We start from the raw sequence: 65,451 nt of genomic DNA, 5'->3' as shown, positions 1-65,451 counted from the left end.
TTAATCCTCCTAACAACCCTATGAGGTAAACACTAATGTATCCCTTTTTTTTTTTTTTTTTGAGACAGAGTCTCGCTCTGTCACCCTGGCTAGAGTGCCGTGGCGTCAGCCTAGCTCACAGCAACCTCAAACTCCTGGGCTCAAGCGATCCTCCTGCCTCAGCCTCCCAAGTAGCTGGGACTACAGGCATGTGCCACCATGCCCAGCTAGTTTTTTTTCTCTATATATTTTTAGATGTCCATATAACTTCTTTCTATTTTTAGTAGAGACGGGGTCTCGCTCTTGCTCAGGCTGCTCTCGAACTCCTGACCTCGAGCGATCCACCCGCCTCGGCCTCCCAGAGTGCTAGGATTACAGGCGTGAGCTACCGCGCCCGGCCTATGTATCCCTTTTTGACGGAAAAGACCACCAAGGCACAGAGCAGTAACTTGCTAGTAAGTGACAGATCAGGATTCAAACCCATGCTGGCTGGTGCCTAAGTCCAAATGCTGCAGGTGGAGAAAAATGTATGACCCGGCAGTCCCTAAGCCTGCCCAAAGCAAGTACAAACAGCCACTCAGGGGCCTAGATATATTCAGGTTACTTGACTGAGGTTTCTTATCAACAGTAGATCCTCCCAGCACCAGCCTGAGCCTACCCTTCCTGTCTCCAGCCCATGAGCTCCCAGAGGGCAAGGGCAGGGATGCCCATCCCTTTAATCCCACTTCCACATAGCAGGCCGAGCAGAAGCTCATCAGACAAATGGGCTTTATTTCCTAACTCCTTCCTTGGAACCTCTGTCAGAAGGCAGGTCAGATGAACTGCAGGTAGAAGGCAGAGTAACCCCTTCTTATGCAACCCAGAACTTGACAGAGATCCCAGAGCTGTCACTCCTCATAGCAGCCCCTTCCCACATGCCAGAAGGAAGGAGAAGCAGGACAGGGAGGCCCCCTTGTGTGGACTCAAGCTTTGATGGGGACGTTGAGCAGTCCAGGGCTTCTCAGAGAAGGCACCACCATCCTAGACATTCAGGCCTAGAGAACAGTCTGGCTCAGCAGGTCTTCAGGACCGGGCGTCTCGAGCCCTTCTTCGGGGCCGGGGGCCACAGCTGGAGCTTGGCACGGAGCCCAGGCCAGGGGGTGCCCCTGGGGGTTGGTAGCCACACTCATTGGGGTCCAGGGGGTCCCGGCTGAGCAGTACCCACACTGCAGGCACATGGCGGCGCACTGTGAGGGGGTCTAGACCTGTGTCAGGTGAGGTTGGGACCCAGCTGTCCTCAGTCTGCAGGAAACGCAGCTTGGTGAGCTGGTGCAGGCCTGGGACCCGCCGCTTGACAATCTCAGCACAGCTGACAGCTTTTCCCGCAGCCCTGCCAGAACCTGAGAACACCACGTGCCGGGCACTGCCGCTCTCCAAGCGACCCAGCGCCAGCCCCAGCAGGTTGCGAATTTTGCTGCCATCTCGGACCCGCATCTCAAGGGTATCAGGCGGTAGCTGGGGCATTGGGGAAGGTGCTGGGAGCTCTACGGAGCCAGCTTTTCGGTAATGCTCCATCCTGCTCGCTGTCCTGTCTGCGTCTGGCTGCCCACTGCAGAGAAGTATCAGATGAGTGCTAGGCAATGTGCCCCAGGCCATCCACCACGCCCTCCACCTCCCTTCAGGATACAGCCCTGCTCCTCAACCCAGACTTCCCGGGAACAGGATCCTACCCCCTCATCATCAGCTGCTCACAAGAGGGGCCATGCCTGCCTCACCCCGGGAAGGGGCTGCACCTCACACACACAGTTCCTCTAGCCATCCCCACTCCCAGTCCTGGAGTCCCTGGCACAGGACCAAACTCCCTAAACACTGAGCTCTTTGGGTTAGGGCCAGGCCCTCTCATCCCAAGCTCCCGAGGACGTGGGACTAAACCCTCCCTATTCTGGGCTTCTTGGGACAGGACCCAGATCCGTCATCTCAGAGTAAGAACAAGACCGGGCGCACTCCTCACTTAGGGCCCCCCAAGGACAGGGACAAGGCCCTCTCACGTTGTGCTCCCAGAGGACAGGCCGAGTCCCTTCGCCCCAGGCTCCCCGGGAAACAGCCAAGAGCCCTTAACCAGTGGTGCTCAAACAGAACCGAGCCCCCCGCGCCGATCCCGGAGACTAGCAGGGTCGATCCACGTCAGCCCAGGACACTCAGAAAGTCGGGAGCAGAGGCTCAACGTGGAGGGCTGCTTGGGCGACCCCTGGCCAGCCTAGGTCGTCTCCATCGCCACGGAATGTTTCCAGGGCGCGGCCACGCAGCAGGCGTCCGTCTCCCACCACCGCCGGGAGCCCCCCCCCCGCCGGGTTCCGGCTCTCACCGCGGCGGCCCCACGCTCGATCCGGTACCAAGATGGCGCGCGAGCCGGGAGCGCGCCGAGGCCGCGGGGCCGCGCACGCCGCCCGGGGGCGGGGCCTGAGGAAAATCGCCCGGCGGTACCTTGGCCCGGGAAACTGAGGGCGGGCCCCGGAGTGAGCGGAGCCGGGACGCGGGGGCTGGGAACACACGCGTGTACTCTCCGCTGTCACGCCGGGGCAGGGATATCCCTAATGGGACGGAGGGACCCTGCGGGTGAGAGGAGTCCTGCGTCTGAAGGATGATGGACTTGGCCCTTAGAGGATGAGAGGCCTGGCTACCTGTTGAGCTAAGGTTTCGCCATGGTTGCCACAGGTTCAGTTTGGCGTGGCTGCTGCTGCGCGGGCGAGAGCCTCGGATACCGAGTGCTGAGCTTCGACCTCACCCCATGGGCACTGGCGAACCACAGCGGGCTTTCCAGAGGCCAGTCGAAGCAGATCTTGTGCACAGCTCACCCGGGCCGCAGCGGAGGGAGTGGTGGGGGAAACTGGACCGCGGGGGCTGTGTGCGTGTGCGTGTGTGTCCCCACGGAGCCTAGTGTGGTGCCGGGCGCTCAAATATTTGTTAAATCCTATGTTGAATTAATGAACAAGAGAAATGGCAGTAGGAATAGAGATTAAGTTGGGAGATACTAGTTCGGTGAAGAGTTGGCGACTGTTTGGATAGAGTAGGGAATTCCGAGTCTAGGATGACTCCCAGGCTTCAGACCAGTTTTGGACACGCTGAATTTGAGGTGCCGGTGAGACCACGCAGGTGGGGGTGACCAGCAAACAGTGGGAAAGTGGTTGGGAGCCAGAGCACTCCCTGAGACCACAAGGGGGCAGCAAACACTTGGTAGAGGAGAGCGGTGCCTATCTTTCTCCCAGCTTTCTCATCATGTTCGCCTGGCCCCTCCTTCCCAACGTCCCTTCCCCAGAACCTAAAACTTCCTGTATCCAAACCTCTTGGGCTCTTCTTCTCAGCTAGTGGCACCAGGTAGGCTCCTAAGAGAAATTTCAAGAATCCTCTCTACCTTTACATACCCTGCTGCTTTCGCTCTGAAAGTACCTACATATCACCCACCATGGCTGCCTCCTGCTTCAGTCCCTTTTTCTTCTGTCCCCAGAAGGAACCTATGCTCACCTAGTGGGACCGCCCTTTTCCTGTGCAGGGCAGGGATTAGGTGAGTCCTACCTGTGTCCTCCCAACTGGCATGGCATGTGACATTTGGAGCGTATTTGGTAAATGTGGGATAAATGGATGCATAAAGGAATGTCCCATTCACATCAATCAAATGAGAGCCTTAGTCTAGCCTTTCTAGCCTCCCCACAGATGCTAGAAAATGTGACGCTTAACTCCCCCGGGACTGTGAGAGTCCCAGGATGAGTATAGTTCCCAGTCCAACCACTACGCAGGTTGACAGCTCTGCCCTCCATTAACCCCATCCCAGACCAGAAAGCCAGCACACTCCTCCAGTGATCTCTATGGTTTATTGTCACTGGAATAAGAACACTGATGGGGAAAGGGGGTGCAAATTGCAGATCTCAGGTAACCTGACCTCTGACCTCAGAGCCCTACCTGAGTGCAGACAGGTGGGGCTTGAATCCAATAAATACAAAGCTGCCTCTGCCTTGTTACAAAGGCAGGTTGGCACATAGCCCTGGAGCCTGGCTACCCTGGTCCACTCCGGGATGGGAAGCAGCTGTCATTCCTCGGCTGGCTTCACTTGCTTGGCAGCCTCTAGCTGGCAAAGTAGCTCATCCCACTGCACGAACTGCTTAGAGAGAAGCAATGTCTGGTTGCGGGTCAAGGTGAGAACAAGAGTCTGAGTGAAGAAGTGGGGAGATTTTGCAACTACCAAAAGGGGTGGGGATGGGGGAGTAGGGGAATAGACAGGCTGGTTGGGAGCAGGTAAGAGAGAACTAGAGGTGGGACAAAAGGACAGGGCTTGAGGACAACACCCATTAGGGGCCTAGCTAAGCAGAAAGGATACAGTCTTGTTGTATTCCTCCAAGAGAGCCTTGGACTCCTCCGTGATCTCCACACACCGGTCCTGTAGGGCCAAAGTGCGGCATAGAAAGGAGCTGGGCAAAGCCCTCATCTTCCACTAACCCTTCCTGCCTCAGTCAGGGGCCACTCACTCCACACAGAGCCTAGAAAATGTGACACTTAAGTCCAGAGCCAAAGGAGCAAATGGCTAAGGGGATACTTTCAGGCTCCAGGATGGGTCCCCTAACAGCAGTCCAAAGACTGATGGAAAGGGGAGTGGGCCACAGGTTAAGTAAGCATTCCCCCCAGTATATGTCCCCTCCTCTGCTGGGCCTGGGAATAGTGAAAGAGCTCCTCTACCCACAGTCAAAGACATACCCTCCCCAGGAATTCTTGGGTACCTCCCAATCTCAGCCTTCTAGTGTCTCAGAATATCTCTACTCTGGGAGGCAGGAGGCCTGAATGTGGCCCTAGGCAAGTCCTTCCCCTCTCCAGGCCATACAGAAGATAAAGAATAGACCCCAAAGTTTCCTCTAAGCTGACATCAGAAGGGCTCGAGGCTGCTTCTCAGGTGGCATGAGTGGGGATGAGGTGCTGCACCACCTCCACCTTCCCTTCCAGTCCTCTCCCTTCCCGTACCTGCTGCTGGATGTGGATCTGGGCCAAGCGCTGCAGGCGGGCGGCATGCTCAGGAACGGCTGTAAAACACAACACACACTGCCCAATGACGCTTTTGCCCTCCCCTGGGACTGCTCAATAGTCTATTATGTCTTCGGCAGGATTAGAGTATTGAGTGGAGAAGCTAAACAAACGCGAGGCTTCATCGACCACTGCAGCTGGAGGTGGTGGTGGGGCTCCCTGCCCGCTCTAGTGTTACTCCAGGACCCATGGGGAGGGGAGGATACAGGTCCTGAGGAAAAAATTAAACCTTGGCATCCCTAGTGTTGCCCTCTACCCCCACTCCAGTGCCATAAGCAGGGCCAGGTAAAGAGAATTGTGGCTATCATGAGACCTGTCCCTGTGCTCTCAGCCCAGCAGGGCCAGGTCTGCCTGGCCTAGGGAACAGGGAGCCTGTAGGTGGGCTGAGGATGAATGCCAGGTCCCTAAGCTGGCCACCTGAAATCCAACACCCAGAGCCTTGGCTGCTACGCTGGGCCCACAACTTAAGGCTGTCAGATACTCAGTGAGTAGCTGATCAGGGGCAGGGAGGGGGAGCTGGAGAAAATACCTCCAGAGACAGACAAGATGGATATCTGGATTCAATTAAAGCCACTGTCTGCTTGTCAAAGTCCAGGCTCAGGGACTGCTCTCAGCAGTACAACAGAAAGAATTCACACATATTTATGCACCTGGCAGAGACTTAGTAAAATCTGGGCTCTGTAGCACCCTGAGGGAGAGATGCTGAGCGGAAGGGTAGAAGGCAGAAGGGATCCTCAGAGTTGGGGGCTGCTAGAGCTTCTGCTAGTGTCGTTAGGCCCAAATTGCCTGAGGTCCTGAAACTGGGCTCTTCATCCTGGTCATTTAAATCCCAGTGGAGGTGGCAGGTACCCCCAGGATGAAGATAAAGACAAGGAGCAAACCCAGCCTGAGCTCACAGAACTGAAACAAAGGGAAGTCTTGCCCATTCACCCACCTCCCCAAGCAGAGTAGTGGAGCTGCAACCCCGCAGAGGTACCTTTGATGTGAGCACTGTCCAGCATGGGTACCAAGGCATCCACCTGCTCCAGGAGCGCAAACTGAGAGAGGATAAACTGCTCCTCTAAAGCAAAAACAGACAAGACAGTAGCAGTGAAGCAAGCCCGGGCATTGCTATTCAGCCCTTGCAAGGGACTGAGGACCTGGCAGGGGAGATAGCTGGGTTCTGGAGCTTTGGGCAGCAACACTGCCCACTGCCCGCTTCTCTAGGTCCACATTTCCTATCCTGCCCCTACCTCTCCTGGATGCCTCTGGTCTGACCCATCTTGAGCCTAAGAGCTTTTCAAATTCTCCAAATCTCACCATTCTCCAACTTTTAACTTCTAGCCTCCTTTCAACAAAGTCAGTAAGTACCTCCTAGGCCACAAGAGACAAAGTACTTCAGACAAAGTATTTTCCATGCCCAAGGGCCCCCAGGGAAGGTCTGAAAGAGAAGACACGTGGCAGACTATACCAGGCATGTTCTGCTCAGTGACTCTCAGATGCACAGACAATTACAAGCAGGAGGAGAGCTGGGACAGTAATGGGAGAATCCAGTGAGGAGAGTAGGATCTAGGCTGGGCTCTATATGCAAAGGAGATTTCAATGCATGGAAATCCGTAGAGTGGGAAGGGCATTCAAGAAGGAAACTATTATGTGAAAATGCTTAGAAGCAGGAATACTTATCAATTAGTAAAGGAGAAAGAATTCAATTAGCTGAACTGGAGCAAGGAGAGCACAAGAAACAAAGCTGGAAGAGAGGCTGTGAATGGCAGGCTAAGGAATTAGGACTTTATCCTAGCAATGAGAGGAAACACTGAGGTTCCAAAGTAAGCAAAGTGGCAGGTTGGAAATGTGTTTTTGTGGAGGCTGGATCCATGCAGGAAGGAAAAGATTATGGTCAAGAAGGTGATTTAGGAGACTGTGCAAGTGTGCATGTGCAAGTGGATGCACACTCTTTGAGGCAGTGCCAGAGGGAGGGATAGAAAGGCTGGACTCAAGGGTCAGTGCAGGGGAAGATCTAAACTTGGTGCCTGAGCCCTGGCAATTGATCAAGAGCTCTTTGGGAGCTTGGACAGCCCTCACCCAGTCTTCATTGGGTGAGGACTATATTGTACTGATGAGTCTCCTGGGAGACTGATCTCCCAGCTGAGTTACAAACTCAGATCCCTGAAGCAGGGACTCTATCTCCTCTAGCTCTGGTTGTGCCCATGAGGGCAGGGACTTTGCAGCTTACCATTGTATACCTTTCAGCTAGGATAGAGCCTGGATCATAGTAGATGATCATTAAACATCTTTTGGATGAATAACAAAGCTCAGAAACCCTAGCTTATGGAATGGCTGACGGATTGGTTAGTAGACAAGCCAATAGTTACTGCCTAGAACTCTGAAATCCTCGAGCTTTCTTACATGAAAGAAAGATGTTGAAACTCATGCCAATGAGTTTCTCCCTTCTCCCTAATGGCAATGCTGTCTACCTGTACCCTTTCCTAGAAGCTCCTCTGTCTAGTGAGCAACAGTGAGGAAGATTTTGAAGGAAAATCCAAGGGACAGGCTATTGATAGAACATTAGAGTAGCTCCCACTGTAGCCTGCAGCTGGGCCAGAGGTACATTGTACCCAATGCCTACTAGAGGATCCATAGGATCCTCAGTCCAGAGCCAGGCCAGAATTCCAGAGAGTAGCTTCCAGAGGGATGTATCCATGAGAAGTTTGGATGGATGGGGAGGCCATCTCTGTGCCCAGTCTCCTCCATAACCCACATCTTCAGATGCATGTACACATGTAGTCCAGCATTACCTGCTAAGATGAACTGTAGCTTTGAGGCATCAGGTATGGCAATGCGGTCGATGTACTCAGGATCCAGGTATTTGATCAGGTCTTCAACTAGAAAAGTAGCAAGATGGAAAATGGAACTAATAGGGTTGGGGAGTAGAGCTGTCTTATGAAAGATGTTTGGTCAACCTTGGGGAGAGCCTTGAATGAGGAGCTGATACCCACAGTGCCCCATCAGTAGGCCTCTACCAGGTTCTCTATCCCAGGGGTCCCCAACCTATGGTGAGTTGTATAATTATTTCATTATATATTACAATGTAGTAATAATAGAAATAAAGTACACAATACATGTAATGTGCTTGAATCATCCCGAAACCATCCCCCACCCAGGTCCCTGGAAAAACTGTCTTCCATGAAAACTGTCCCTGGTGCCAAACAGGTTGGGGACCACTACCCCACTTCCCTGTCTCTCCACTCTCTTCACCTGCTGGCAGACCTCAGGCTTCAGAGCTGGAAACACAATTGCTGCCACTACCCTGGGTCCCTCAACATTCTCACTGACCTGTCTTCACCGAGAGTAGAAGGCCTCTTTTCCTCTCAGTGCCCCCAAGACATGCCAGAACTTTGTCTGATTTCTAGTTACTGAGCAGGTTAATAGCTCTGATATAACCAAAAAGGCCTGGCTGAACAAAGGCTGCAGCTCTCAGTTCCCAATTTCTTTCCTGCCTCTTAGCCTTGCCTGAAAAATCTCAGACCCTTTTTAAAAGCTTTTAGGCAGAGCTCTCATCCCATAACTTAGGACACTGTCATAACTCACTTTAGGATAAATCTGAGGTTTATCCATAAGGTAGAAAAGCACACCCCAATTCACCAATTGAATAGGGTGCAGGGGAAATGTCTTCACATTCTTTCTATCCACAAACGGCTATTCCAGTGACCTAAGGAATTGAAGGGCCAGGGCCAGGTTCCAGGAAGCACAGGCATGGGAAGTCGTGCAGGCAGGCACATCATGGAAGCACTTACTCTTTTTGTACAGAATCTTTACCCTCTCCCTCTTGCTGGCAATGTTCCCCAAAGCCACCTGCACCTTGACCAGGCCATCAGCCACCTGTAAGGGAAATGAGGTTAATTCCAAGATGTACCACCTGACTCAAGGCTTGGAGGAAATAAAGAACACTCACTCCCCCCCAGACTCCCATTCCTGAACCCCAATAATCTAGATTGGTCCCCTTCTCTTATATTAAAGGAGATGTAGCCCCACCTTCAGGGAATCCTTACTGTGAAGGGAGAGAGAGTCATGTACTCCTTGGGGAGTTTCAGGTCTGACTGGGGAAGCAGTGAACTATTTTAGAGTTTATGTAATACACAGTATATACTATGAGAGGTCTGTCTGGAAAGCATCCAGCCATATAATATGAAAAATACAGACATTTATTGAAGAAGATACAAGAAACACTTAATATTAATATAAGTGTTCTGCTTATTGCAGGCCTTCCAGAATGTGGATCATTTCAACAGATTCTCGACCATCTTTGAAGCATTTGTGCCACACTTTTATTTGGACTGCAGTCATTGCATCATTCCCGAAAGCCTTCTGAATCATCTGAATAGTTTCCATGGAGGAATGTTCAATCTTAACACAAAATCTGATGCAGATCTGTTGCTCTACTCACTCAATGATTTTGAATGTGATGGCCACACAGTACACATGCTCACTCAACAGTGTCTAGCACGCCACTGACTCCCAATGACTATTACAGTAAAGTTGTCATTGTTTACACATGCACATAACAGTCTACTCTCCTTGGCTGCCAGGTTACATCAATGTCATGCAAATCATTCTTGTTATATTAACAAAGGCTGATACCTTCCGGACAGACCTTGTATATTCTCTGGTTCCTAAGGCCCAGGTTTGGGCATGAGAAATGCAAGCATCCTCATCCAGGCCTTCATTACTTCATGACTGGATGATTGTACCAGGCCCCAGACTGGCTGGCCTACCTCTACCCCGTCCCCTTCACATGAACTCTAGGGTGGGAGACTGAAGAGTGTAAGATGACTAGTATCCCAGTGTTGATACAAGCGCTGTATTAGGGAGAATACAGAAGAGAATCAGGTTAGGGGAGAGAAACAGTACAGTTAAGAGCATATGGATTGAGTTTGAGATGCATGTTAGATATGCAAGTGGAAAAGTCTACTAGACAATGGGACAAATGAGTTTTGTTCTCAGAACAGAAATCTGGACCTGAGATATACATTGAGACATAATGATATGTAAATAGTAACTGAAACTGTGGAAGTGAGTGAGTCTACCTAGGGCTTAAGAGTAGAAGGTAAGAAACCCCAATATTAAGAGGTCAAATAGAAGAGAAGGCTAAGGAAGTGAATGCGCTCACCCAGGTTTTAGGATAAAGGGTGAGAAATAACAATATTCAAGGATTAAATATATGGGGAAACAAACTGAGAAGCATCAGTTAGAGAGGTAGAAGGAAAATCAGGAGGGTTAGGTTAGCATCATAGATGCTAAAGAATGTTTGAGAAGTTAGTTCTCAAATGGGAGCACAATCTGCTAGTGACAACTAATTACACAAGAAGTGTTACAAACAGACGTCATTACCTTGGATGCACTTAGCTCCAGGATATGCCTGACATTCCACCAGAACTTCTTCAGTAAAAGGTCTTCCCATAGTAGAAAGGGGATAGGGGGGCACCTAAGCCTCATGGTTGTCAAAATTCAGTCACTGGTGTAAAGGAGTGCCGGTCCACATCTGAACACTCAGTATCCAATCCCTTCCCCTCCTAATCCTGGCCCTCTGAGATTTCACCTCTCGCCCCTTGGAGCTTCCCTATCCACCTCTGCTCCGCCTCCTCTGGGGTCCCATGGACCTCTCCCTGCACAATTCATTTAGCAATTAATTACGCAGGGCTCCATGACGGCACTTCCATTGTAAACTTCAGCTCTTATTGAAACTCTCATTAGTCAGCTTCTCGAGTGTGTCAGATCTCCCCAACTAACCCGCGATGGGAAGGGGGAGTCTTAGTCACACTTGTTACTGAGCCCACTCAATCAGGCCTAACCACCCGCAAATCCCACTATAGGAATGGACCCCGAGGGTCCAATCGGCTCTGGGAGGTCCCTGCCCTTTGTTATTTCAAAGGCCGGACCGCGGACTACAGGACTGGAGCGGTTGCATCCACCCCAAGGGCCGGACCAGTGGACCGCTCTTGCTCTTCTCCAGAAAGGGACCACCGAACCAGACCTCTCACCTTCCGCGAGCCGCGCGTCTCGCCCGGCCCGTACACCCAGCGCTCCAGCTCCTCCATCCGAGCCTGTAGCCGCTGCACATCAGTCAGAGCGGCCATCTCTACTACCGCCCCACCTCTGCCGGGGAGCAGCCAGAGGGCGGGACGTCCGTCCAAACAGGAAGGCTGACCAATCCGAGTGCACGGGCGGCCTTCTATGCAGGAAGTGACGTCATGATCCAGCTCTTCAGTGCCGGATGTGGCCTCTGGGGTCTAGCGAAAGGTGTCAAAAAAAAAAAAACTGCCTGGTTACCTTGGCAACAGCTATCTGTTCTGGCTCTTCCCTGGCTTCTAGCGCCGGGTTGTCAAGACAACCTTTGCCTTCCGGTATCAAAGAGGTTTCTTTACCCTGTTGCCTGAGTTTGCACGTATAAATACACCTACTGTTCCAGGATAGGTCCATTCCCATAGATCAGCGGTCCCCAACCTTTTTGGTACCAGGGATCGGTTTCATGGGAGAAAATTTTTCCCGGCAGGGGGTGAGGGTTGGGGGAAGGCAAAGCTTAGACGGTGATGCAAGCATTAGGGAGCTGCTGTAAATACAGATGCAGCTTCCCTTACCTCCTGCTTTGTGCACCCCTCTTCCCTAAGTTTCATGGAAGACAATTTTTCCACGGGGGCGGGGGGAGAAGTGGAGACGGAGCCTTGCATCCGGGCCCTAACAGGCCGTGGACCACTGGGGACCACAGCCATAGATAGTAAGGGACTCTGAGTTGCCATAAACTTTTGGAGTCTTCTAAGGTTCAAGAAATTAAATGACGTGCCCAAAGCCACCCAGCACTATAGTGACAGAATTGTCACTATAATAAGACTTGAACTCAGCTAGTCTGATTAAAGAGATGGAGCTCTTCTATTCTCAGGGAGCTTCCCTATACTGCCTTCCCTTGTGAGAGCTCCTGGCCCAACGCAGCCAGTGTGCCACATCATTCCTCCCCACCTCCCAGACCCAAACAAGAAAAGGAGGCATTGGAGAGGGAGGGACCGCAGCTTTATTGTCCAGATGTGACCTGAAGGATATCTCCTTCACAATAGCCCAACCCAGCCTTTCACCTGGCTCCTGAAGAGAAGCAGGGCTGACTCAAAGGGGCAGGGTCCTAGACATGACATTGACAGAGGAAGCACCTGAGGAGATGATGGGGGTTACTGGGAAAAGAACCCTTTGGTAGATGCTGCTGGAATTGGCCAGGGAGGAGGTGCTCTCCCTTTACAATGAGGTAGATGTAACATCAAAAGAACATTTGGCTTCAAGTCCACATGGCATGGGGGGTGGAGGTCACCTCCCAGGGCTGGGTCCCAGAGTAGACACCCTGAAAGAATCAAGGTGAGGGGGTCTCTTCCCCCCTCAGCAATGGGGCTGGGACCTTAGTTCTGAGTAGGAGCTTTTAGGGAAAGGTGCTGGAAGGGGGCCCTGTAGAGGGTGTGGGTGGAGGGTTGGTTGGGCCCTGGGAAGCTGGCACAGGCTGGCGGCGGGCAAAGAGGACACCTGGTAAAGGGATGAGGAGATGATGGAGGTCAAATAGGAGGGGGTAGGGCATGGAAACAGAAAAGGGGAACAAAAGTAAGTGTCCTGATTGCTAGAACACCACACACATACTCCTGCCACAAACCAATGAGGACAAGCCCCTTGAGTCAGTGAGAGACTCCTATGACAATGTAGATACCCTTGAACAGGTAAACAAGAAATATTTACACTGATACATAAGCCCACGACAAGGCAGACATCCCATGGTACCCATGCCAGGGAGGTCATGCCTTTGACCCCATGCCATGTAGACCCCCTTTAACCCATGCCAGTGTAGCAATCCCACAAACCCCATGTTACCCATGCAAGTGTAGATCACCCTGAACTTCATGCTAGTACAGAAAGTCTAAAATCCCCATGCCAGTCTAAATACCCCTGACCCCATGCCAGTGTAGACAGCCTACAGTACCCATACCAGTGTAGACCACCCCGTTGATCTCTAGGGCCATGTTGATACTGCTGATGCCACTGCCTGCCAGATTGAGAGGCCCATCCAGCTGCTCTTCTGTCCAAGAGGGGGCAGAGGGGTCACGTTTTGGGGAATCAGACTTCAGACTTAGAAGTACCCCCCCTCCGTCCCTGTAGACAGCCCCCATTCCACTTCAGCCCACACCTGTAATCACACAGTTGTCTATAGAGGGATCTGTCAGCTCCACCCCAACACCTATCAGTTGATGGGTCTATCCTCCCTCAGTGTACAGGCCTGAAGCCCCCTCACAACAAGCCCCTCCTCACCCCTCAGGGGACCCTTGCCACGGGGCAGAAAACTGGGGGGCATGCCAGGTCGAGGTGGGTCCATAGGCCCCATCAGCACAGCCCTCTTCTCTGGGGGCTCCTCTGGTGCCAGCTTCTCCAGTGTAGGTCCCAAGGCCAGGCCCACAGGCAGTGCCACGTGAGGGGTTGGAACTCCACTCTCCTCTGGAAGAACAGGTCATTCAGCTCCCCTGGCCCAACCAATCCATCTCTGCATTTGGTTCTCCCCCAGCCCTGTGACCAAGAGAGGTCACCCAAGCTCATGCACAATCTCTCATCCTTCATTCAATCTCTCTTTCCATCCAGAGCCTCAGCCTGGTGGCGCTGAAGCTATGGAGCCCCAAGGACCAATGGTATATGCCTACGTTGGTCTAAGAGAATTTGGGGGATTTTTGTTGTTGTTGTTCTTGGTTGTTAAATAATCCAGGTCACAGGAGGCACAAAACCACATGCAAATAGGAGCCCTGGGTGGACAGGTGTGGAACGGAGCTGCTGTGATTAAAGAACCTTTTCCTGAGCTTCCACCTCACACTGCAGTAACAGGTACCCCAGAGCTCTCAAGGCTTTTCTTTAGAATATCCGCGGGCTAGAGTGCAGTGGCGACCTCATAGCTTACTGCAGTCTCAAACTCCTGAGCTCAAGCAATCCTCCCGCCTCGGCCTCCCAAAGTGCTAGGATTGCAGGTGTGAGCCACCACGCCAGGCCTCTCAAGGTTTTATTGACCCCAAACCTCAGGGCCTCTAAACCTTAGCAACTCCCAAACCTCAGAGCCCTGTCAGATCTCTTACTACTCCCATACCTTAATGCCTCCCAGACCGCAGAGTCCCCATATCTTAATGTTTCCTATATCTCAGCGTCCGCCTAGACCTCAGAGAATCCTAAACCTCTGCCACTCTCTCCCCTCGCACCTTTCTTGATAGGGCCTGGGCTTAGCTGGGCGCACGCATGCGCCGGCAGGCCGGAGGCGGAGCCCTGGGCAGGGCCGGGAGCCGGCCGGGGAGCGGGAGGGGCGGGGCCGGGACCCAAGGCTGGTCCCTGAGTTCCTCGAGGGGGCGGTCCCGTCAAGCCGAAGAGCGGGGCCGCAGTGTAAGCCTGGCGACGGCCCTCGCGCCGATTGCTGTCTATGGCGGCCTGGAGCTCCCCAGGGGAGCTGAGCGCCCGCGTCTCGCATTCGTACGGGTACAGGTACTTCATGTACCTAGGAGCGGACAGGCGGGTGAGGGGCGAGTGGGAGGCTGGGCCCAGCTAGTCACACCCAGATGCCCCCCCCCAGGACCAGCCACACCTCGCCCTGCCCCCACCCCCGCGCGCTCTCCCTTCCGCTCGCGCCCCTGGCCTCACTGGGTGCGCAGAGTGAAGGCGGCCGAAGTGATGGTGGTGGGCAGGCTGAGGCCGCGCGTGACTTCCCGCCACACTTTGCGATTGATGACTTCCACCAGGCCGCCCTTAGCGGTCACCAGGCGAAACAGCGCATACAGGTCCAGCACCTGCTTGGCCATGATGGGCACACGGTTCACTGGCGTCCCTGGTGGGGAATGGGCAGAAAGTCAGGACCCTGAGACTAAGGCACTGTCTGCGGGCATCCCCGGGGAACTGAAGGAATTGGATACCTGCACGAGGCCTGGGTACAGGGCGGGACCCCCGGGGAGGGAGGGAAAGAGGGAGAGATGGGGAAGTGGGATTATGGGCAGAGCCCCAGACCCGCCCCCCGCCCAGGGCCTCATTTTGGCAGAAAGAACAGGAGGCTAGACCAGGGGTCTGCAAACTTCTTCTGCAAAGGGCCAGATGGTTGATATTTTAGGCCAAACGATCTCTGTCACAACTACTCAACTCTGCCATTGTAGCCTGAAAGCAGCCATAGAGGATACTTAAAGTAATGGACATGGCTGTGTTCCACTACGACTTTATTCACAGACTGAAATTCGAATTTCACACGTCTGGAAATGTTATTCGTGTTAATTTTTCCCTCTGCTATCTGGGTTTGGCCCTCTAGCTTTAGTTTGCTGCCCCCTGGGCTAGACCGTAGGAAGGACTTACGGACAGTGCTGAAGAGCCAGACCCCCAAGCAGCAGCCCGCGGGTGGCTGCCCGAGCTCGGGGATGGCGGGCAGGAGAAGCAGCAGCTCCCGCCTCGGCCGGCCGACTCCGCAGCCCGCGCCGCCCCCGTCGGCCAGCCCTGACAAAGGGGCCTGTCTGCGCTGAGCGATGGGCCCCAGTTAATTCCTTACCGATCCCGTCCCCTTCCGCCGCCGCCTTTGGACCCGAACAATTAGCTGCGGCCTGATTAATGGGGGAAAATTATCGGCCCCGCGGGACCCCCTCCCCCCGCAGCTGGAGCGGAGGGAGGCAGGGACCGAAGGGAGGCCGAGCTGGTGGGGGGAATGGGCGAGCAGGCAGTGCTGGGATCGGTTCACACCGCTCTCCCCCACCCCCTCCGGCCACTGGAGGGGAGGCCTTGAGGAAGGGCCAGAGGAGGGGACACTGGTACCAGAACGATTGGGCCTTTCTGGGGAACAAGAGGACTTCGGGCCCACCCAGGGTCCCTGGAAAGGAAGGGACCCAAAAGGGGTACTGAGCCTGGGGTGAGGGCCAGGGGACTTCGGCCAGCAGCTGCACTAAGGAAGGGAGGGGGCAGTGCAGCCAGTTAATTAGCAGCTTATCGGGGAGTGAGTTAATTAGCTTTGTAGAGAGAGATAATGAGTCAGTGTTCAGTCCCATGAATCTGGGGAGAAGCTGAAGTGATGGACTGCTGCCCACTGTGATGCCCTCCTGGACCCTTCCTGCATTCTCTTCCAGCTCTCTGAGATTCCTGGAAAGGAATTTCTCCTCCTTCACAGCCCCAACTCACATAGACCCCAACCCACTCCTTCGGAAGTCCTTCCTTCAGTCTAACCCCAGTCCTTCCTGCTGTAGAGCACATGAGGTGTCCCCTGCCTGAAGTAAGGGGAAAATGAGGAGAGCCAAGGCTGGAGGAAGGCCCTCGATGGAGAACCAAGGCATTCCCAGCCCCTCTAGTCCTGGGACCCTTCCACCCCAGGCCAGCCTCCCACCAGTTCCTCCTTCCACCCTCCCAATTGATCCCACGCTCATTAACCTGCCAGTGGGCTGGCCACTAATTAATCCTGGGGTGGATGAGGGGGGTAGGGTCAGAGGTTAAAGACGCTATTGAAGGCCCAGAGGACAGGTGCTGCCAAGCTCAGGCCTCTGCAGGGAGAACTCAACGTAGTTTCCTCAAACCTGGTAAGTGGGGGCAATTCTGGGAGCAATTCTGGGATCCTTTCCCCCGCATCACCCCACTCACCCCTCTTTTGCATGAAGCTAAACAGGTCGTCCAGAAATTCCTTCCTCTTGGGGTCTGCATCGAGCTCATACAGCTGGGGAAGGATCAGGGTGATTCTCCAGTTCTGGTGAACCCCCCTCCCCCCGGACCCCAATTCAGGTTGTGTCCTGAACAAGGGTCCCTAGCTGAAGGGGTGCGTAGGGACTCAGTGTGGACTCCTTGACATTGGCCTTAGGCTTTCTCCCCCTGTGGGCAGGTAGGGATGCCTTTTTCTAATACGTACAGAGACCAGTACTGACTAGTGGTGCCCTGGCAGCTCAAACCACCCATCTAGGGGGTAAGGAAAGAGAGGAAGGAACTGGGTAGGCTCAACCTGTCCTCCAGGACTGGGTCTTCCCCCAGCCTAAGGGGACATTCAAAGTCCAAGGGAGAAAGCCATGTTGGGCTTCTGTTCCATACTGAGGAGAATAACAGTTATATCTGAGGCTCTCATTCATTCGTGCACGGGCTTCATTTTGTTCACATCCCTGTGTGCCAGGGCTGGGTGTGGATGAGGGGCAGAGATACTTCTAACCCATCTCTCAGGCAGGGTGGGTGCTCAGAAGCCCCTAGATTGACATCTGTGGCCCCTCAGCCCACCTTCTGGTCTGATCTTCCATAGGCAGTTATCTTGCCTATCACAGCAGCTGCCACAGAGACACTGCCACAGAGAATTATGCCACCCAGGACCTGTGGGGTCAGGACTTGAAGGACCCTTTCCCAGTCATTGGAGCCCCACCTCCTGTATCAGCTCCCAACTACCACCCAAGAGGAACAATCCCCAGAGTCACTAACCCAGAATAACAGTCCCTGAGTAACACCCACAGGAACACTCCATCCCCCAATAGGAACTCTCAGAATAAAACACACACACACACACACACACACACACACACACACACACACACACACACCAATGAATAACAAACCCCAGAGATCCACCTTTGCATAAAATATGAGCCCTAAGCCTTAGATGGATACCCACAAACAATACACACACTCTCCAAGTCATAACCCCCAGAATTACACCCAGGAGAAACAGTGTCTAGAGCCACATTCCCAGAGTAACAGCCCTGAGTAACACTCCCAGTTTACACTAATGCCATGGAGTACTAGCCACAGATTAACACTTCTGGAAAATACCCACGACAAACACCCTATGAGTTAACACCACCTGAATAGCACATCTGGAGTCACAACCAGGCCTTAAGTGACAGCCTTAAATAGTGTCCTTAGAATAACACCCAGAAGGGTTCCCCAGGGAGAAAAAAAATCAGATTAAGGCCCCATGAGTAAGGTCTTGTCATTCCCAGTTGCAGAGGAGCTCTTTAGTCATACTGCAGCTGTAGTGGCCATTATTGGCTGGGACCTGTCATCTATGGAACTCAGGCCAGGGAGAAGATTCAGTTTGGGGGGTTGCGGTGTGACAGGAAAGAAAGAAGGAGTGTACCAGCCAGTCAAGGGGGTGGCAACCTCTATTCTCCTTCCAAAGACAGAGGTAGACAGCCCAGGGCACACCCACTGGTCCCTAGAATATGACCTTGTGACTTGATGTGTGAGAGGGTAGTTGGGATGCTGCTGGCACTGGAATCCCAGCCCCTAGATACCCCTCCCTCAAAGGGCCCTACACTCCTACCACTTTTCCTTCCAGCCCCACCAATGGCTTCTAGTCTGTCTGTTGGTCTCCATGTTTCTGGGCATCTCCTGCACCTCCTAGTGTGTCCTTTTGCACTTCTTTCTGCGTATCCGGGTGTCTGTCTCTCCCTCCCTGTCACTAACTTCCAATTTTCCCACTGTCTCTCTCTAGGTCTCTGTGTGTCTGTGTCTCCATCTTATACAGGGCAGTGGGAGTGGGTGGCTACTAAGCACTTGGCTCTGCTTTTGCTCAGAGGGGAGGAAGGGGCGAGGGCCTGACATTGAGGGGGTCCTACCTGCTTGAACTGTTCCTCATAGGTCCACTCGTGGGGATGGGGTCCAGGAGCCTGGCTGGAAGGCGAGCTGGGCCCCTGGGCCCCTGGACGGCTCTCCTCAGCTGCCTCCTTCTCTGCCCCGACTTCCTCCCCCTCCTCATCTTCTTCAGCATCCTCCTCTTCCTCGGCCCCAGCATTCCCCAAGGTCCCCTCAGGGGCCTGTAGGGTTCCGGGGCCAGGCAGGGGAGGCCGTCGTGGGAGCAACTGGCGTGGAAGGGGGGCCAACGGCCCCACCCCTTGGGCCAGCCGAGCTGCCTGCTGCCTCTGCAGGGCCTCCATCACAGCTTCCAGGCGCAGTCCCCCAGCTGGGGGGGGGCCTGGTACCAGGCGGGGCCCTGAGGAAAGGGCCGCCTGTGGGGGAGGGAATTATGGGTGCTGAGTTTTGCTGCTCCCACAACCCCCAACACAAGGAGAGGTGGTCATGGATTCAGGGAGCATCGAAGGTCATAAGGAAAGGCAGCAAGAGCTTTCCCAGAGACTGACAGAGACAGAGAGGTAGAAAGAGCAGGAGAGACAGAGACAGACTCAGGGAATCAGAAAGGGCCATTGACAGAGGACAGGGAGAGACTGAGCAGATCAGAGAGGGTTACAGGGGCCAAGAGACAGAGGGAGATGGGGGACATAGGTGAGGAAAGGGAGGGAGGGAAGGGAAGGGAGGAGAGACAGAGAGAGAGAGAGAAAGAGAGAGAGAGAGAGAGAGGGAGAGAAAGAGAATGACTGGGAAATATGGAGATAGAGATGGGACAGAATGACCAGGAGAGACCGAGGTGGGGAGAGGCAGAGACTGAGAGGGACCAAGATAGAGAGAGACAGAGATATCAGGTAGAGACAGGGTGAAGAGACAGAGAAGGAGAAAGATGAAACTGCAGAAATACTGAGGGGAGAGAAAGGATAAGAGAGATGGAGGAGCAAGAAATAAAAAATATCAAAGACCTAAGTGACAGGCAACCCAGAGAGGGACAGAGACAGAGAGACGGAGGCGGAAAGAGACAAATAGTGAGATGGGGGGTTGAGAGACACAGGGAAAGACTGACGCAGCAGGAGACAGAGACAGAAGAGATTAAAAAGAGATAGTAAATAGACGGGGACAGAGAGATATAGGGACAGAGAAAAACAGGAGAGGGCCGAAAGGCAGAGGACAAGAACCAAGGAGTCGCGGGAATAGAGGGCAGTGAGGACAGAGCTTGGGACCCGCACCGGACCGGACGGGTGGGAGGTGGCGGGATCTCCACGTCGGGCTGCCTTTTGGGGACCGCACTCACCTGCCTGGCGTGACCCGCTGCCCCCGGCGTCTCCACGGCGCTGCGTCTGCTCCACCCGCCTCCCGGGCGGCCCCTGCCTCGGCTTGGTTCCCTGAGCGGGGTCCCCCGCCGTGCGCTCCCGCCGCCTGGCGCTACTCTGGCCACCGTGCGCTCGCTAGCCGCTCTGCCGGCGGCGGCCGTGGGGGCGGACCCGAGCCGGGCAGGGCGGGCGGGGGCGCGGGGGCTCTACCGCTCTCAGCCCCCCAACAGGTGTCTCCCACCTTCCTTACAGCCAGTTTCGGGGGTTGGGGGGACCACTGGAGAGTGAGGTGTCCAAGGCCACTGGACTCTGAACCAGAGCCCCACCCGCCTCACAAGTCGTGTCCCGCTCACCCTCACTCAGTACCACCGGGCACTCGCACACTAACAACCGCGTTCACACACCAGCACACCTCGTCACAAGTTCAGGCACATAGCTGCCTGGTCTCACACTGGTTATGTGATCACTGCAGTGTCGATGGCTGGGGCAGGATGATGGGGTGAGTGTGGAGGGCCCAGCCAGAACAGAAGCATCTCCCCTTGCCCTGCCGGCCTGCTGTCCCCAATTGCATGTGTGCTGCAGTTTGCACACATGCGTGCACATGGCGGTGGACCCACACCAGCGCCTTCACACACCCAGGGCTCTGAGCTAACTGCACACCCGCAGCAGAGTATACATACCACATGCAGACACACAGCCGAATGCACACCGTTGTTTATCTCTATTAACTCTATTATGGATGTTTCCAAACATAGAAGAGTGAATAGTATAATGAACCTCTGGTACTCATCACCAGTTTGTTTCCACGATGATCAGCATTTTGCCCCTTTTCACACATTCTCTGCCCGTGTGTGCCTGACTTCTAAATCTCTAGCCCCTGACCCCCTCAGTCAACAGCTTTGGGCCTACCAAACTCCCAGCTATCCCCCAGATGCTGACATGCTGTTCCTTATTTGGAGGTCCTGAGTGGCAGGCCTCTCAAGATTTCCGCTCTGAGTGGCCTGGACCCGACTCCTCTCAGGCATCCTCATAATTCCCCACTTTCTTCCTGTGCCCAAGGGGACCTACCTACCAAGTACATGGGGGCCACCTGAGATGATGCCAAGTGTGTTAGTGAACAGCAGGTGTCTGTAGGGGTGACACCTGGCATGGGTATGAAATGATGTCAAACCCTGTGGCACCAAGAACCATCCTCTGGCCTTATTACACCCAGTGAAGCACATATGTCCCAGAGCTGTGATTCCTCCAGAGGGTAGGAATCCAGATGTGACCTTTGCCTCCTCGCTCCTCCTCTCTCAATCAGTCCCCTCCTCTCAGCCCCAGATTGCTCTGGGTCAGACCACCAGCTCCTCTGACCATGGTGGTAGTGATGGGTGCCACCCCCTGCTAGCCCTGCCTCCAGCCTCCACCCTTCTCCGGAGCCCAGCTCCCCCTGCAGCACTAAGTCCTTGTTCTCTATAGCTCATCCCTGGCCACACTGAGACTGAGCCCTACTCATACCCCAGTGTCCTCCACCTCAGTTTTCAGGCCTCACAGCCTGTCAGAATCCCCCACCCCCTAGAAATCTCAGGGATCCAACCACATTCAGTACTTAGGTTCCCTTTCCTATGGCTTTGGTATGAGTCTCCTGGGGCAGAGTCAAGCCTCCTTCTCTGTCCACCCCTTCTCCCCTATGCTGTGCACACAGAAGCGAGAATCAGTGAGTATGCAGGGGCAGACAGACATGCCATGGGAGTCTACTAGAGGACTAGAGGGCAGAGGTAGCCATCTGCAGAACTCCCCTGTCCCACTTGCTCCCTTCCCCCCTACACAGCTTCCCCCGGCTGCTCAGAGGAGGTGCCCAAAAACAGATGGTAAGATTCTTCCTAGAAAGGTAGGAGTTGGCTTGGGGAAGTTCTAGTTCTGATGGTTTGGAGGTTGCTTGGCAGGGTTTGGGTTGAGGGTGGAGAGGGGCAAGGGTCTGGGCAGCTACCCACCCCTAATCAAGCAAGCAAAGTAAACCCACCTTTGGGATCTGGGTGAGGAGAGCTACAACTGGGAAGGGTGGAGGAGAAGGAATAAGCTGACTGGGACCTGGTTTCTCTCTCTTCATCTGTGGAAAGGAAAGGCCACCTCTCATACCCACACATAGTCTGGTCCTACACCTCACAGAGACAAGGGCAAACAGACCTAGACCTCCAGAGGCCAATGCTTCACTCATCCAACACATATTTATTGAGTAGCTACTTTATGCCAGGCACTGTTGGACACAGGATTAAATGAAACAAAGTCCCACGTATAAAGGTATAATTCTAGTGAGGGAAATATATAGTGTGTCAGAGGGTGATAAGTACCATGGAGAAAAATGTAGCTGGGTTGGGGGGAATAGAAAGGGAAGGATATATTAGTTGTCTATTGCTGTGTAACAAATCACCCACAAATTTAGCAGCTTAAAATAACAAACATGTATTTTTCTCACAATTCTGTGGGTCAGGAATTTGAGTGGCTTACCTGAATGGTTCTGATTCATTGTCTCTTATGAGGTTGTAGTAAAAATGTTGGCTGCAGTCACCCAAAGGCTTGACTGGGACTGGAGGATCAACTTCCAAGATGGCTCACTTACATGGCTATTGGCAGGTGTTTCTCCTGAAGTGGGCCTCTCCACAGGATCACTTGCTTGTTCTCCCAACATGGCAGTTGGCTTCCCCAGGTGATCCAAGAAAGAGAGACTAAAGAGGAAGAGGCACCAATACTTTTTGTGGCCTAGTCCTAGAAATCACACACTGTCCCTTCTGCCATATATTGTTTGTTAAACTGCATAACTAAGTTTAGCCCCACACTCAAGGGGAAGAAAATCAGGCTTCAACTCTTGAAGGGAGGAACATCAAAAATTTTGTGGAGGTGTTTAAAACCACTACAGAAGGGATATTAAGTGCCAAGGAAAGGATTCACTGAGCAGGAGTTGGAGGGAAGAAAGAGAGCCACGTGGACACCCAGGGAAGAGTACTGCACTCAGGAGGGTGGCGGGTGCAAATATCCTGAGGTAGAAGTTTGCTTGATGTGTCAGAAGAAAAGCAAGGAGGCCACTGGGTTGAAATAGGGTGGCAAGTGGGTGAGTGGTCAAACGTTTGGTCAGAGGTAACAAGGGCTTTGGAGTAGGCCCTTGAAAGGAGTGAAAGGACTGAAAGAGATGGAAAGCCATTGGAAATGTCTCAGCAGAGAGTGAAAGTCTGACCCTGGCTGCTGTGTGGAGAGCCCTCCACACAGGATGCAAGCATGAGAATCAGTTAGGTGGCCGTTGCAGTAGTCTAGGCAACAGATGATGGTGTCTTGGACCACGGTGGTAGCAGTGGAGGTGGCAAGAGGTAATTGGAATCTGGCTATGTTTTGAGGATAAAACAGGACTTGTTGATGGGTTGGATGTGGGATTGAGAGAATGAGAGGTGTCCAAGATGACTCTAAGGTTCCTGGCCTGGGCAGCTGGGTAAATGGAGGTACCCTTAAGACAGTAAAGACTATGGGGTGGTGGTGCAGGACTGGGAGAGAAATCAGTTGCTTTGGACATCTTAACTTTGCAATACCTCTCAGACAACCAGGTGGAGATATTGGAGGCAGTAAGATTTCCAAATCTGGTGCTCAGGGAAGAGATGTAGGCTGAGACAAAAATTTAGCACTCAAGATGTATAGATGGTATTTACAGTCATGAAATAGGCTGGGTGCTGTAATCCTAGCACTCTGGGAGGCTGAGGCAGGAGCATCACTTGAGCTCAGGAGTTCAAGACCAGCCTGAGCAAGAGTGAGACCCCGTCTCTACAAAAAAATAGAAAAATTAGCTGGGTGTGGTGGCTTAGGCCTGCAGTCCCAGCTACTTAGGAGGCTGAGGCAGGAGGATTGCTTGAGCCCAGGAATTTTAGGTTGCAGTGAGCTATTATGATGCCACTGCACTCTAGCCCGGGTGACAGAGCAAGACCCTTTTGCAATAAAATAAAATAAAATAAAGTCATGAAGTAGTTGAGATCACCTGGGAGGGAATGTAAACAAAGAAGTTTGAGGACTAAGTCCTAGGAAGTCAGAGAATGAGGAAATAAGAAGGATCCAGTAAAGGAAGCAATAAAGGAAGACTGTAGAGTCCTGGAAGCCAGAGTGGTTTAAGAGTCAATGAAATGAAGAGTGGTTTAAGAGTCACCTGTCAAATGAAAGTTGAGAACTATGAAATGATCACTGGACTTAGCAACAGAGATGGAGAGGGGCCTGGGGAGCCTAGTCCTTTGTGGAAGGGAAGGAGGGATGACAGGGCGACCTAGGCATTGGTGACAGATGTGGGCTATGAGGCTAGAGGCAGAGCTGGTTTACAGGATGGGAGAAATCCTCCAGGGAGGCATGACTTTGCAACTGGGATCAATGCAGAAGCCCCAGCAAGGGCCTATCACGTCCAACATGGTGGTAGTATTTGGGAATTGGGATGGCCAACTTACCTGGGCTACACATTCATTCAGAGCCACAAATTTAGATCTTTGATGTTGTTTAATGAGGTTATACATATAGTCTTTTGTGTTCATTAGAAGGTCAAATTTTAAAAATAATTTTTGTAACCATGTTTCTTCCATTTTTAATATACCAGGAATCTTAAGAAGCAGGAGTGGTCTAGGCCTTAACCTCAGAGCAGGACCAGGACAAGGGTGAGGCCAGGTTGGTGCCTAGGGTGCACAAGAAGGCAAGAGCAAGGTCTTTGGGATTGAGTACACTTTAGGCACCCCTTTCACCTCACCCACCCTCACTTGCCTCACATCCTGCCAGGTAGTGTGTCTGCTTCCCACTCTGGGAGACCCCACAGAAATGGTGGGTCTTGGAGAAGGTAGGCCACAGAGTGGAGGAACTGATCTGGGTGGCAGTAGACACTATACTCTAGGAGCCCAGAAAAAAGCAGACTTGAGAACGATGCCTTTCAGCTCAAAAGTGGGTACACATTGCCACCATGTGGCCATCCAGAGCAGGATTCTAAGGACTGTTCCCAGAATTGCACTGGCAGAGGTGAGGCCAAGACACACAACTATCCCACCCATCCCTGAATTTCTCAAATTGTGGCAGTCACAACTGTGTTGGAAGGGATCTTCTTAAAACATGCTGATTTCAAGGCCTCAACTCAGAACTAGTCTCCAGCAGTGGAACCCAGTAATCTGTAGACTCAACAAGCTTCTAGGTGATTCTTGGGCACATTCAACTATATAGTCCCTACTAGTCTGAAGCTACCATCTGATAAACTAAACCACAAAGCAAGAGGCCCTTCTGAGGTTTCCCCAAGAGTGAGAGGCTTTTCCTGCTGCTCAGACACACAAAGAAATGGAACTGATCAACAGGTCTTTATTAACATAAACAGACAGACGGACAGAGAATGTAGCAAGGGCTGTCTGAAACTATGATGTGTGTGTGTGTGTTTGCACAGAAAAGGCCTTCTCTAGGCCAAGCATGGCCCCTTGGAATTAGGCCCACCTCTCCATGACCTCTCAGTGGTGGGCCCTGGGCTAAAGCCAGCTTCCCCATTACACCCCTAAGGGAGGAACTGGGGTCTTTCAGGAATGGAAGACTCTGACTTCAGCATTCTCCATATTACTCTGATTCTCCAGGTGACTTGGTTGCTGAGGGGATGGGGGACAAGCCACAGGGGCACTTGCATAGCAGGGGAGTAGAACAGGGATAAGGCATATGGTGAGGTCGGGGGAGAAGGGGAAGGGCATCACAGCTGCAGGTGATGGGGGCCTCCAAAAAGCAGCTCCTCTCCATCCCCCCCAAATTGCTGCTGGGTCGAGGAGTCAGACTGAGGCAGTGTAATACCCACCCCCATCTTTAACTCCAGACCCCTGACTGGGGGGAGTGGGTGGGAAGCTCTGGAAAGGCCTGAGTTAGTGAATCAAGCTTGTGGTGTGTGTGTTTGAACATGACTGGCTCCCTAGTATATGTGAGGCTCCCTTCTGGATGGGTGTGAGTGCGTGATCCTGCTGTACACACAGATCTCCGTATCTATATGTGTCCCATTTGTGTCTTTGTGTTTGGATGTATAAGCATGGAATATCCCTGCTTGTACACAGGAACTCAACATCTGTATGGTGTGAGTATGTCCCTGTCTGTAAACATGGGCTCCAGCCAGTGGACATGTGTGGGCCTGCCCACTCCTGTTCATCCGCAGATCTTCCTTCAGGCCTGGCTGGTCAGGGGTCCTGGCCGAAGAGGTAGGTGGTGAGCTCAAGCCGGAGGCCCCGGGCGTAGGAGCGAAGAGTGTAGAAGAGGGTGAGGAAGTCCTGGGTGCTGAAGACAGTGTCAGCCAGTGCGAAGGCCAGGGTGGATGGGATGACACCCCGGCCGTACTCCACCATCCATGTGTTTGGCCCCCACTCCACAGCCGTTGCCTCTCCAGGCCCATGCACTACTGTCTCCCCTGGGGGACAAGGAGCACCACATGAGGAGCCCAGCTCTGCCCTGCCCTTCCATTGCTGTTGCTTCTCTAGCCCACGGGCTATCTAGGGTGGGGAATGGAGAGGGAGCTTCAGGAAAGGAAAGAGCCCTACTTCACGGGCTGGTTCCCCACCTGGAGGCCTAAGAGACCCAGATAGCCACTACTAAATGTTCTTCTGTGGCATCACCTGGCCCATGTCTTCTTTTAGGGGAAGCCACGGAAGGATAGGTTACCTTGCCTGGCCATGGGCCCATTGCATGGAAGTCATGGAAGTCTGTATTCCCATGCCTCACTCATGTCAAGTAGAAATTTAGCTAAACTTGGGCTGGGCTTTTTAGATAGGGAAGAAGTAGTTACAAGACTTGTGAGAGTTTCTGAGAAATGTAGCTGTTCAATCCAATGCCTGTTATGTTGACACTCAACGTCAAATTAACTTGGAAGTTCAAAGCTCTACTTTTTATGTAAACTCTTAAACTAATAAAAAAAATGCTCTCATACCTCTTTTGGGGTATGAGAGCATTTCTGATTACCCAACTGTCTCCCCAACAATTGTTGGAATATTGGCTAGGGAGATAAAAATCAGACATGTTTTTTAACAGGAAACTTAGATAGAGAAAAGCAACAGGGTCCCTCAGCTCTGCCCCAACCACCTGTGGCTTGTGGGGGGTGGGGAAGGAACAAATGGGAGGGCCCCCCAATGTACCCCTTTACCATGCCATGCCATGTCCCACCTCTCTGTCAGAGCATCTTTACCCACCTGGATAGAAGACCTCACTTTTGGTGGTGCCCTCTCTCCACTGGTGGAAGGTGCCAGAGATGATGGTGTCCGATATCTCAGCCCAGTAGCGCCCTGAGTGACAATCAGATGGACACTATCAGGGTATGCGCACCATCCCATAGCCCAGCAAAACATCAGAAAGGAGGGCATGGGCCCTTGTACAGCCCCAACCTCCCAGTCCCACCCGCTGCTAGCACTGACCCGAGTGGCCGCGGGAGCCCAGGGCGGTGCCGAAGAGCAGCACGTACTCGGACAGCGAGGCGTGCAGGAGGCACATGGCGCCCATCCAGCCGCCCGCGTTAACGAACACCCACTGCAGCTCCTCGTCGGGCAGCACGTGGCCTGGGTGCAGCCGCCGCAGCTCCACAATCAGCCGAGAGAAGGCCAGCTCGTGGTCTAGCCCTAGTGGAGGCAGAGGAGCGGCGGAGTCAGGGCTAGCACCGGTCCTGGGCTCGGGGATGGCGTCCTGGGGAAGCCTCGGCTCGGCTCCCGGGCCGCCCGCCCCCTCCCCGCCCTCTGCCCGCTCACCAGCGTACTGCCGCGCCAGCTGCGCGATCTCTTCCTGCTGGAAGACGAAGCTCTGCGTACCCAGCCAGAGCCAGACGACCTGGGTCATTACAGCTGCAGCAGCCAGAAGCAGCGCGGCCCACGCCCACCGCCGGCCCACGGCCCACTGCATCCCGGCGGGCAGCCTGGCACAGAGCAGCGCAAGGGGGAGCCCAGGCCTGAGGCTTTGCACTCACCGCCGCTGAGCCCGCCGGCTGCAGCCCACGACTCGCTCCCCCGCCGCCGCCGTGGTATGGCTCGCCCTGGCCAATCGGAACGGTCCGGGCACCCCGGCGCCGCCCCTTCGGTTGAACCATTTCCTAGTGGAGAGCGCGGAGGGGTGGGGCGACGCCGCGCACGTGAGGCGAGGGGGCGGGGCCATTCTCGTAGCTGCCGGAGTTAGGGTCTTCGGGCAGGGTCTGTCCTCGTGCCACTTCACGTGGGGATAGGGGCGGGTGGCGGCGAGACGCAGAATGGACCGGCCCGCCTAGGATCACTGGCTGCGAAGCAGACGAGCCTGGAAGTAGAGCCTTCTGGGACTCCTGATTGTTAAGGCCCGCCTTTACTAGCAAGCACAGAAGCCGAGAGGAGGCAGTCCAACCTGAGAGCGTTTGGGAAGGCTTTCCAGAGGCGGTGACCCCTGAGCTGTATCTTTAAGAGGGATGAGAAGGGCATTTCAGACAAGGAGACAGTCTAAGAGCGAAGGCCCCAGGAGAGAGACAGCATGGGCTCTTCAGGGGCCTACAGTTAATTCTTTATTCTGCAACACAAAATGTGAGAGGAGGGCCTCGTAAACCAACTGAGAGTTATCAGCAGGGGAGCGACGGGATTAGACTTTACCACGGAGTGGCACAGGGCTGTGGAGCGGAGGGGAGCAAGATGAGAGGGAGACTGTGACTATGGTCCCGGTAAGGGAGAAGGTCTGTGTCAGGGGAGATGGAAAAAAAGAAATGAGCTTGTGAACTCTGAAAATACAGTTGGCAGAGCTTGATCTCTTCTGGAATACTCTTTTCTCTCCATCCTATTCCCCCTTTCCCCATACTTGACTAACGTCCTTGTTCCTGTTTAGTGGGCAGTTGAGTGTCCAGTTCTGGAGCTCAGATCCAGTCTGGAGACAGAGGGCTAGGAGTTGTCATTTAATCAGACACTTGTATGTGTGAAGTTCTGTGGTGGCCACTGGGGATGTGGCTATGAACAATGCAAGCATAGTCCCACCTCAGTTTAGAGATCTCACTGGGGAGTCTACAGAAAAAATGGTAATTAAAACCTAAAGAATGGATAAAATCTCACAGGGAGAGGGACTAGAGTAAGATAAGGCTAAGGACAGAGCCCTGGAGAATATTAACAGCCAAGGGATAGGCAAAGGAAGAAAAGACCAAAAAAGAAGAGAAGCAAAGGCGAGAAAAGAGCATATAGTGCAGTGACTAAGAAATAAACTAGAGAACTAGGTTGACTGGGTTCAAAGCCTGGCTCCTGCTACCTACCATAATAGTTGTGTGAAATTGGGTGAGTTACTTAGAATCTCTGTGACTCAGTTTTTGTTTTTGTTTCTTTCTGTGACTTAGATTTTTTATCTGTAAAATGGAATAAATAAAAGTACCTACTTCATAGTACATACCTTCATTGTGATGGAGATTAAATGAGTTAACATTTATAAAAGCAATAGTGCCTCACATGGTGAGCATTATATTTGTTAAGTGATATGAATAAAACATAGAGGAGCTGGAAGAGAGTAGCGTCACATGTTGGAGTTTTCAACCTAAAGAGAGAAGTTAGCCAGGCCTAGTGGCTTGTACCTGTGGTCCCAGCTATTCAGGAGGCCGAGGCAAGAGGATTGCTTGAGCCCAGGGTTCAAGGCGGCAGTGAGCTGTGATCTTGCCACTGCACTGCAGCCTGGGTGACAGAGAGTTTATGTGGGCCAATGTTGAATACAGCTGCCCAGGACACACTTCCAAGTTGCCTTGGGGAGTGCTCTGTTTGGCCTTTGATAACGAGCAAGTTTTTACAGACCAAAAGGGGATAAGGCGTGGGCTGATACAAAGTTGTTTGACATTGTTGAACTGTAGGGTATGAGTTATAGTGTCCAGCATATTGCATTTTATGGCTATTTGGCATCAGTTAGTCTAGAGCCCACATAGCAAGTGGCTTCAAGAAGTATTAATAATTATTTAGCTTGGGGAGTGGGTGAGACATGACTGCTGTCATATGCTGTCACATTTCAATGCCTCTCTAGGCCTGATAATTAAAGGGGGCTCACAATCCTCAGATAAAAAGTTTCTTTTCTTTCTCAAAGTGATGGATTGAAGGGTCAACACAGTCAAAAATAATTGATTCAATAAGATGACAAGAAATGGTCGTTATATTTCTCAGTAGGGGCATGTGCCAGAGACAATGCTATCTATTCACAAATCCATTTCCTTTTGCTCTTGGGCAGCCAGATTACATTCCACAGTGTGCTGTGTAGTTCGATGGGACCATGTGATTGCATTCAGGCCAATGAAATATAGGCAGAAATGATGTATGACACTTCCAGGTCTAGCTCCTAAAATCTCCTCTGATACATTCTTTCTTCCCTCATCTATTACAAAGGATCTCATGGAGAATTCTGAGGCCCTAGGAAATGGCAGAGCCAATAGATGGAAGGTACCTGGGTCCCTGACTGCTGCTTGGGACAGAGCTCCTCTCCCCCCGCCCCGCAGTAATGTGCTATGATGCTAAGCCATGGAGCTTTGGGGGTTGTTTGTTATAGCAACTAAGATTATTTACTCTGACCAATACAGGGCAAAAGACATGTTACAATATACTGTGCAACTAAGAGCAGAGGCTGGGAAGATGGACTATTTTTTTAGGAAATTGGCAGAGAAAAGAAAGATAAAGAAGGGATTATCTAGAGGAGAGGATGCAGGATTCAGGGAACATGTTTTTGAAGTAGCTCTGGCTTCTGTGGCATTCCTGAGTTGACAATTTGCTAAGAACCCTCAGCAGCAGGTACTAGCCCAAAAATCTGGTCTTTTTCCCCCATTCCAGGCAGAGCCTTCTGGGACTATCTGGGCCTGCAGCTTCCCTGTCTGGTCTTTCAGAAAGCTTCTCCAGCTCACATTGTTTAAAAAAAAAAAAAAGAGTGTTCCATGGCCTTGAGTGACCCCAGTTAGGGGATAGAGGGGCTGAGGGTCACAGCCATCTTTTCCCAGATGTCATAGCATAGATCACACCTCTGGGATCTGGGAGACAAAGAGCTGGGTAGGCCCCATCTCAGCCATTCTCCTCTTCCTCCAGAAAGTGACCTTGGAGAGACACAAAGAGAGGAGAGGTGTGGAGATGTTCCCAAAGAGATGTTCCTAAAGGAGGTCAGGAGTTAATTGGCATGATCCAGGGAGTGTCTTGAAGTCCTGGTGTTCTTGGGAAAATGGAGCTGCCTTCCAAATCCAGTCACTGAAAAAAAGATAGCTGAAGAGTAGAAAAGCAGATTTCCTATCCCTGTCGACCCTTTCGAGTACAGCTAGTGGGACAGGTTAAACCTCTGTTTCTAAGTCCCTTGCTCCCTGCCCCCTACCTAGTGGCCTCTTCAGATTTCAGTCTGAGGACCCTAGGGCAGAGATCAGGTAAATGACCAATGACCCAGTTTTTGCAGCTCAGCTGCAAAACACCTGGCTTGGCCTGGCCAGGCTTGGGGGAAGGGGCCTCCCTGCTATGGCTCAGCTCCTAGCTCACTGGGTTTCTATCCGGAATTCCACTGAAGTCTCTCTCAGAGGGATCTACCAGCACTGAGAAGAGCCTTGCAAACTTGCATTCAAATCTCAGCTTGGCCACTCATTCTCTGGGTGACCTTCAGGCCTCTGTTTCCCACTGTGAAATGGGGAAGAGGTTTAGACAATATTTAGATGGCTCTTTAAAAGTGCTAGGAGAGAAATTAATTTGAATTCTATCTAAGCATTAGCCAATTGGTCTGATCTAAGATAAATCTGGAGAAGAGAAGGGGATCTGTAAAGGAACACCCTTGACCCCACCCGGATGGTGGCTGGAGCTCCGGACAGTCCTGTCCTACCCAGATTTTCAGATTTCTTGTAGCCCTCTTAGCTCTCCCCCCCCCCTTTTTTTTTTTTGAGAAAGGGTCTCACTGTGTTGCCCAGGCTAGAGTGCAGTGGTGACATCATAGCTCACTGCATCCTCAAACTCCTAGGCTCAAGCAATCCTCCTGCCTCAGCCTCCTTTGTTCCTTTGTAGCTGGGACTACAGGCGGACACCAACACACGCAGCTAATTTTTCTATTTTTAGTAGAGATGGGGTCTCGTTCTTGCTCAGGCTGGTCTTGAACTCCTGGCCTCAAGCAATCCTCCAGCCTCGGCCTCCCAGAGTGCTAGGATTACAGGCGTCAGCCACTGTGCCTGGCCCTCTCCCACATCTTATGCTTTTGGTGTGTGTGTGGGTGGGTGGGGGGACACTATGGTTACTTAGACCTTTTTTCCAAATCTGTTTGTGCTGGTGGGGATGGGGTATGGCTATTGTGAAGTATCCACTCCTCCAGGTAACACCCGAGGGGCGAGGGTTCAGATACAGCAGATTAGGCCCACTCCATCCCCAAATTTGCCTCTCCTCCACCATAGCCACTGAACAGGTGGCTGAGGTGATTGTGGAATCAGAGTCATACCTTACTCGCCCTAGAATGTAAGCTCAGTGAGGGCCGAGGCCATGCCTGACTCGTGCACAAAGGGGCATCCCTATGCCCCACATAGAGCCTAGGTGTCTAGCACATGGTTGATGCTCAGTAAATATTTGCTGAATGAATAGCCAAATGAATGACTGAGTGCAGCAAAGAAGTCCTGTAAGCATCTTGGAGCCTTGGCACTCTGCAGTAAGCAGTTTTCACAGAGGTTCTTCCGGAGTAGAAGCTCCAGTCCCAGGTGGAGTGGGATTATCGAAGTCGTCCCGCGTAGTTCCTGAGCCCCGCCCCCAGGTGGCCGGGCAGCCCCCTCAGACAGTCACGTGCTGGCGCCTGGCCAATCATCGGGGGCGGGGCGGGGCTGGACGGGCAGACAGAGAAATCCAAGGGCCAGTCGCGGCTCTCCGGACGTTCCAGACAGTCTCCCCAGTGTCCTGATGTCGCGCAGCGGGGCCATTCCTGAGCAGCGTCAGCAGGCGTCAGAGGCGGACAGCCCGGCAGCAACCTTCCGGGCGAGCGGTAATTGCAGGGCGGCTGGGACTCGCCGGAACCCGACCTGAGCCCTCCCTTTCCTTAGGGAGTTCTCGCCCCCACCCCTAGCAAGGCCGGCAATGCGAAGAGAGAGGCGGGTGTAGGGGCTGCAGGCCAATTGGCTCTGGGAAGGTCCAGTCCTGGGCCTTTAGTTCCTGAGCAGGACAGGGCCGAGAGGGCGTCCCCGAGCTTGCGCCTGCAGGTGGGTGAGACACGGGAGAGGGAGACAGTTTTGTGGGCTGATCTTGACTATCTGTCCCCAGACCATCAGCATATCCGCTACAACCCGCTGCAGGATGAGTGGGTGCTGGTGTCAGCTCACCGCATGAAGCGGCCCTGGCAGGGGCAAGTGGAGCCCCAGCTTCTGAAGACAGTGCCCCGCCACGACCCCCTCAACCCCCTGTGTCCTGGGGCCACAAGGGCCAATGGAGAGGTAAACCTGTAGAGCCCTGCATCTGCAGGCTGGGCTGGGGGAATAGCTCTCTCCTAGAGCTGCCCTTCCCCCACAGGGCAGTGGACCTCCTCTGGGTCATATCCCACCAAGCCTTTTCGTGCCCTAGAGTGGGCCTTCCCCACCCTGCTGTAGCATGTCTAGCCCTTGAAGCCATATGACAGTGGTCTGGGGCAGCGAATGCTTCTCTAGCTTATCCTTGTCAGGTGAATCCCCACTATGATGCCACCTTCCTGTTTGACAATGACTTCCCAGCTTTGCAGCCTGATGCCCCCAGTCCAGGTAACCTGACTCCAACTGCTGTTAGGGAGGAGGGAGGCTAGATCTCTTGGGGGATTTCTGCTGCAGAGAGTGATACTCCTTTATCTCAGGACCCAATGATCATCCCCTTTTCCAAGCAGAGGCTGCTCGAGGAGTCTGGTAACTATGGATTCCCCCTCTTACATCGTTCAACCCAGGGTTGTAGACTGAGCACTGGGGTTGGGCCCCACCCCTAGCACCGCCATGCCCTATCCCTCTGTCATCCCTTACCCCTCACCACCTAGTAAGGTCATGTGCTTCCACCCCTGGTCGGATATGACACTGCCACTCATGTCGGTCCCTGAGATCCGGGCTGTCGTCGATGCATGGGCCTCAGTCACAGAGGAGCTGGGTGTCCAATACCCTTGGGTGCAGGTTTGTGAGGTCACCTCCTCCCCTGGATGGGCAGGGAGTGGGTGGTACAGCTTTGGTTCTGGGAAGTAGCATTCCTGTCTCCACAGGGTGTGGTCAGGAGGGGGCTGAGTTGATGTCTTTGGCTACTAAAGCTCCCTACCCCTACCCCTACCCAACAGATCTTTGAAAACAAAGGAGCCATGATGGGCTGCTCCAACCCCCATCCCCACTGCCAGGTAAGGTTGTTAGGGGCTCCAGTGGGTTTCTTGGCTGGGTCCTAGCCAGCACTGTGGGCAGGGGAACTGGATTAATGGATGGGACAAAGGAAATATGCTAGTGATGTGTAGCTTGGAGGTAAAGGACCTGCCTGCCCTTCTCTGCTTTTGTCCCTTGACAGGTGTGGGCCAGCAGTTTCCTGCCAGATACTGCACAGCGTGAGGAGCGATCTCAGCGGGCCTATCAGAGTCAGCATGGAGAGCCCCTCCTAATGGAGTATAGCCGCCAGGAGCTGCTCAGGAAGGTGGGAGAAAGCCAAGCCTGTGTCTTTAAGAAGTCCCTAACTTAAAGAGGGAGGTGTGTGAAGGACGAAAGTAGAAGGGAACTAGCAGAGAGACTTGCTAGGTGGCCTTAGCAGTAATCTAAAAGAAAGATGATGGTGGCTTAGATTAGTGGCAGTAGCGGTGGAGGTGGTGAGAATCTATCCGATACTAGGTACATTCTATTCTTCTTCTTCCTGCCTATTTGCTGGTACCTGTCTCCCCCCATGACCTCATATCCATTCTGTCTGTCCAGGAACGTCTGGTCCTAACTAGTGAGCACTGGTTAGTGCTGGTCCCCTTCTGGGCAGTGTGGCCCTACCAGACACTGCTGCTGCCCCGTCGGCATGTGCGACGGCTACCTGAGCTGACTCCTACTGAACGTGACGGTGAGGACCTTGAGGCCGTGGGGCTCAGCACGAGATAGGAGTGGCTCCAGTAGGGCCAGCATCTGGGCCCCAGGCTGAGATTCAGGCTCTGATTGCAGATCTAGCCTCCATCATGAAGAAGCTATTGACCAAATATGACAACCTATTTGAGACGTCCTTTCCTTACTCCATGGGCTGGCATGGTGAGGCTTTTCAAGTACCTATACCTAATCCCCCAACACCATTTCTGGGCTCCTGGGGCCCAGCCCAGTGGACTACACACCCTAGTGAGCCTTAACACTTGCTGGGGGAAGTGTCCAGAGCAAGGATGCTGGGACTGAGGTTGGTACAGCAAACTTGGTGAAACTGTGTCTCCAGTGTGCTTTCTAATGCCTGGGGTCCTCGCTGGCAAAGCATACTGGGAGATGTAGTTTTCAGGTACCTGGCCTGGTTTGGGGTAGGGGCTAGGCTGAAGACTAAGAAAGGGCTCTCCCCACCATCTCTGCCTTCTGTCAGGGGCTCCCACAGGATCAGAGGCCGGGGCCAACTGGGACCACTGGCAGCTACATGCTCATTACTACCCTCCGCTCCTGCGTTCTGCCACCGTCAGGAAATTCATGGTTGGCTACGAAATGCTTGCCCAGGCTCAGAGAGACCTCACCCCTGAGCAGGTCAGGGCTCAGAGCATCCTGGGTCCTCAGATCCCCTTTTCTCTCCCATTTCCTTAAGAGATCCCAACAATCATGACCCTGAGAACCCCCATAACCACCTGGGCATTCCTTGGGACTTAGGAGCTGCTCAACTCTCTCATCCTCTGGTGACTCCAGCAGTCCTTGTCTCCTAGTCCCACGTCTCCTGAGCACTCAGAACACCGTAACACCATTCTGGGCAGCCTTTACCCTCCCTGATTGCCCCCTGTCTCCCTTCCAGGCCGCAGAGAGACTAAGGGCACTTCCTGAGGTACATTACTCCCTGGGACAGAAGGACAGGGAGACAGCAGCCATCGCCTGACCACGCTGACCACAGGGCCTTGAATCCTTCTGCCTGGGGAAACTGGGGCCTGGAATTTGGTCAGATGGAGCATCAATAAAACTGTGCTTCTCAAACTTTAATCTATATTGGAACATCAGAGGAATGTGAACTCTAGCCTTCAGGGATCTGGGGTTAAATACTAAAGACATAGCTCCAGCCACACTTTTCTTTGTCTACAGATGTGTAAAAACTTGATGCAAAATTTATACCCCAAATCTCTGAAAAAAATTAGTACTCTTCCCCAGCCTACATCTCTGAACAAAATTAATACTCTTTGCTACCCTAAATGTCCAAAAAAAATTAATATTCAGTATACATCTGGTCTATAGATTCTCTCACTCATGGTGTAGTGACTGCATTCCTAGTTTAGGAAACTGTTTTAAAATCTTGTGTTTTTGGCTGTGGCTGAGGCTTTGGGAAGGCCAGAGCCCCCTTTGCCACCACCCCTGGGTATCAGCTCCAAGCGTGGGCCTGAGGCTTTGGTGGGGAGCGGGTAAACTGGATCCTAGTCCCAGTGGTCAGTGGCCGGGCTCTGGGCTGCTGGCCAGAACCCTGGCTTTGTAAGTGGCTACAGCTTGGCTCTGCTCCAGCCCACAGGGGCTGAAGGGGCGGGACGGGAGCGTGTACGTGGCTTTGTGTCCTTGGCCTCTCCAGACTACCACATGCAATATGTATAGGCTCTGTATACTTCTCTTGCCCTTGTGCCCTAATACACTACACAGGTCAGAAAACAGCTCTGGCAGAGAAGGGGGCTGCCCGAGTTAGCCCAAGAGCTTGGAAGGAGGGCATGGTTCTCAGGAGTGACCCTTGGTCTACCCCCTCCCCTCTGGACCTGTTTACCTGGCAAGAGTATGTGAAAAACAGACCATGCAACCCAGGAGACCTGATATCACCTAATGTCCTCCAAATTTTAAGGTGAAGGTAGTGCTGGTGAGTAATGGTAGAGATGGCCAGAATACTTTTGTCCCCATTGTTTTCTCAGGGGAACTAAGTCTCTGGGTTAGCCACACTAAGGCTGAACAGTGAGAGGACCTGGCCCAGAAGAACCTTGGCTACCTGCCTTCCGGTCCAGGGTCTTTCTTTCTTGGTACCAGGGAGGAGAGGTGCCTGGGACTTTTGAGTGTTTCCCTGGTTTGGAGGGAGATCAGACATAACATAGTATGTACACATTTCCCTGGAGCCCCTAGTGACTAGGAAGTGGATAAGAGCCCTGGATGGGTGACTGGTTTCTTAGGGCATAATTACCTGCACACACATCCCCCGCCCCCATTTGGCTGCATTTTGGAATCATCTGGGAAGTTTTAAACAATACTGATGCTTAGGTCTAACCTCCAGAGATCCTGATTTAATTGGTATGGAGTGGAGCTTGGCAGTTCTAAAACCACAATACCCAGCAAAGTTTAAGAACCACTGCCCTATACCAGCCCTTCCCCCTTATCTTATCTGGAGTCAGGGGCACCTTCTGCTTCTGAATCACCTGCCCAGTGGCCTCTGAGCCCTGAATCTGAGGCTTTGTTTGTGGACAGCTGGGAGGGGGAGGGGCCGAACACTTCCAGTCCGGCTGCCCCAGGGAGGACAGGCCTTCAGGCGGGGACCCAGGCATCCAGTTCCAGACTCTCCCCGGCAGCCTCTTCAGTCTGGGACGGGACAGGAAGTGTCCGGCAGAAGAGGGGGTGGAGGTGATTGGCAGTTGGAGGCTCCAATGGGCCGGGAGCCCCCCCCCCTATTTCACCCCTCTCCTTCTATTGGCGCCTGGGCGGAGCCGTCCCCACCGCGGGGCCCCTGGGCGGGAGGGAGTGGAGGCCGGGGCAGAGGGCGAGGGCAGAGGGCGCTGGCGGCAGCGGCCGCGGAAGGTGAGGCCTGGTAGGGCCAGCGGGTGTAGACGACGAAGTCTTGCCAGAAGGGGGCGGGGCAGGGTGGCGTATGCTCTAAAAGGCCCGAATGACTGACGGACTGTCAGTGTGTGTGCATGTGTGAGAGTGTATGTGTGTGACGATGTCATTGTATGTGAGACTCTGCGTGTCACCCAGCGCAGCTGTCTGCTAATGTGACTGCGTGTGTCAGTGTGCATGCAGCTGGGTCTGCATGTGGCTGTGCAAGTGTGCAGTTATGTGTGGGTCGGCCAATGCACAGTTTTTGGTGAGATGGGGCTGTGTGTTTGTATGTGTGAGAGGGACTGTGACCACATCAGGGAATGTGTTTTGGGAAGGTCTCTGTGGGGTTTAAGACTCTGTCTGCCAGCATGAGAGTGGGTGGCAGGGTTTGTGTATGCCAATGTGTGACTTCAGCAGTAGCAGAGCAAAAGTGAGACTTGTGACTATGTGTGTGTCCTGTGTCCTAACTTAGATGGTGTGGGAGTATAACTGTGTTCATATGTTGGGGGACCCACTTCAATAGACGATGGGACTGCCCTTCTACTTAGTGTCCAGCACAGACAGTCCCCAACACACGTGGCTTCCCCTCCTTCTGCTCAAGAATTCCCACCACTGGTCTACTGCTGCTTATTTTCTGTTTCTGTGTCTGACTCAGTTTCCTTGCATTCCTTTTTCTCTCCCTATTACTGTCTTCCTAGAGATATCTCTCTCTGTCTCTTCACACTTTTGTCTCCCCAAGTATCTCTGTGTATGCGCTTTTCTAGTTGTGCCTCTCATGCTCTCTGTCTCTGTGTCCCTGTGCCTGACTCCCCCGTTTGCCTTTATCTCTCTGGCTACCTGGGGGCCTGTAACAGCAATGCGATGTGGATCAGCCATTGCTAAGAGCTCCCTGGGAGAAGGGGCTCTAACCATGATGAGGAGTTGTTTTTAGGGAGTGCTGTGACCACATCCCAGGGGCAGTGTGTGTGTGTGTGTGTGTGTGTGTGACTGCATGTGTGTATGAATATGTGTAAATGTGTCTGAGTCTGAGTGAGGATGTCTGAGTGCATCGGTGTGACTGTGAGTGACTGAGAGTGTGAGTCTGAGGGTAAATGTGGGTCTTGTGTATCTGGCACCAAGGGACCAAAGGCATTTCCTGGTGCTGGGGCCCAAAGAGTAGAGGGGGAGGTGAGAAATGGCTGGAACTTCCAGGTGTTGGGGGGGGAACCGGACTCTTTGGCCTTTCCTTATGTCCCCCAACCTGGGGCCTCCCTTCCCCTCGAAACACAGCCAGCTGTGCCCTAAGGAAACATTTGCTGAAGAGTGAAAAGAGTGGGAGCATGAGTTTGTGTCTGATTTTTTGTTGGATTTTGTCCATGTGTGTTCAAGGGAGTGTCTTTTTTGTTAACTGTGCCTAGTGAGTCCACACGTGAATATGGCTGTGTTTGGCTGTGTGAAAACACAGGGAATCTCTCACTGACAGGGACATAAGCATAAGTAACCCTCCTCTCCCTCTTGCTGGCCTTGGCTGCATCTGTGGCTTCCTTTCCAGACTTGGGGGAGGCCTCTTCCCTTCCCAGGGCCTCGGGTGGGAAGGCAGGAGGGAGGAGGAGTGGGGGGAGGGGGCCTGGCTAGGGGCGGCTGAGCTCTGGGGCTCAGAGGGGGCGGGGCAGGGAAGGGGAAGGAGGGGATGGTTCTGGGGTCCCAGAACTCTGGAGCAGGAGACGGGTGTGGAGCTGGTGGGAGGAAGTCCTGGAGGCTATGGACACTCAGCCACTGGGGTCACCAAGGTAGGGTAGGGCTAAGCAGGGTAAATGTGGCTGGGGGGGTTGGGGGTGAGCCAGCTAGACACAGACAGACAGACAGACACATGGAGGCCCCTGCTCTCTTCTACTTCTTGTACTCTGGAGGGGTCTGTGCTCTTCCTCTTCTGGTGGTCTCACCCAGGGCCCTCTCCCCATCTGTCCCTTCGTTCCCCATGGCCACTTCTCCACTGCCTTCCTCCTCTTACTCCCTGCTCCAGAATCCCTCTCTCCTACACTCCATTCCCTTATAGACATACTGTTAGCCCCTTCTGGGAGTTTGAGTTCTTGCTCCCCAGCCCTCCCCTCACTGAGCCCCCATCGCCTCCCTGTCCTGCCCTCTGAGTATCTCTCGGTGCTGTGGCCCCCACGCCAGGCCCCTGTCTCTGCAGGCTCCCAGCTCCTCTCAGTCTCCCCTCCCTGCGTCCCTGTCTCCATCTCCATCTGCTGGCTCCTCGCCAGCCCCCAGCCTCTGGCAACAGCCAGGGCATCTGGATCCGCTTAACTTCGCAGCCCTGGCCGGTACTCTGGCCCCATCCAGCCTCCCAGACTTGAGACCAACAAGATTTCAGAGCCAGACCCAGCGGAGTGGCCCAAGTAGCCAGAGCAAGGAGCCAAGCCCAGGCGAGAGGCTTGGCATTCAGAGCAAGGCTAGGCCTCACGGTGGGCGTACAGAGTGGGTTCAGAACCATGATGACAGCCCCTCCTCCCAGGGTGATAAGGTCTGCCCCAAGTTAATCAGAGGCAGTGATTAGCCCTGGACCAGGTCGGGGTGAACACCAGAATTCCCAACAGCTGGATTGGAGAAGTTAATGGGAATGGCTGAGTTGGTGCCGATACTTGGTGCCAGGGGTGGGCGCCAAGGGCGGCAGTGGGTGGGGGGTGGTTGCTGGCACAGAATCTCGCCTCCGGCTTTTGTTCTGGGCCCTAAGCCCAGGACTGAGATTGAGGGTGTGAGGGTGTATGTGTGTGCGTGTGCGTGTGCATGTGCGTGAGTGTGTGGGGGACTTTAGGTCAGAGCCCTCAATGATTTCTGGTGGCTTTACCCCACTTGGTGCATCAGTTTTCCTCCTAGGAAGCCCCAGCTTTGGAGAGGAGCAGCCAGGCTTTAGCCTTTCATCTCAGTGATGGGCGATCCCTGACTCTGCCTCTCTCCACAGATGAGCAGCAGCTGCTCAGGGCTGAGCAGGGTCCTGGTGGCCGTGATTACAGCCCTGGTATCTGCCTCTTCCCCTTGCCCCCAGGCCTGGGGCCCCCCAGGTGAGAAGAACCCTGCTCTATAAGCCCCAACTCTGACTAGTGACTTGCCACCCTCACTGTGGCCCCTTCCCGTGCCTAACTTGTGATCCCCCTGCACCCCTGATACCCAACTGGGTCTCCTCTCTATCCTATCCTCTGACCCCTGTCTCCAGATTATAACATGATGCTTTGATCCAATGACCCCTGCCCAGGGCTTAACAATCTGCTCTTTATCCTATCACTCTCACAAAGTTGGGGGGAGCAGGGGGCAGGTAAAGGAAGAGCCTCACCTCAGAAGTGCCCTCCACAGGGGTCCAGTATGGGCAGCCTGGCAGGCCTGTGATGCTGTGTTGTCCCGGAGTGACTGCTGGGTAAGTGCCCCACCTGCCTGGTGGTCTGACACTTTCTTGACCCTGCCCAGTCCTCCTGTCCCTTCCCTCCCTTGCCCATCTGTCTGTAGTCCTCACCTCTCTATCTGTCCTAACCCTCTAAATATCCTTCAGTTCAACAAATATATACTGAGCACCTGCTGAGTGCTGGGTCTATTCTAGGCTCTGGGATACCATCATGCACAAGCCAGGCAAGGTGCCTGCCCTCACAGAGCTTACATCCTAGTGGGGGAGACAGACAATAAGCAAATAAGAATCCTGCCAGGTAGTAATACCTGCAGGCCAAAAAAGCCAAAGAGAGTGATGTGGAAGAGGATAACTGAGTGGTTATGTTTTGCTGGTAATCAGGGAAGGTCTCTCTGGGGAGGTAACATTGAAGCTGATTTCTGAAGGCCAGGAAGGAGGCAGCCCTGCACAGATTAGGGTATAACCAGTCCTGACAGAGGGAAGAGCTAGTGCAAATGCCCAGAGGTAGGAATGAGCCCAATATCTCCGAGAAACAGAAAGAACACCAATGTGGCTGGAGTGCAGTGGGTAAGCAGGAGAGAGGTAGAAGGTGAAGAAGGAAAAGGAGGCAGGGGCTAGCTCACAGGGGCTTTAGAAACCAGTGGAAGGAATTTGGGTTTTATTGCAAGTGCAGTTAAAAGCCAATGGAAAGCTGTGGCACGGTCTGACTTATACTTAAAATCTTCTCTCTGTCTGTCATCATCTCATCTTACCTCCAGGGCCCCAGTGTCCTGGTTTCGGGACGGAGAACCAAGGCTGCTCCAGGGACCGGACTCTAGGCTAGGGCCTGAACTGGTCCTGGCCCGGGCAGACAGCACTGACCAGGGCACCTACATCTGCCGGACCCTGGATGGTGCACTTGGGGGCACGGTGACCCTGCAGCTGGGCTGTGAGTTGGGGAGGGTGGAATTAACTAGACATGGGGCTCCTGAGGGAATTCGGGACCTGAGTGAGCCCTCTGGGATAGGGAGGACCTGGGGACTGCTCAGTCTCCAGCTGTACCCTCTGCCTCTAGACCCCCCAGCCCGCCCTGTTGTCTCCTGCCAAGCAGCTGACTATGAGAACTTCTCCTGCACTTGGAGTCCCAGCCAGGTCAGCGGTTTACCTACCCGCTACCTCACCTCCTACAGGTGTGTGCATGATCGGGTGAGTGTGCCTACACATTTGGGTGTGCTGGCACAACATGGTATGGGAGGCAGGGAGGGCGGTTCTGAGGAAGGCCTCAGAGAGGGCAGAGGGCCCTCTTCTCCTTCCTGACTTCAGATGGCCCCCTCCACACCAGGAAGAAGACAGTACCAGGAGCTGATGGCCAGAGGTAGGACATGAGGGAGAGACTGGGGGCTCCAAATGGGTCCCACATTCCAAAGTCCAAGACCACATCCTCTCTCCTAGGAGGAGTCCATCCACAGGGCCCTGGCTGTGCCCACAGGACCCCGTAGGGGCTTCCCGCTGTGTGGTCCATGGGGCAGAGTTCTGGAGCCAGTACCGGATTAATGTGACTGAGGTGAACCCACTGGGTGCCAGCACACGCCTGCTGGATGTGAGCTTGCAGAGCATCTGTGAGTACCCACCCATAGCCCGCCATAGAGACCCCAATAGATTTAGACCCATCCACCCTCAGAGCTCCCAAACAGTCCCCTCCCAACATAGACTCCATTTCACACACATATGGCCCTGTGGAGACTAAGAAGTCAAGGGATCAGAGCCCAGGAGTCATGGTTACCTCAGCACACACTCTAGAGGCTGCTGCCACTGTCCACAAGTCCTTCCTGGGTGCCTAGCCTCAGAGCTGACTCCTTGCTTCTAGGCCGTGTGCTTAAGGCAGCCACAGTTCATGTCCTCTGTGCCCAAGAGAAGCCCTTGCGGGCCCCTCCTTCCTCTTGATCTGTGCGTGGGAGTGGGGCACTCAAACTCTCATTGGAATTTGGGCCAGTTCATCTTCCTTAGATGAAACAAACAATTGCTCTTTTATTCACTCAAATAACACTTCAAAAGCTCACCCCCAGATTTCAGCTCATTTTATAATAAAGATGACAGGTTCTGAGCCTAATGGATGGTCAAGTTTAAGATTTCCCCTTGCCTCTTGGGAGCACCAGGCTAAGGCACCTTTAAACACACACCTTGGGAAGTGCTGGGGAAGGGTGGGTACCTGTCCCCTACCCTGACTTTGTGTCTCACTGCCCTCAGTGCGCCCCGACCCACCCCAGGGGCTGCAGGTGGAGTCAGTACCAGGTTATCCCAGACGCCTGCGTGCCAGCTGGACATACCCGGCCTCCTGGCCCCGCCAGCCCCACTTCCTGCTCAAGTTCCGGCTGCAGTACCGTCCAGTGCAGCATCCAGCCTGGTCCACGGTGAGGCCTGCAGTGCATCCCAACCTGTCTCTGGTTTCATGAACCTGGGTGTTCTGCATAGCTTCCCAGTGCTGGCAGTTCACTGAAGCCTTGATGCCTCCCCCTACAGAGCGTTCCCCGTGGGCCAGGCTTTGTGCTGGGTGCTGGGGTTGCGGTGGTGACTGATACACTGAGTCTTTGCCCTGTGGGCTGTAAGCCCATCTGTGGGAAGACAGCAGTGGCTTTTAAAAAATAACTCTTCTTGTAACCATTGAGCCTAGTCAAGAAAAATAAATAAATAAATGAAAAATAACTCTTCTAGGAAAAGGAGTGCCTTTTACCCAGAGGCACATTCTCATACAAACACTCACATCCCTAGCTGAGGATGATGGTGAATTCCCACATCTGGAGATGTCAAAGATTGGCTGGCATCAGGTCTGGAAAGCAGCATCATCTGATAATAGCCAATATTTATTTGGTGCTGTCTGCCGGGCACTACACCACACCATATCTTATTTAGGAATATTCTCCCCTATTTTGTAAATGAAGAAACTGAGGCACAGAAGGCCCCAAAGGTCACTAAGTATGTGGTTTAGCAAAAATTCGAACCCAGGTAACTTGACACTACTCCCCTTTAATCACTACACACTACTGTCTTCCAAACTCTAGGTGTAGACCCAAGCCCAGCAGACACCCAACGTGAGGCCTAGACAGCTCCACTAGGCTGACAGGGACAGGACTGGGAGGGAGGGGTGCTCTTTGCAGACTGAGGTTGGGTAGGCTCTGCACTTATGACCTGGACGTCACACCAACAAACCATCTTCACCCCCAGGTGGAACCAGCTGGACTGGAGGAGGTGATCACAGACGCTGTGGCTGGGCTGCCCCATGCTGTACGGGTCAGTGCCCGGGACTTTCTGGATGCTGGCACCTGGAGTGCCTGGAGCCCAGAGGCCTGGGGGACTCCAAGCACTGGTGAGAGACAAAGCCAAAGAAAGGGACAGAGACCCCACCCCAAAGCATCTCTCAGCTGGATTGGGTTCATGAAGGCGGCCATGACACATGCCCTGCCTACCCAGGCATTGCAATTGCTGTCCCAGGCTTCAGCCTCAGTTGCCTGCATCCCTGCCTTAGCTTCAGTCCTGCCTCTCAGCCTCCACCCCTGCATCTACAGGCTTCACTTCCACAAGCTACATCCTCAAGGATCTGGCCATGCCCTTTCAGGCACCCCTACTTCCAATCCAGACCTTGGCCCCACCTGTAGGACCTGGCCCCTGCCACCACCACTTGTGGACACTTCACAGGTCTTGACTTCCTTTAGGGCCTTTACTGAAGGAAATACCAGCTGGAGGCCAGCTACATATGCAGCCAGAGGCAGAGCCTCAGGTGGACAGCCCGGCTCCTCCAAGGCCTTCCCTTCAACCAGATCCAAGGCCGCTTGGTGAGCTTGGGCAGGTGGGCAAAAGTTGTAGAGGACCAAAAAAGCCGCAGAGAGAAGGGGCACTGAGCTTGGTCAGGCTTGCTGTCACAGTGGCATGTGACCTTCCCCCTCAGATCACAGAGACCCCCTGGAGCAGGTGGCTGTGCTAGCATCTTTGGGAATCTTCTCTTTCCTGGGACTGGTGGCTGGGGCCCTGGCAGTGGGGCTCTGGTAAGTGACTGCCATTGGCCCCTCATCCTCTGATTCCTGCAGATGCTCTAATGCCCATAGATCACATTTATCCCCACCCCTCATGATTTCCCATTGACTTCCCACTGAACCTGGTTCTGGAACTACCTCTGCTTACCTCCATCCCCCACACCCCACTTCATGATTCTCCTGATTCCTCTCCTGATGCTTTACTAATAAACCCTTTTGGAGGAGACTGAGATGATTCATATTGTTTGGTAGACAGCTGCCTTTTTATACCCCAGGCTGAAGCTGAGACACAGTGGGAAGGATGGACCCCAAAAGCCTGGGTTCTTGGCCCCAATGATTCCAGTGGACAAGCTTCCAGGTGAGTAGGACCTCCAGGAGGTTTGGACTCAGAGAAGTGTGCCCCATTTTGAGAGTGTCTGGATTAAAAGCTGGTTACCCTAGTCATTTTCAGGGTGTTGGGAATCCAAGTTGGGTTTCTCATTCTTATGATGTCTAGGCTGAGGATTGGGCCTTTTATTCTTGAGTCCTTGGGCACAGAAGTGAGTCCCTTTCCTCTCTCTCAGGATACTGAGGATCCCAGATAGACTCCCCTCCTCATTTTCAGGGTGTTAGACTCAGAGCTAGATATCCATCTTTTTTTGGGGGGGTGTCTTGGATCAGTGCTGGGTCCCCTTCCTCATTTTCGGCGTGCATGGGCCCACAGCTAGATCCATTCCCTCATCCTTAGGGTGTTGAAGGATCCCTAAGAGTTGGGCTTCTCTATTCATTCTCAGTGCTGGGCTCAGAACTGGGTCACCTCCCTCATTCTCAGGGTATCTCAGCCAAGATCCAGTCCTACTGTCTCTCCTGATTTGCCTCCTACTTCTTCTAGGAGCTCCAAACCTGTAGAGGACCCAGGAGGGCTTCAGCTGATTCCACCTATAACTCTGTCTTGCTGGTGTGGATGGATGGACAGATAGAACCCAGGCAGGACAGTAGATCCCTATGGACAGGGTCTCAGCTGGAAGTTTTGTTTGGAGTCCATTTCTGTGAGACCCTGTATTCCAAACTTGCCAGCTGAAAGGTGCCTGGACCTCTGATTTCATCCCATAGCTGGAGTTCCACCTGAGGAACGTGTGTAGATGTGTATGTTTGTGTCCATGTGTGACCATGTGTATGTGAGGCAGGGAACATGTGTTCTCTGCATGCATGTATGTATGTAGGTGCCCGGGGAGTGTGTGTGGGTCCTTGGCTCTTGGCCTTGCCCCTTGCAGGGGCTATGAAAATGCAAATAAAGAGAACAAGGAAGTTCTTGGGGATCACACTCAGAGATTATTGTCCAATGCTGCTTTATTATTTTGGCTGTTGGGGGCTCTAGCCCATCTTCCCTGGCAGCCCCAAATTCATGTTGGGCAAAGTTCTCTGGAGCCTTCTCCCTTGGCGCTCAAACCACCGAGCCAGGCTGCGGTTCTGGGGGTGGACGCATACGCTGCGTTGAGCCATGTGAAGCCTGGGGAGGGAAAGGTCCAAAGCTATGCCCATAGCTTGGGGATGAGGTTAGGGGCCAGGGGTCAAAGACACGGACTAGATGAAAACCTGAGTCAGCATCAGAATTAGCGGTTGGGGTTGGGGTTGGGGTTAGGATCAGCATCAGGGGTTGGGACTGAGGTCAGAGTCAGGGGTGTTGGGGTGGGGGTCAGGGCTCACACGAAAGCCTGGAGATGACAGTCCCCATCAGCCTCCTGAAGTTCCACCCGGATGACCTTCCTCAGTAGCTTGTTTGAGAGTGGCTGTCGGTAGAGCTGAGTACAGCAGGTAGTGCTGGGTGGTATTAGCAATGCTAGGGGACAACAGGGCCATCTCTTCAGAGGGGTCCTCAGCAAGAACCTCTCCATCAGAGGTTGGAGGTTAGGTTGGACTTCCTGGGCCTCTTTCCCTTCATCCCATTCACCTCCCACCCCCCAGCTTTCTATACACCCCAAGTACTCACCTGCTCCAGGGCCTGGGCTTAGGAGCAACAATAGCAGGAGGAGGCTGCTAGTCAGTGAGGGCTCCTTCATGCTGTTCAGCCTGGGAACTTCCTTCTCCCTCCTCCTCATCCTCCTCTACCTTTTATCTGGTGCCTTTTGCCTGGGGCACCAGGTGAGTCAGAGGCCAGGTGGAGATGTAGTGCTTATCCTGTGACCCTAATTCTTAGTTTGTCGACCCCTTCCTCTTCTAGGCCTGCCATTTCTCATGGGCTTCTAAGCCCTAGGCAGAGAAGCTGGGGAAAGAGTGAGTGCATGGTGTGGGAACTGATGACACAGTGACTAAGAGCAGTCAAGGATCCACACTGGCATCCAATGATAGACATTCACACTCATATACCCATAGCCACACATTCACAGTCACACCTTGATTACTCAATCAACCTCACAAAGTTATACACACCACAGACAAGATCATATAGCCCCGTTATTCCCCGAGTTGCACTCTCACAGAGCTGTTTTCACAATCATCCAGTCACACTAACAATCACACTAGCACACACAGATTCTGATGGGGGAGTTGTGGGTGGGGTGGGAGCAGAGGGCAGGCCAGCACCAACTTGCCTTCATCTTTCCCTCCCCACTTCCTGCCCTGGCCTGCCTATCTTATTAGGAAAAACTGATGGGAATGGGTCCCTAAGGCAGGTCCTTCTGGCTAAGGACAGGTCTTGGCTGAGGCCAGCCACATTCAGGGAAGCTGGGAGAAGGCCCTTTTTGGTAATGTTGACAGTGCCTTGGAGATGCTGAGGCGGGGGGTGCATTCCCCAGGAAGATGAGACAAGGAGGCAAAGTGGGGTGGATGAAGAGGGAAGATAAAAGCTCTTTGGTGCCAGGTTGCTGTTGTCAAAACAGCAGAAAGGCCCAAGAAATATTACCTTCTTGTTTTTGCCTAGTCCTGTTCCAGGAATGTCAACCTCTTGCCAGCGGGGGCCTGCGGTCTCCAGCTTCAGTCCCTTGTTGGAGACAAACTCATGAGCTCAATTACCTCTCTTATTCTACTCAAATTCCTATCTTTGTCCACTGTGGGCCTGGAGGAACACTTTGGCTCCTGACTCAGGTTCAGTAATACACTCATCTCCAACCCCTACAACCCTCTGCCTCCCATCCTCCAGCCGCCCCAGCCCCAACCTTCCATCTCCTTCCTGTCTTTCTCTTCTAACCTCACCCAGCATTCATTCCCTTCTTACCCACCTATCCCCAGTGCAATTTCCTACTCTCTTCATCCAGTCCTTTCCAGGAAGCTGGGAACTGCTTAGGGTGGGGCAGGGGTGGGGGCATGCTGCTGGGCTTAGTGCTCCTGGCTCCTTGAAGAATTTCCCACTTCTGGTCTAGGGATTTCAATCCTCAAGTCCTGCTCTGTATATGAAACATAAATTGAGTCACAACCCAATAATCCAGCCTTTATCTGGTTGTTGCAGGGGTACCTTCTACAGTCTTCTGGGGCCAGCCATGTTCTATGGGGCAGGCTTTCTCTTGGGATAGGACTCACGCCTTCTCTGGGCAGCCCTTTCTGCTGCAGGACTGCTTCAACAATCTGGAGGGACTTCAGCTCTCAAAGTAGGGACTAGTCCCCTTCCAGGCTGAAAATTTGAGACTCTCCTCCTTCCTGTCCAGGGTGAGGCTTGAGGGCCATGCCATGGAGTTTGTCTCCGGGATCTTCAGGTCTTCTGCCAGCATCCTGGTGAGACGTGAGCCCAAGGCTAGACAGGGCACTCCACATTTGAAATGGCCTTTATTTATTTTTTAACCCCAGAAGTCCTAGCGACAGATGAAGGGGTCTTTGATGTAGACATTGTGAGGAAATGGCTCAAGAGCTGGGGCACTTTCCTGAAGCTGACCACATCCCAGAGGTCATTCATCATGAACTTCTGGTACCAGAGGACTTAGGATCCCTCTCCCACCCTCCATCTAGCCTTGTACCCCAGAGCTTGGGTGTAGCCATTGAGGAAGTCCCAAGGAAATCCCCCAGGTTCCACAGTCTTATCATAGACCTTTCCTCATCAGCTGGCTACCTGCCACACACTTTGTGGTCTTTCCTGGGCTTGTCAGTTCAGAGACCTTTAGAAGGCCAGAAACAGATTCTTCCATCTCTCCCCAAAGGTAAGGCCAAGTCGTCTCCCCAACCGCAGTCTGTTGTGGCAGGGGCAGCCACAGGCTGAAAGTCAGCTTTGGCCCTAGCCAGCAACTCTGGGCTATCTCTTTAACTTAATTCTCTGGTGCCTTTTCTGGAGTTGGGGCCAGTCTCTAACTGAAAGCAGGCCCACAAAGCAGTCCCTGACCCTCATTACTTTAGCAGTTAGTGGGTCCCAGGCTAACTGGGTGACAAGACAGAAGGGGGTGGCAAGGAGGAGTGGCCCTTGGACTCTCCTAGGGAGGTAGTAAGAACTGCTGGGTGGGCTGATGCCAAGTATCTCTAAACTTGGAATCATACTGGAGGAGCCAGAAGTTGGAATATTAACTGGAGGAAAGGTTTCCAACCCAAGTCACTCCCCTGTGGCAGGCAGCTTATAGGAATCTTTCCCTCCTCTCACTTGCAGCCTACATCCTACACTTTTGGCTTAAAATGTTTTAGATGCACTCCCAGGAAGAGAAGATTCTTCAGATACCTGGCAAAGTCCTGGGTAGGAGGAAGGTGGTAAGAGAGAGTGGCGGTTATGGGAACACATGAGTGTGGGGTAAGGTTGAGAGGAAGATCAGGCCAGGATTTAGTTCTCTCCATATAGGCAACTCACAGTGATGGGTGCTTTTTTTGGGGGGGGGGATGGGGAAGCAGTCAGAGTAACAGAAGGCCTGATACTGATGAGGGGCCCTAGGAATAACGGGAGTCTCAACATGGAATGGCACCCTAACGGGGAGGGAAGCCCTGTCAGTAAGGAAACAGCCGGTGTGGAGAGGGACTCTAAGCTCGAACGGCGGCAGCGGCGGCAGAGTCAAGAGGTCAGTACGGTGGGCTTCGACTTAAATCTTTAATGCACCGGCTGGCTGGGCAGCGGCGGTGGGGGTGCGGCTGGGGAGGCTACGACCCGAGCGCTGGGGAGCAGGGCCCAGTCCGCTCGACAGACAGCTCATCAGGCCCCGCAGAGACTCCAGCTTCTGCTCCCCGGGGTGCGCCGAGCTGTGGGGCGAGCCGACACTGGCATGAGGAGGGCGGGGGCTACCGGATTCCCCCCGATCCGTCCTCAGAGACTGAGCCTCGTCCATGCCAAGGGCAGGTCCGCGGTATCGCAGCCCCCTCACCTCCGCTCCCTCCGCCACATGCGCAGCCAGGGGAAAAAGTAGAAACAACCCCAGTAGATCCTGCAGAGAGAAGGCAGAGCCGGGCGCGGCGGGGGCGGGGCTGACCCCACAGACCCCGCCCCTCGGACGCCTCGCCCTCGAGGACGGCTCCGCCCCGCCCCCTAAAGGCGGTCCTTCGCAGCCCACGCCCCCTCGGACGCCCCGCCCCGCCCGCGCAACTCGCCCCCAGAGAACACGCACCCTCCCCCAACCCAGGAGCCGCCTGGTTCCTCCTCCGCAGAACCCCGCCTCCACTCACTCCTCCTCCGCCTCCAGCGCCACCTCGTATCTCCTCAATCCCGACATGTCCTGGGCTCCGAACGTCTCCTGCGGAGCAGCATGATTGAATCAAGGGTTCCCCAACCCCAGGTCCCCTTCTCCGTCATTCTCAGGACGAGTCTGACTAGCTCTCAGGTAATCTGAGGCTGGTGCCCTCGGGAAGCCTCAGTTGCCACTCTGTCACAGGGTGGGACTGAAGAATTAGGAGGCACTATAAGTTAAGGTTAGGAGGTTGGTCATCTCGGGGACCTGGCGCGTTTAGGCGGTCAGGGCAAGAGGTTTGGCAGTCATGGGGCTGGGAGAGTTGGGGCTCTGGGTGAGGATTTTCAGGGGCTGGGGGTCACCTGGAGGGGGGCTGAGGGGTCGGCACAGCCTAAACTCCCGCCCTCCCTGGCTCCACCCCGGAAACAGACCGTTACCATTACGTCACTGGGACGACGACGCGCTCTAGGGGTGGGGCTTGCCTATCACCCGGAAGAGGTGGAGCCAGCATTTCTCCCAGAGGGGGCGGAGTCAAAATGTCACTCTGGGAGGTGGAGCCAGGAGCTGTCACTAAAGGGGCGGAGTCAGGGTTTATTAAGGTATCCGTCATAGGACCCTTTTTTATGGGGTTGGAGTCAGATTTTGGAGTTACACCCTAGGAGCGGAGGCCTCAGCACCAGGCAGCAGGAAAACAGCTTTGAGACTCTGTCCAGTACTGTTTTCCCAGTCAGCCCTTCTGATTTCCCCTCCCTGGCTCTGCCCTGCCACTTGCCTTTCTTGTCCGCCCCACTCCCCGTGTATGACCCTGAGCTGAGAGGAATAGGCCCCCAGAGAGAACCCAGTCTAGGCCAGGCCAGGCTAAGGAAATGCTTGGCTGAGTGGCCTTGGCCAAGATGGCCTGGGGGTCATTGCCCTTCCTCTCAGCTGAGACCTATCTTGTGATTTTTTTTTACCCTGCAATCATTCAATCGAGAGATATTTACTGAGTGTCTACTAGGTGCCAGGCAATATGCTGGGTGTGGGGATATAGTAGTAAAGAAGACAAGCAGTCTCTGGCCTCAGAGAGCTTGTCACCTGGGGTGGGTTGGGGGTCAAAAGAGAACAATGAGATCTTTACAGTAAACATAGCAGGCTGGCTGGGGGAAGTAGAGAGTGCTGCAGAAGTGCTAGAAAGGGAAATTAACAACATGGAAGGTTGGAAATAGCTGCCCCAGACCTCTGACATCCCAGCCAAGGCCTAATACTGAGCCATAGTTAGTCTGGAGAGGGAAGAAGAGAGCCTTGTGGCTAGGCTGACTGCATGGGAGAGAGTGACAGAAATGAGTGAGGTAAAAGTTACCTTAGGTTGAAATGTGAAGAATGGATACCCCTGTCCTCTCCCGCATCCCACCCTATTTCTCCCTGTCATACCCGTCTTCCCCTGCCTGAGCCACAGACAGCAGACAGATCCACTGGTGCCAGGTGGCTTTATTGGAAGCATTGCAGTCTGGGTATGGAGAAGTCATGCTTTCACCACACTCACCCTCTTGCTCACACTCATACTCACATTGATACTCCAGGCCCTGCCCTGGCTGGGTCAGGTCTGGTGCAGAGGAGCTGGAGGCCTGGTCCTCCATTCTGGTCCTTGATTCCCCAAGCCAGGGTGATTCACATGCCTTCACTCAGACACAGGGCTCCCTTTGGCGCTGTCATAAGCTAACTGCTGTGACACTTGCTCTCAGGGTCATGGGTTGGACTCTTAGGGGCTCAGAGGGAGGAGGCTGGGCCAGGGAGGGCCAGGTCTTCTTCAGACTTTGGATGATGTAGTCCACCCAGGGCTAATCTGGGGGTACACAGAGCTGGTGGCCCCTCAGTATGGGTAATCTAGACTTGGAGAGAATGGATCCCTAGAACTCAGCTTCCTGGAAGGCCCTGGTATGAGAGGCAGAAGGTGGAGACCACATCTGGGAACCTGCTGTAGGGGCTTCCTTGTGGGAGGGACTGGGCAAGGGGAAGGAAAGTGAGATGGTGAGTGGAGGCCTGGATGATGGAGGAAGTGACTAGAAGGGGAAGAGCCTGGACACTCTCCACCTCTTACTCACAGGACAAAGTCCCTTTGCAGCAGAAAGCACCAAAAATGTTCCCAGGAATTGGGTATTAGTTTGCTAAGAGGCAGAGTTCTCAGAGTCCTCAGAGTCACTGGCATCACTCAGAGCTGGAGGGTGAGTATTAGATTTAGGGCATAAGAGACCCTAAGGTGGGAAGGCCACTATGGCTGTGGCCTTCCCACCTTAGGTTCACACCTATGTCCATCACCATAGCTTTAGTGTTGCTCTCTTCCACCCACAGGCACTATTTTCTTCCTCTGGGAAACCCAGGCTAGATGAGACTGAGCCTATAGAGAGAAGAGCAGCCAGAGGCTCCAGGACCCATCCAGGCACTGATACGTAAAGGAACACCTGGGGCACAGGCATATGTGCATCACACAGGTGCACCCACAGGACACAGGCATACCCGCACCACTCAGGCACACACAGATGGCATAGGAATACACACAATGCACATGTATACCCATGTCATACAAGGACATACAGTCACCACAAGGGCACACCCATTTGGCACATGTACAGTCTCAGGTTCATACTCAGACCTGGATGTTGACATGAACTCACAGTCTCCTTCACAGACTCCCCAGACCTGTGCACCGATCCCTGCTATGCCCCTCACCTTACTGTTTAGCCCCTGCCCCATTTTACCTCCTCTTGGCAAGAAGATCAATGTGCTGGAAGATGAGTGGTGCCATGCTGGAGGCCATGGAGGATGAACAGAGATGGAGACATGGACAGAGTCCCGGGAGCAGGAGTCCTGTGTGAGACTGTGTGAGTACAGCAAGCAGGAGGATGATCGTGAGGGTGAGGGAGTCCTTGGAAGCCTGTGAGGGTCCTGTGAGTGCGTGTGGGAGCTTGTGGGAGGCTGTGGCTGTCTCCTGTTTATGGTCCACTAAAGCTTTCATTTTCAACAGTCAGAAATATCCTCCCTTCTGGTGTATAATAAAGAATTTGACTGGCCTTTGTCCCTGGTTCCTGAGACAGAGACTAAATCATTGGAATTTCCCAAGTAATAGGTGTGTTGAGCCCCTTGGATCACACCTGAGGTGTTTTGTTTTTGTTTTTGTTATTGAGACAGGGTCTCTGTCTGTCACCCCTGCTAGAGTGCAGTGGCATCATCATGGCTCTCAAACTCCTGCACTCAAGTGATCCTCCTGCCTCAGCCTCCCAAATAGCTGGGACTGTGGGCTTGCACCACCATGCCCAGCTAATTTTTCTATTTTTTGTAGAGACAGTGTCTCATTCTTCCTCAGGCTCACACCTGAGTTTATGCTAAGAGATGAGATGACTGAGGATGGGGGCTGGTCACCAGAAAGAGCAGCCATGTGATTAAAGGGTTGAGACTTAGAGCCAGCCTCACCTCTGGGGAGGAGAGAGGGACTAGAGATTAAGTTCAGGTATGTGGTCAACAATTCAATCATGCCAATATAATGAAATCTCAATAAAAACTCTGGACACCAAACCTCATAAAACTTCTGGCTGGTGCACACATTGATGTGCTAGGAGGGTGGTACACCCTGTGTCTCCATAAGGAGAGACCAGAGAAGGCAGCTTTGCATTTGAGGTCCTCCCAGACCTCATCTTATGTGTCTCTTCATTTGGCTTTTCCTTATTTACACCCTTTATAAAAGATTGTAAGCATACCACAACTTTCCTGAGTTCTATGAGTCATTCTAACAAATTATCAAAACTGAGGGTGGTAGTGAGAACCTCCCAAACTTACAGCCAGTTGCTCAGAAATGTGGGTGGCTTGGGGACCCTACTTGTGGCTGTCATCTAAAGTGGGGGCAGTCTTGTTGGGGACCTTTCCCCTAAACCTGTGGAGGCTGATGCTAGCTCTGGGTGGTTAGTGTCAGAAATGAATCGCAGTATATGAGTGGGTAGCAGAGTACCTTCCCACTGGATCCACTCCCCATGTTCCCCTCTTTGTGGAAGAACCTCTTTTCCTTTTCATAACTCTCCTCAGTATCCTCCCTGCATCGATTTCTTACTCCTTTGATTCAGCTCTGAGAATCTCAGTAATTAGCAGTCTGGACAAGGGGAGGAGGGCGCTGTTACTGTTAGGGGAAGGCTTGCAAGGTTTGCAGCGCTGTGCCCTTGGAGGCATTTGACCCATCAGTCTCAAGGCTAGGAGGTCATGGTTTAGTGCAGGATTAGGGGTCAGGTAAGGAGTGTCTGTCTCTTCCCCAAGTTTCTCCTCACTCCCACCTCCTCTGTAGTCCTAAGACACATGGGGGTAGGAAAGATGGGACATAGCCAGTCCTCCAGATTCCTTGAGGGAGGTCACAGGAGCAGAGTGAGGCTGGCTGGAGAAGGTCCCCTCCAGATTCTCCAGATCTCTGGAGGCCAATCATTGCGCCTGTGCATCCACCATATGGGACCCATTCCTCCCATGGATAAGAAAAGCTAAAAGGAACATTCTTTGGAAGCTGGTCCAGCTCCCCTATCTCACATCTCTGGACTCTACAACTTCACCCTCCAGGCCCAGCCAGCACTCTCCCTCTCCCTCATTGACCCATTTTCCCATGCCCCAGAGCTGAGTCAGAGGAATAGGTAGAGGGGAACCCGGCCTGGAACACCCCCTTCTGCCATGCCCTCTCTGTCCTGGGCATTGAGAGGGATTTCTGAGGAGAGGGAGAGCTTACAGCCTACAGAGAGATAAGAGGGAGACCTGTGAAGCAGGCTCACGTGCACTGGTTACCAGCTTGTCTGGGTCCAGTGAGATGGAACATGCTCACAGGCAACAAGTCACGTGAAGTGGATTTATTATAGGCAGGCAGCTAGGGACAACAGAGGCCTAGGGTTCATTGTGAGCCAGGCCCCCAAGGCTCAGGAAAGCTGCTCATCTGCCCATGTCCCACTTGCACTTTAGCTCAGGGACCCCAGAAAGCATCCCACCCTGGGTTTTATCTCCCCAGAGCAATATAAATTACTGGGATAAAACACTGAAGGACATTCTGTTTCTGGGGTAGGACTGGAATAGAGCCTGGGCTGTTCTGGCCAGCTCCTCTTTATCTCAAGATATTTCATTTCCAGCACATTCTTCAGTTATTCTTGAGAACTACAAGTGAGAAAGAGGGGAGAACTGGGTCATTCCAAGGCTGCCCAGAGAACTATCCTGCTAGATCCAAGAGACAGACCAGAGGAGGAGACCTCTCAGGAGAGACTATTGTGGGGTGTTATTCTGTTTCCCACTGTTAGCCCTAGAGTTTATGATGTGACAGATTTAACTGTGGGCCATATTTTTGTACCTTATCTATCCATCCATCCATCTACCCATCCATCCCATTGCATCCATTTATTTCTCTTACCCTATTTCAATGCCAAGACACTGAAGGCAATAAGCCTAATCTCATTTGTCAACTTCCATTCTGAAGCTGGGCCTGGAGCAGGGATTGGCAAACTTTTCCTATAAAGGTCCAGATGCTAAATATTTAAGGTTTTGTGGGCCACAGGGTCTCAACAATAACTACTCAGTTTTGCTGTTGTACCGCAAAAGCAGCCATAGATAATATGTAAATGAAAGGCATGGCTGTATTCCAATAAAACTATTCACAAAAATTGCTGCAGGCTGGATCTGGCCCATGGGCCATAGTTTGCCAGTCCCTGGTCTGGATCAATGGGGAAGACACATATGTTCCATTATTGGGAACATGAGTAGGGAGTGGGATACAAAAGCCTTGCAGTTGCCATTATTAATGTAGCAGAAACATTGAGGATTTTTATACTCTTGTGTTTGAATCTGGCTCTGTGACCTTGGACTGATAAGGAAACAGGTGATACTTTTCTCATCTGTAAAATGGGAATAATATGTATCTTGTGAGATTGTACACATTCCTGGTACACAGTGGGCACGCTGTGAAGGTAAGCTCCGTCCACTTTCTCATTCATCATCCAGTATTAGGAGGCCTCTTTCTAGGGTCCCTCTAATTTTAGTGAGGACAGAGCTCAATCTGGCTTGCTGAATTTAGGAGTCCAGTTTCTAAGAATGAGCTTCCATCTAAGTTATATAGATTAAACTCTTGAAAACTCCAAATTTCTCTTCTTTAATAGCTCTATCCTCTTATCTGCAGTGTTCCAAACCTAAAACCACTCCAGTGCCCAGCAAAACAAAGGGCTCTCCAGTCAACGGGCTCCATTTGACCCAGAAGCAGTTTAGCCACCCCCTTTTATTAAGTCTGTAACTTATTAAATCACCATGCTCCCCAGTGGCTTCTCAACCTATGTCTTCCAAACAAATTCTCCTCTGTAGGAGATGAGATTTATCCTTGTGTGTTTGTGTGTCTGTGTGTCCATGACTGCATACATGTGATCATGTATGTGTGTCTGTGCCGTTGTGTCTATATTGTGATTATATGCTTAAATGTTTGTAGTGCGTCCTTGACATATGTGAGTGATTGACCATATGCCTGTGTTTATGCATGTAGGTATGGACATGTGTAGGTGGCTGAAGGGGTTGGCTTGCTTTCTCTCTTTCTTTCTCGCTCTCTCTCTCTCTCTCTTTTTTTTTTTTTTTGAGACAGAGTCTGCCGGGCTAGAGTGCCGTGGCATCAGCCTAGCTCACAGCAACCTCAAACTCCTGGGCTCAAGCGATCCTCCTGCCTTAGACTCCCAAGTAGCGGGACTACAGGCATGTGCCACCACGCCCAGCTAGTTTTTTCTATTTTTAGTAGAGATGGGGTCTCGTTCTTGCTCAGGCTGGTCTCAAACTCCTGACCTTGAGCGATCCTCCTGCCTCAGCCTCCCAGAGTGCTGGGATTACAGGCGTGAGCTATCACGCCTGGTTTATGGGTTTGTTTTCTGGCTGCTTTTTCAATCCATCCCTTCTTGGCCCTCAGCCTCACATGGCCTGCAGGGGGCATCCACTGCCTAGGGAAAGGGGACTTGGGGCTCCTGGCCTGGGCTCTCAACCTCATGGGGCCTGCAGAGGGCATCTTTTGTATAGGCAAAATGAGGTGTGTGGCTCCTGGCCTGCAGAAGTGGGGTTCTGGCCTGCGTGGGCTGGGATGTCTTGTTCCAGAAAGGGGCCGGAAATGAACATGAAACCAAATGACTCAGCTTCTGAAAGTCCCTGATCCTGGGAAGGGGTCTGCTTCAATTCCCATCTTTTTCTAAACCCCCTGTCCATGTCTGGAGGGTCTTGGCTCAGCCAGAGGGGCAGAGCTTGGCCCTGCAGTACCAGAGTGTGGGTGAAACATTGCACAGAACTTCCGGAGGTGACAGGACATCAGGATGAGAAGGAGTCTTGAGCAATAGTACACCCCCCTTCCCTGCTTCTTACCCTCTGGGGCTTGAAACAACACCACTGCCGGGGTTTCTGAATACCTCTCTTCTTTATTCCCTGCAGTTTGGGCCCCTCTGAGCCCCAGAGTGCCTAGGCCTAGGCTGAGCTTGCCTGAGAAGTGCTCAGGAAACAAGGGTCCCTGAACACAAAGCAGAAGGTGACCTATATTGCTGGAGGTGGAAACCCAGGAAGGAGGGGATGGTCAGAGGGAGGCAGACAAGGCTGCGTGAAGGAGGGAGCTTTGCAGAACATTGAGGGTGGGCCGGAGGACATTCCAGAGAGAATGAACAGCTGGCACGAAGGCTCAGAGGAGAGATGTAGGGGTTTGATTAATCCTAATGTTGGTGGGCAGGGAAAAAGCCAGTGGTGAGAATGGCTATGTGTGTGTGGGAGGAGGAGTGGGGCAGTTATTTCTGATCAGATCTAATTAGGAAGATTTCTGAACATGGACCCTGGGGCTGGCCTGCCCAGCTGCTGCAACTACCCTGAGGAGGGAGGCCGAAGTCAGGGCTGGGCTGCAGCAGGGGGGTGAGGATGCAACGCAGATACCAGAGACATTAAAGAGGTAGAAAGCCCATGACTCAGTAGCTAACTGGAGTGAGGGAAGAAGCAGATGGAAGAGCCAGGGATAGAACCCAGAGTGGAGCCAGATCTACTTCTGGGCTATGGGCTGCAGAGCCAACTGCCTATTTGGGATTTTCTCTTGGCGCTTGCACACATACCTTATTCCGAAACCAAAGTCTCAATTCCCAACACCTCCTCCACAGTGTGTCTCTTCCCCAGCCATCCATCTCCGGGAATGTCACCAGCATCACCTCCAGTCACTAACGCCTGGTGTCATCCCTGGGTATTCCCTTTCCCTTATGCCTCAAATGTAATCTATCAGCTCAGCCTGTTGTTCTATTTCACAAGTATGTCTAGAATCCCTCCTCTTCTCTATTCCGACTGCAACCACCTGGGTTAGGCCAGCATCGTCTCTTTCCTAGACTACTATAGGAGCCCTCTGATTTCCCCACTCTTCTCTCAACAATCCATTTTCCAGACTGTCAAGAGGGTCTTTTTAAACTGTTAATAAGATCATGTTACTCCTCGGCTCAAATCTTTCACAGCACTTAGAATAAAATCCTTCCTGTGGCCTGCAAAGACTTGGGACACGTGACTGTAGCATCCCTCACCTTATACCCTCCTGGCCTGGCCCACTGTGCACCTTGGATGGCTGTCTGCCTCTCCTTGCGGTGTCACTGTAAATGTCATCTCCTCAAAGAGGCCTTCCCTAGGCATCCTATTTAAAACATATCAGTGCCATCTCCTGTTTTTAATCTTTCTTAGCCCTTTTTATTGTGTCTGTCATATACACATTCAGTTTGAAATTGTTTTATTTCTATGTTTTGATAGACCTTTGTTGTTATTTTTGACTGACCAGCATTTGGACCGCCTTCCCACATAAAAGCCCAACAGGCCAGATCCTAACTTTCTCAGCCTCCCTTGTATCTAGGGAGGACACTCCTTCTCAGGACTGCGATTCGGAGCTGGTGATGCAAGGGCCATGGGGACTCCATTTTGGTGGTGGTGGTAGAATTGGTGGCAGTGCCATTGTCTGCCACTTGGCCCTCTGACTCAGCAGATCCAGCGGTGTTTGAGGTGTCAATGACCGACTGCCATACTGTATGAAGCCCATGAGCAGGCTTGTGTGCTCCTGGGTCATAGTCACCCTTACCTCAGTCCACACCTATAGCCTCATGGAGAGTTCCCTGTGGCCATTGACTCATAAGTCAATTTTTGAGCCAGGTTTAGAGGATTCTTTTTATTTTTTATTTTTTTGAGACAGAGTCTCGCTCTGTTGCCCAGGCTTGAGTGAGTGCCGTGGCGTCAGCCTAACTCACAGCAACCTCCAACTCCTGGGCTTCAGTGAACCTCCTGCCTCAGCCTCCCGGGTAGCTGGGACTATAGACTCATGCCACCATGCCCGGCTAATTTTCTTTTTCTTTCTTTTGTGCCCCAAATGTATTCACAGGGAAGGCTAATTTTTTCTCTTTTTAGTAGAGACGAGGTCTCGCTCTTGCTCAGGCTGGTCTCGAGCTTCTGACCTCAAGTGATCCTCCTGCCTCAGCCTCCCAGAATGCTAGGATTACAGGCATGAGCCACTGCACCCAGCCCAGGTTTATAGGATTCTGCACAATATTCTGGAACTATTTTGGGGTAGATCACTATAACATTAAAGCTCCATTCGGGGTGATCCTGAAGGACAGTGGAGAAGAAAATTTTTCAATGAACAGAACATCTTATCACCTGTTTTTCCTGGAAGGAAATGGTTCCTTGAATTAGAAGCTGAGACCACCATCTGGCTTGGGTTTTTTGTGCCACAGAGTGAATGCAGAGTCCACGTTGGCAGGAGTAGTCGATCCTGACTATCACGGGGAAATAGGCTGCAGCCACCTGATGGGGTCATGGAGGGGTAGAAAGGCACCCAGGTAATTCCTGGAATACCTCTGATGATGCTGTGATCAGTGGTCAAAGGTAATGGAAGGCCACTGTAATCCTAATCAGGCATGATAACCAGGAGCTAGTATCTCTTGGGTGTGAAGGTTGAGGTACCTTAGTGGGCATAGAATATCAACCAGTTGAAGTGCCAGCTGGAGGTAGAGACCCTGGAATGAGTCAGAGAGGAGAGAGGGTACAGAATTCTAAGATCCCCACCCCCTGGCGTGCATGCCCTTTGCAACCTCCTCACCTTGAGGGGTCCCTTGACTTGTGAATGTGATGGGATATAACTCAGGTTTTGTTCTCTGGCAAAGAAGGAGGGCTTTTGCAGATGGAATTAAGGTTCCTAATCAGTTGACTTTGAATTAACCAAAATGGAGATTACCCATCGTGGGCCAGGCCTGATCAGGCAAACCTTATAAAAATGTGTCTAGAGGTAAGAGATAAGAAGCAGTAGCAGATGCTCTTGTGTTGGTCTTGAAGAAACAAAGTGCCACATTGTGGACAGGACCATATGCCAGGGAATGGCAGGTAGTTCTAGGAGCCGGGGCCTTCGGTTCTATAGCTACAACTAGCAGCAATCAGGGAGTTTGGGAGAGGACTCCAAACCTCAGATGAGATTGCAACCCTGACCCACACCTTAAGTTCAGCCTGCTAAGACCCTGAGCAGAGGACTCAGTCACACTTCTGGCCCACAGAAACTGAGATAATGAATTTGAATTGTTTTAGGCCACTAAATTTGTGGTGATTTGTTAGGCAGCAATAGAAAGCCAATACAAGACGGCAGTAATTGATGCCATCCAAGCCCCAGGACCCAGTTGCAGAACTACTGACTATAGCTTTTATCTATATTTTCTTCCTTGATGTGAAATGTGTCTATCTTTCTGTGCTTTAATTGACTTGACTTTTCTTTCATTCCTCTTTCATTCCGTTCTTGAATACAGGATGTTGTGGTGATATTGCTACTACTCACCAATATTCTGGTTTAATTCTACTCCTGGGAATTGCCTCCTTTGAAGTTAGGCATGACCCACTTTGGCCAGTGAAGTGTGAGCAGAAGTGGCATGTGTCACTGTGCAAGGGATTCCCTGGCTGTCTTCCCTGACTGGAGTGATCTCGGAAGCACGTGTTTAGATGGAGGAGCATGCCAAAAGGTCAAAGCAGCTCAGAACATTGAGGCACCACATGGAATACAGCTGTGCTAGAGACTCCCCTGCACCCACAGCAGGCTTTCATGGCTGGGGAACCTGCAGCCTTCTGATTTGAAGATTGTTCTTTTTCAAGCATCAAAGGAGGCAAGAAAAGCTTCATCTTTCTCTGATGCACCCCTTTTAATAAGAGGATTTGTTCTGTAAAATTTGGATTCAGTCAAAAGGCTGCACTTAAGGATGTAGAAGGCCACATGTGGCCTTAAGGCCGCAGGTTCCCCACCTGGATTTGGACTGAATTGTGTTTCCCCAAAATTCATATGCTGAAGCCCTAACCCCCAGTGTGACTGTATCTGGAGATAGGGTCCTTAGGAGGTAATTAAGGTTAAATGAGGTCATAGAGTGGGGCCCTTATCTGATAGCAGTGTGGCCTTCTCCTCTCTCCTTTTCTCTCTCTCTCTCTCTCTCTCTCTCTCTCACATGCACACACACACATACAGAACAAGAAGTTGGCTAGCTGTCTGCAAGCCAGGGGAGAGCCCCACCAGCTGATGATGTTGGCACCTTGATCTTGGACTTCTAGCCTCCAGAACTGCGAGAAAATAAATTTCTGTTGTTTAAGCCACCCAGTCTGTGGTGTTTTGTTATCACAGCCTGAGCTAAGACAGATGTGGTAATTGCTGAGGCTCTCAGCTTTCTCTCTTTGGGAAGGGGTGAATTTTTTTGGTTGTTTAAGGAAAAGTGATATATGTTAGGTGATATCCTTAATTTTTTTTTTTTTTTGGAGACAGGGTCTCACTTTGTTACTCCGGCTAGAGTGCCGTGGCATCATCATAGCTCATTTTAACCTCAAACTCCTGGGCTCAAGTGATCCTCTTGCCTAAGCTTCCTGAGTAGCTGGGACTATAGGCATGTGCCACCATGCCTGGCTAATTTTTCTTTTTTTTTTTTTTTTTTTTTTGTAGAGATGGGGTCTCACTCTTGCTCAGGCTGCTCTCTTTTCTTTTCTGTTCTTTCTTTTTTTCCTGTGTGCCTCAATTTCCTTATATATAAAATAGTACTGATGATACCTCATAGGGTTGTTTGAGGATGCGTTGATAAAATGCAAATAAAGGACTCAGCTTGGAGGCTGGTACGTGGCCAGCATGGAAAAGTAGTGGCTTTCCCTATTCCCTGTGGGCCACTTCTTCCCACCTGGCCCTGCTGTATGGTTCTCCATTTTTCCTTAGGAGATAGGTCAACTCAGAGAGGTGGTACATGTAGTAGTTCAGAGTACATATTCTGGAGCCAAACTGCCCAGGTAGGAACCCCTAGCTCTGCCATTTTACCTGGGCCAATTACTGAACCTCTGTCCCTCTGTTTTGTCATCTGCAACATAAGAATGGTAATAGTACTTAAAGCAATGCCCAGCTCCTAGGAAGCACTCACGGCAAATTAGCTAGTACTACAGAGCCATGTTCTTCCAGGTGGACAAAGTTTCAGGGGCCATCTAGGGAGTTCTCTGACCAGAGAAGTGCCTGTTTATTCTTACAGCGGGACTCTTGGAGGAAATTCCCCATTTAGGAGTCCTGCTCCTTTGTGAGATTTCATTTCCAAAGTTTTCTGGTTGTTTCTAAGTTTCCCGAAACCTAGAAGAAGGGGGGTGACATGGGGTGGGGGCTTGCTGAGAAGCTGAACATGAGATGATCATAACATGATCAAAACCGTATGGCTCTGGCTCTGACCGAACACTCAACCACGCAACAGAGACAGCCTCAGTCCTGGGAACTGGATGTGCTCCAGGTGGCGTTGGGGGGGCATAATGGGAAAGGGCCATATCCAATTCCATTTTTATTAATCAAATGTGTATCGAGGCTTATTCTGTGCCAGCCCCTGTGCAGAACAGTGTTGGCAAGACTGGATATGGACAAGGCCCAATCCTTTCCCCTGGGAACTCTCTCAACAGACAGGACAGGGAGCTTTTTGTCCAAAAAAGGCTAGGAGCTCCCTGAGCAGGGATGTCAGTTCAGATACCTTTAGGGACATATTGGCTGCTGAGACCACAGGCTTTCAGGGGAGGAGGTATCATTCAGCTGCAGGTCTTGAACCTGGAGCAGACACCATGTGCCATAGAGAGGAAGGTGTCTACCTAGAGGCAGGCAACAAGGCCTCCATATCCTCGTGGGTGGGCTAGGAGTCCACGCCACCCCTCAGAGAGTTGGCAACCTCATCATTGTCAGAGGTAGGCAGGTAGACTCTTGGCCCACCAGAACTCGGCATAAATGAAGACAACAGTTGTCAGTGTATCATAGTGACAGGAAACACATGTTGATTAGATGGAGTTACAGTGCTGAGAATGTTTGAGTGGGACAGGACAAGCCTCAGATTGCTGGGCCTATGTACCTGGCAGGAAGGTAAAGGGATAAGACCCAGTGCCCAAGAGGGGTTGCTATGGCTGGGGGAGGGCTGGGGGTGGGCTGGGGAAAAGAGCAAGGGAGGAAGCTAGGATGGAAGGAGCTGGTGGAGGAGGGATGGGAGGGTTGTGGGCTTGCTGCCTGTGGAGCTATGAAAATGCTTCATTTTCCAGGCTCCTGGGATCAAGCAGAGCACGGTTCAATCCAACGCATGTCACTAGATTATTTCCTCTCTTCCTGAGCTTCGGCTTCCCCTTTGTTCTCAGAGTGTGGCCCTAGGGTCCCCAGGAAGTGGGAGAGTTTCTGGGTGTGCATGGCTCTGTGGGGAGTCTGTGCAAATGTTGGGGGTTTAGCGTGAGATCCAAAGATTCAGGAGCCAAGTCTTTGTTTGGAAGGAGTCTCAAAAATAAAACCCATCCCTCCTAGCTGGCAGATGGGGAAACTGAGGCCTCAGGGTGTACAGTGGGGAAGGAACTTACCCAGAGTTGCCCCGTGAGTGGGGCAAAGACAGGACCATGAGACTCTGACTTGGGCACTGAGTTCAGGACTTGCTCTTACACCTCCTAGTGGCATGAAGGTAGTGTCCAGGGGCCTCTGTCCTGACAGTGTCTTCTTGAGGGCTCCTGCCCTCACCTCCCCTACTCTGTGTGTTCCCCTGAGGGTCCAGAGAGAGGGTTTGTGTCTGCTTCTCTGGCAGGCTGACTGCCTCTTGATTTTACTGGGAAATGAGAAGAATCTGAGGCAATGTGCTCGCCTCATGTGTATGTCTGTCCTCCGCCTGCTGGGAGGCAGGGCACAGGTCCCACAGCTGGGAGATCTGGAACTCCAAGGATGGCTGGCTTGATGGATGTATTAGTGGATGGATGGGTGGCAAGTGGGAGGTTGGGCGAGAGGGTGTGGATGGAGGTCTAATGGATGCAGAAACAGCTGGATGAATGGATGCATGAATGCATGAATGGGTGGGTAACTTCCCCCTGGCAGCACAGCCAAACTTCCCAGCCATAGCAGCTGTTCTTGAAAACTATCCCCACCCCCGCACCCCCTTGACTCTGACACCTCAGATACCTGAGGTTTGAACACCTGCTTCTGGGAACAGAGGAGAGGAAGAGGATGCAATGCTCTTAGCCCAGTGAGAAGGGGCTGGCACGCCCTCACCATTGTCCCATTCTAAGGCCTGCCCAGGCCTGGTTTTGATTGCCGGCTGAGGTACATCTAGTATAAGATGGACTCTCTTCCCAGGCAAAGATGCTCAATCTAGCCTCCTTGGTGCCATCTGACCCCAGCAGCATGGACTTGTCACTCCCAGCCAGACAGGCCCTTAGAGGCCACAGTCTGGAGGCCGGCCAGCTT

General features: G+C 52.6%; 8 protein-coding genes and 1 long non-coding RNA gene across 19 annotated transcripts; 3 read left to right on the top strand and 6 right to left on the bottom strand.

Annotated features, from left to right (window-relative positions):
* Positions 1-738: 738 nt before the first annotated feature.
* Positions 739-2,378, bottom strand: RPP25L (ribonuclease P/MRP subunit p25 like). Its single transcript, XM_045562938.1, has 2 exons — positions 2,324-2,378; positions 739-1,567 (listed from the first exon to the last, which is right to left on the bottom strand). Exon 2 carries the CDS (start codon positions 1,531-1,533, stop codon positions 1,042-1,044), a length of 492 nt encoding a protein of 163 aa, XP_045418894.1. The 5' UTR covers positions 1,534-1,567; positions 2,324-2,378; the 3' UTR covers positions 739-1,041.
* A 1,435-nt stretch (positions 2,379-3,813) lies between these two features.
* DCTN3 (dynactin subunit 3) lies at positions 3,814-11,190 on the bottom strand. Its single transcript, XM_045562937.1, has 7 exons — positions 11,043-11,190; positions 8,799-8,883; positions 7,800-7,886; positions 6,002-6,085; positions 4,966-5,024; positions 4,331-4,390; positions 3,814-4,132 (listed from the first exon to the last, which is right to left on the bottom strand). Exons 1-7 carry the CDS (start codon positions 11,136-11,138, stop codon positions 4,043-4,045), a joined length of 561 nt encoding a protein of 186 aa, XP_045418893.1. The 5' UTR covers positions 11,139-11,190; the 3' UTR covers positions 3,814-4,042.
* Positions 11,191-12,049: 859 nt separating this feature from the next.
* ARID3C (AT-rich interaction domain 3C) lies at positions 12,050-20,068 on the bottom strand. 2 transcript variants are annotated; one of them, XM_045562935.1, is made up of 7 exons: positions 19,904-20,068; positions 18,603-18,992; positions 16,654-16,726; positions 14,695-14,878; positions 14,262-14,551; positions 13,016-13,105; positions 12,050-12,561 (listed from the first exon to the last, which is right to left on the bottom strand). In XM_045562935.1, exons 2-7 carry the CDS (start codon positions 18,918-18,920, stop codon positions 12,461-12,463), a joined length of 1,056 nt encoding a protein of 351 aa, XP_045418891.1. In that variant the 5' UTR covers positions 18,921-18,992; positions 19,904-20,068; the 3' UTR covers positions 12,050-12,460. The 2 variants fall into 2 exon arrangements, with proteins under 2 accessions (XP_045418891.1, XP_045418892.1); XM_045562936.1 differs by lacking the exon at positions 19,904-20,068 and adding an exon at positions 13,336-13,518 and having other exon boundaries at positions 12,069-12,561; positions 18,603-18,920.
* Positions 20,069-25,242: 5,174 nt separating this feature from the next.
* On the bottom strand, positions 25,243-27,941 carry SIGMAR1 (sigma non-opioid intracellular receptor 1). The gene is made up of 4 exons (XM_045562934.1): positions 27,659-27,941; positions 27,332-27,532; positions 27,110-27,202; positions 25,243-26,334 (listed from the first exon to the last, which is right to left on the bottom strand). The coding sequence occupies exons 1-4, from the start codon at positions 27,807-27,809 to the stop codon at positions 26,108-26,110; spliced, it is 672 nt and encodes a 223-aa protein (XP_045418890.1). The 5' UTR covers positions 27,810-27,941; the 3' UTR covers positions 25,243-26,107.
* A 4,740-nt stretch (positions 27,942-32,681) lies between these two features.
* GALT (galactose-1-phosphate uridylyltransferase) lies at positions 32,682-35,988 on the top strand. Of its 5 annotated transcripts, none has more exons than XM_045562928.1 (11): positions 32,682-32,855; positions 33,131-33,300; positions 33,525-33,600; positions 33,690-33,738; positions 33,864-33,993; positions 34,152-34,208; positions 34,370-34,492; positions 34,765-34,897; positions 34,996-35,079; positions 35,393-35,547; positions 35,807-35,988. In XM_045562928.1, the coding sequence occupies exons 1-11, from the start codon at positions 32,774-32,776 to the stop codon at positions 35,885-35,887; spliced, it is 1,140 nt and encodes a 379-aa protein (XP_045418884.1). In that variant the 5' UTR covers positions 32,682-32,773; the 3' UTR covers positions 35,888-35,988. The 5 variants fall into 5 exon arrangements, with proteins under 5 accessions (XP_045418884.1, XP_045418889.1, XP_045418886.1 ...); XM_045562930.1 differs by having other exon boundaries at positions 32,709-32,855; positions 33,720-33,738; XM_045562929.1 differs by having other exon boundaries at positions 32,709-32,855; positions 35,405-35,547.
* Positions 35,989-37,700: 1,712 nt separating this feature from the next.
* On the top strand, positions 37,701-46,474 carry IL11RA (interleukin 11 receptor subunit alpha). 2 transcript variants are annotated; one of them, XM_045562918.1, is made up of 13 exons: positions 37,701-37,761; positions 40,724-40,823; positions 41,113-41,173; positions 41,917-42,086; positions 42,213-42,327; positions 42,480-42,512; positions 42,593-42,756; positions 43,385-43,548; positions 44,360-44,501; positions 44,848-44,967; positions 45,081-45,177; positions 45,441-45,523; positions 46,037-46,474. In XM_045562918.1, exons 2-13 carry the CDS (start codon positions 40,724-40,726, stop codon positions 46,051-46,053), a joined length of 1,266 nt encoding a protein of 421 aa, XP_045418874.1. In that variant the 5' UTR covers positions 37,701-37,761; the 3' UTR covers positions 46,054-46,474. The 2 variants fall into 2 exon arrangements, with proteins under 2 accessions (XP_045418874.1, XP_045418873.1); XM_045562917.1 differs by having other exon boundaries at positions 42,590-42,756.
* On the bottom strand, positions 46,457-48,865 carry CCL27 (C-C motif chemokine ligand 27). 2 transcript variants are annotated; one of them, XM_045562921.1, is made up of 5 exons: positions 48,363-48,865; positions 48,047-48,124; positions 47,135-47,407; positions 46,852-46,984; positions 46,457-46,654 (listed from the first exon to the last, which is right to left on the bottom strand). In XM_045562921.1, the coding sequence occupies exons 3-5, from the start codon at positions 47,241-47,243 to the stop codon at positions 46,519-46,521; spliced, it is 378 nt and encodes a 125-aa protein (XP_045418877.1). In that variant the 5' UTR covers positions 47,244-47,407; positions 48,047-48,124; positions 48,363-48,865; the 3' UTR covers positions 46,457-46,518. The 2 variants fall into 2 exon arrangements, with proteins under 2 accessions (XP_045418877.1, XP_045418876.1); XM_045562920.1 differs by lacking the exon at positions 48,363-48,865 and having other exon boundaries at positions 48,047-48,247.
* A 1,258-nt stretch (positions 48,866-50,123) lies between these two features.
* On the bottom strand, positions 50,124-53,589 carry LOC123646187. Of its 3 annotated transcripts, none has more exons than XM_045562926.1 (4): positions 53,444-53,589; positions 50,707-50,774; positions 50,409-50,468; positions 50,124-50,286 (listed from the first exon to the last, which is right to left on the bottom strand). In XM_045562926.1, the coding sequence occupies exons 2-4, from the start codon at positions 50,751-50,753 to the stop codon at positions 50,130-50,132; spliced, it is 264 nt and encodes an 87-aa protein (XP_045418882.1). In that variant the 5' UTR covers positions 50,754-50,774; positions 53,444-53,589; the 3' UTR covers positions 50,124-50,129. The 3 variants fall into 3 exon arrangements, with proteins under 3 accessions (XP_045418882.1, XP_045418880.1, XP_045418881.1); XM_045562924.1 differs by lacking the exon at positions 53,444-53,589 and adding an exon at positions 51,146-51,202; XM_045562925.1 differs by lacking the exon at positions 53,444-53,589 and adding an exon at positions 51,071-51,134.
* On the top strand, positions 50,627-53,761 carry LOC123646189. 2 transcript variants are annotated; one of them, XR_006737818.1, is made up of 3 exons: positions 50,627-50,861; positions 52,792-52,909; positions 53,037-53,761. It is a non-coding gene; the product is annotated as an uncharacterized LOC123646189 (long non-coding RNA). The 2 variants fall into 2 exon arrangements; XR_006737817.1 differs by lacking the exon at positions 52,792-52,909.
* The last annotated feature ends 11,690 nt before the right edge of the window (positions 53,762-65,451 follow it).

The sequence above is a fragment of the Lemur catta genome, chromosome 10 (assembly GCF_020740605.2).
Source record: "Lemur catta isolate mLemCat1 chromosome 10, mLemCat1.pri, whole genome shotgun sequence".
NCBI lineage: Eukaryota > Metazoa > Chordata > Mammalia > Primates > Lemuridae > Lemur > Lemur catta.
This window is presented reverse-complemented; position numbering and strand designations above follow the sequence as displayed.

Excerpts from the sequence above, each read along its gene's own strand:
- RPP25L (XM_045562938.1), bottom strand. The coding sequence starts at position 1,533 with ATGGAGCATTACCGAAAAGCTGGCTCCGTAGAGCTCCCAGCACCTTCC.
- DCTN3 (XM_045562937.1), bottom strand. The coding sequence starts at position 11,138 with ATGGCCGCTCTGACTGATGTGCAGCGGCTACAGGCTCGGATGGAGGAG. Across the intron at positions 8,884-11,042 it reads AGACGCGCGGCTCGCGGAAG|GTGGCTGATGGCCTGGTCAA; the intron begins GTGAGAGGTCTG and ends TTTCCCTTACAG. Across the intron at positions 7,887-8,798 it reads AAAGATTCTGTACAAAAAGA|TTGAAGACCTGATCAAATAC; the intron begins GTAAGTGCTTCC and ends CTACTTTTCTAG.
- ARID3C (XM_045562936.1), bottom strand. The coding sequence starts at position 18,920 with ATGGAGGCCCTGCAGAGGCAGCAGGCAGCTCGGCTGGCCCAAGGGGTG. Across the intron at positions 13,519-14,261 it reads CCCAGGCCCTATCAAGAAAG|AGGAGAGTGGAGTTCCAACC; the intron begins GTGCGAGGGGAG and ends CTGTTCTTCCAG. Across the intron at positions 12,562-13,015 it reads CAACGGGGTGGTCTACACTG|GTGTCCTCTTTGCCCGCCGC; the intron begins GTATGGGTACTG and ends TCCCTTTACCAG.
- SIGMAR1 (XM_045562934.1), bottom strand. The coding sequence starts at position 27,809 with ATGCAGTGGGCCGTGGGCCGGCGGTGGGCGTGGGCCGCGCTGCTTCTG. Across the intron at positions 27,533-27,658 it reads GCTGGCGCGGCAGTACGCTG|GGCTAGACCACGAGCTGGCC; the intron begins GTGAGCGGGCAG and ends TGCCTCCACTAG. Across the intron at positions 26,335-27,109 it reads AAGTGAGGTCTTCTATCCAG|GGGAGACAGTAGTGCATGGG; the intron begins GTGGGTAAAGAT and ends CTTGTCCCCCAG.
- GALT (XM_045562928.1), top strand. The coding sequence starts at position 32,774 with ATGTCGCGCAGCGGGGCCATTCCTGAGCAGCGTCAGCAGGCGTCAGAG. Across the intron at positions 34,493-34,764 it reads GCCAGGAGCTGCTCAGGAAG|GAACGTCTGGTCCTAACTAG; the intron begins GTGGGAGAAAGC and ends CTGTCTGTCCAG. Across the intron at positions 35,548-35,806 it reads GAGACCTCACCCCTGAGCAG|GCCGCAGAGAGACTAAGGGC; the intron begins GTCAGGGCTCAG and ends TCTCCCTTCCAG.
- IL11RA (XM_045562917.1), top strand. The coding sequence starts at position 40,724 with ATGAGCAGCAGCTGCTCAGGGCTGAGCAGGGTCCTGGTGGCCGTGATT. Across the intron at positions 41,174-41,916 it reads TGTCCCGGAGTGACTGCTGG|GGCCCCAGTGTCCTGGTTTC; the intron begins GTAAGTGCCCCA and ends TCTTACCTCCAG. Across the intron at positions 44,968-45,080 it reads ACCAGATCCAAGGCCGCTTG|ATCACAGAGACCCCCTGGAG; the intron begins GTGAGCTTGGGC and ends CTTCCCCCTCAG.
- CCL27 (XM_045562921.1), bottom strand. The coding sequence starts at position 47,243 with ATGAGGAGGAGGGAGAAGGAAGTTCCCAGGCTGAACAGCATGAAGGAG. Across the intron at positions 46,985-47,134 it reads AAGCCCAGGCCCTGGAGCAG|CATTGCTAATACCACCCAGC; the intron begins GTGAGTACTTGG and ends GTTGTCCCCTAG. Across the intron at positions 46,655-46,851 it reads TGTCATCTCCAGGCTTTCGT|GCTTCACATGGCTCAACGCA; the intron begins GTGAGCCCTGAC and ends TTCCCTCCCCAG.
- LOC123646187 (XM_045562924.1), bottom strand. Across the intron at positions 50,469-50,706 it reads GCGCTGGAGGCGGAGGAGGA|GATCTACTGGGGTTGTTTCT; the intron begins GTGAGTGGAGGC and ends TTCTCTCTGCAG. Across the intron at positions 50,287-50,408 it reads ATGTGGCGGAGGGAGCGGAG|CTCGGCGCACCCCGGGGAGC; the intron begins GTGAGGGGGCTG and ends CTCGCCCCACAG.